A 72,089-nucleotide genomic window follows, 5' to 3' on the forward strand; every position below is an offset into this window, starting at 1 on the left:
CGGGTTGGGGTGTGTTTCAGGGTAATGATTTTAGTGGTTGTGTGGTTTTAGTGTTTTTATAGGTGTACGCCGGGATGTTTCCCGTTCCGGGCCCATGTTTTAACTTCCGTTTCCGTATATTTCCGGTCACCGTACTTTCCGGTAGGCGCACACTGCGGTGACCGCTAAGAGGGGTGGCGGTATTGCACCTAGGGCGCCGTACGGCGGCGGTGTGGGCCGTTTTGGGGTCATTTCCGCCATCGCGGACTTTGCACTTCCGCCGTGGCGTGGTGCTCGTGCCCGATGGGTCGGAATGGGCCGCACTTTGCTCCTTCGTGCAATGGCGGAAACGCTATTTACGCTGTGGCGCTCCGGTCAGTCGCTTTCCGCCAGGGTCGTAATGAGGGCCAATGTCCTCAAATGACTTCACACTAATGACTGATAACCTGATTTACCTACTCCCAGACCGCAACCCTTCCTCTTCTACTGACCATACCTGTAGTAGCTGTCTATGTTTCACTTAATATGTAAGCACTTTGCCTCCACTCTATTGTAACCAGTGCTGGCAGTTTTTTTTTATACATCTCCCTGTATGTATATTTATGCATAGGCATGTTAAAGGGGCAGCTTCATATATTCTCTGTATGTATGTATATTTATGCATATGCATTTGATATGCACTGTAACTAAGCTTAAGTCTACTTGTACTGCTGCGCCCAGCTACCTAAGGGTGTGGTGCACATTACCAAATAAATGAAACAAACAGACAAACAAGCTAGAAAATCTATAGTTCATATCCAGTTCCCTCCGTTGTTTCCTGACACTCAGGATGTCCATAGTGGGGTACAGGTTCAACCGAAACCTCAAAAACGTTGCACACAGAAAGCTGCAAGGGAACAATCTCAAGTATCTCGGAAGTGTGTTTCGATTTCGACATTCCAATGTAAAGCTTTGGTACACCTTATAGTCCCCCCCTTGAGTTTATTGTATCCACCCAATCTTTTTTCCACAACTTTAATTTAATCACATCAGGGTTAAGCATCTAATGCATCTTTCAGTACCTCAAATCCCTCTTACAGGGCGCTCTCAGATGCCTTTCCCGTACAAGGACAAGCTCTTCCACTCCATCAATGCACACAGTAATGTGAGGCCCAGCTCAAATGTTATTACTGGCATCAGTAATGCCCCTCAAGATATCCAAGACCCTTCTCTAAAATAGACCTTCTAGAGCAACCCACCATGAATGATCAATGGCATAAAACACCTCAGCACCATATGTTAATACAGCCACAACCTTGGCCTTATATAAATTAATCACTGGAATCGTTGAGAACAACTCAAATCGCTTTAGTAATATCCGGGCCTGTGCCACTAAGTGTTTAGCCTTAGATTTTAATTGCTCTATTCGTGGTCTTTCATAGCAGTATTCACCAGCATTCGCAAATAGAGAAAAGTTGTTGTTACTGACATTTGTTCGTTATTTAGGATCCAGGAAGGTCTAGTGCCCCTTTTCCCTACTGCATGTTCCAATATTGCATTTTTTGTTTTTGGCACATTCATTCTTAGCCTGTTCTTCTCTACATATGCCTGTAGTGCCTTAAATTGTCTCTGAAGGCATATGGGTGTTTGGTCAATTAAGACCAAATCATTACCGTAGATCAGATGCCCAACACAGGGCCCATTTATCCTTGGCAGGAATTACCTTACCTTATCCAGGGTTGTCCCTAAATCCTATATGAAAATGTTGAAAGGTTCTGGCGCCAGTGGGCACCCTTGATTCAGGCCTCGCTTAGTTGTTATCGGCTCTGAGATCATCCCATTGGCATCCAGCCTTATTCCCAGACTTGTGTCGTAATAAAGGGCCCGTATCACTTGAAACAATCCATCTGGGCATCCCCTATGTTAATTTATGCCACAGCAACTGTCTATCGACCGAATCAAAGGCATGCTCAAGGTCTACAAATGCCAGAAATATTTTCTTTTTGCTCATCATGACTCTCGTCTTTAGAATGTTTAGGAAAATGACATTCAATCTAGTTCCCGCCATTTTTACAAAGCCTGACTGACATAAGTCAAAGCTTTCTGTAAGGGTGAGCCAATTCGACAGCCTCTTTAACAACAAGGACGCATACGTTTCCCAATGAAGTCCAGACAGGCAATTGGCCAATAATTTCCTGGGTTCTTCGTAATTCCCTTTTTTGAAAATAGGAACGATAATTCATGTTTTCCAGGACAAGGGGAACATTCTTAGATTCCCTATCTAAAAACACACATACAAATTCTGCCCATGTGTTAGGCTCTGTTTTCAGCATGGTGTTAGTTGGGCCATCCGGCCATTGGGCCCTAGAGTTGCTCGCCCTGTTTATCATATCATAGATGTCATGTCTCTAAAACCCCAGAGCCCCCCTTTGGATATTCCCTGTACCCCTGTCATATCTGCAAGGTTGTCAAAAAGGGCAGAATAGTACCTCATCCAAACGTGTTTGGAGACTGTGGCCCTCATTACAAGTCAGGCGTTAAGGGTATAACGGCGGCGTCGGCGCCTTTAACCCTTAACGCCTGATTAAGAGGTCCTGGGTTTTAACGCCTGCTTTTAGCAGGCGTTAAAACCCATGCCGCAAAGTGACCTTGGTGCTAAGTACGGTGCCGCAATTTGCGGCACCATACTTAGCGCCTTTCCCCATTCCCATTATGCCCTATGGGGCAAAAATGGGAATGGGAAGGGCAAATGGTGAATGGAGAATTACCGCCCCACTCACCTTGGAATGGGGCGGTAATTTCGCCATCCACCATGCCGGAGTCCGGCATTGACCATGGTGCTAATAGCACCATGGTCCACCGCCTGACTCGTAATGAGGGCCTGTGTTTACTTGGACAACTTTGGGTCCCGAAACCACTGAGTTAATCAGTTGCCACACCTCTGATATATTCTTGTACCCCATGTTTAACAGCATACTTTCAGAGTCTCTTTGGACCGTTCTCAGACCCAGTTGGGATACTTCTGCTGTCGACTTTTTTTCAGCTTCAAACCCAACTGGGCACCCTGGGCTAACATTATTTGCCTTAGATCAGATCTGAGAAGCCGTTTCTCCCTCACAATGGCAAAATTATAAATGTGCTTGGGAGCAAATGCCTTCTTACTGGAGTGACCTGATGAGCAGGTGAAGGCCAACATAAATCGAGGGTAATCGATGCCAGGGGGAGAATACACCCTCACCAAACCTCCTCCCAGATCCCATAGTGTCTCTTGTAAGAGTCTTATCTCTCTACTTGACATTCACAGTCTGTTATGTCCCTGCGTAACTTCTAAATTTGGTGTGAAAGGTTTTTGGGAAAAAGCAAAGTGAATGGACCAACACATATGTAAGATATTGCGATCACTTCTCAGTGTAGTTATGATTTCAAACCTTTTAACATCCACCAGAAGCTTCCCACTCACAAACACGTAGTCAATTATACTAGACTGCCCCCCCATTCCATGATGGTTGACCTGGTATATCTCCTTCGACTTAACCAGTTAACATATGTAGATTCCTTTTTCTCACTTCTTGTCCACACGTCCACCTCCTTGACATCTTGTCCTGTTGCCTTAGCCAAATCCTTTCCCTCCCCTTCTCCACACATTCAAAATCAAAATATTGAAATCCCTGCAAACTATAATCTCGGAACCCAGCCGGGCTTCCAAATACTTGTTCAGGGAATTGGCAAATGTTTCTAGAAATGTCCTATTTTCCTTATCCCCCAGTTTCCAATATAAATTGAAAACTATGGGCCTCATTACGAGTTGGCCGGTAAAATCGGGGTCATTACCGGAATGCCGGTAAGAGCGGGTCCGTGCTCGTATGAACCTGCTAATAGCAGGTGATTATGAGTGCGCGAGCACGCGCGAACCCCCATGCCGGTAATGGAAATACCAGCATGCCGCTAAAGGCCCTCCAACCCTCCGATAGCGGCATTGCGGGACCCGCCGATACCCGCACCGCCTCAGAGCAACCCCTAAATACCGGCACGGTAATACCACCATGTAAATACCGTGTTTGCAAAAACGGACCCGGAAATTACGTCATCGCGCAGGAACGGGAAATGGGCCGGCGGCCATCTTTAAAAACACAATCCATTGCCATCCTCCCCAACCAGCAGTCCTTTCGTGTTGTGCAGCATCAGAAAACACGCAGGATGTCCAAGGCAACCAGGAAGATGACCCCCCCAGAAGCCGAAACATCGTTTCTCTGACGCTGAGCTCAATATGCTGGCAGACACTCTGGCCCAGCATGCAGACATCATCAGGTCAAACGACATGAAGCATGCTGCCACGATGAAAAAGGAGCAAATCTGGCAGGAGGTTGCCCAGAGGGTGTCGGCTGTGGTGACCACCCCACGTACAGTGCGCGACTGTCGCAAGCGGTGGGACGACCTCCGCCTGAGGGTGAGGTACATCCTGGCAGTCAACAGGAGTGGGGCCATGGCGACAGGCGGGGGGCCACAAACCAGCAAAGCTGATGCCATGGGAGGAGACTGCCAGCTCATTGAACCAGAGTCAATAGATGGATTCGGAGAGATGGAGATGGGCGCAGCATCATCCACAGAAGGAGGTGAGTGACCCAGCACATCTCTGTAGGGGAAACCATGACGTGGCACAAGTGACGTGGAAGTGAGACTAGGCAAGACAATGAATGTCCCAGACCCACATCTACATATCCAGTCAAGAATGCGTGCCACACCCTGCCACACACAAATGCGTGCTGAGTGCCAATCCCAATACCAAACACGAGCAACATAACTCGACCGTGCCCATGTAACCCAACACATAGACACCATATCAATGGCATGCCACCTGCCATACATTCATAGCCTACATGCCCCCTCAGAACACCAAATGCCACACCCCTGTAATAAATGGATGCATGAATGTATGGAGATTTCACAGCGCAATAGAATGTCGCTGGCATGTGACACCATCACTGATGACCTGCATATCTTCTATCCCCCAGGCACCGATCAGGAAGATGCCAGGCAGGACAGGGGTGCAAGGGCATCAACATCACGGCAAGGGAGAAGGGCCACCACCACCCCCCAGCCTGAGAAACAGGCCAGACCAACAGGCACTGTGCCAGACCGAGCTGAAACCCAGGAAAGTACACCTTCAGCCAGTGTGGGCCACACACATGGAGACCAGCAGTAGCTACCCACAACAGTGGGAGGTGTTCCCGTACCTGCACCGCCAACCACCGCGGACATTGCGGATGCTAATGTGGATACACCCCAAACCCCATGATCACCTCCCCACCCCATTTGGAGGCCGACGGCAGTGACGATCCCTGCCTCCACGACTCCGACCTCGTAGACTCCGACATGTGCACCTTCGAGGAGGACAGCACCCTGGAAGTGGGTCCCATGCAAGCGCCATCAACCACCCCGGCTACCACCACCCCGGCTACCACCACCCTGGCTACCACCACCCACAGCTACCACTATCCCGGCCACCAGCTCTCCTGCTACCAACGACACCTTTGAGGCTCGCCTGTCGAGGGTGGAGGCACGACAGGAGTCGATGCTAGATCTAATGCAGCAGTATATTGCCGATGGGGAGGACTCCAGGAGGGACATCGCTAATGCCATTGGGGAGACCACAGCAGCCATCGCTGCAAACACTGCAGCCGTTAAAACGTCCGCAACTCTCATGAGAGACTGTCTGGGGGGAGTGACGCAAGTCCTGACGTCCATCCTGCTCCAAATGCAGCGGCCACGCCTTGGAGCAGGCATGGGACCAGCCTCTGACACGTCCACTGCTACGACCCCTTCAACCTCTGCCCACTCAAGCCCCGTACGGATGACCCGGAGGAGTGCACGGCACTCAGACATGCCACTCCCAGATGCCAAGAAGGCCAAGAAGTAGGGTGGCCAGACAATGACCGTTGGACACATGGATGTTGATGAAGGGAACAATCTTCAGAGTACATTTGGGGACATCTGGGGTTTGTAGGGTGGGTTGGGGAGTTCACTTGGGTTATTTGGGGTTTGTAGAGTGGGTTGGGGAGTTCACTGGGGTTATTTGGGGTTTGTAGGGTGGGTTGGTGAGTCCACTGGGGGTTGGGGAGGGTGTTCACATTGTTGCCTTTTTGAAAAATACACCCGTTGTGTGCCAAAAATTCAATGGCTGGAGATTCTTCATTTTGTGCATGTACTTTTAATGTGTGATGGTGTTTAGTGGCCAACTCCAAACAATACAAGTGTGCATGTACACATGGAGCCAGTGTGTCACTGACACATGTCTATCATAGTCCCTGTGTTTCAGAAGTATTTGTGAATTAGTGCTTGGCGTACAGCATGGCCATCCCGTGCATCACGTACTGGCAGGGGGGCTACTTCACCTCCGTCTCCATCCTCATCATCCTCACCCGGCCCATGCATGTCAATGTCAGGTGGCAGTGGCACATTTCTCCGGACGCACATGTTGTGCAGCATGACACAGGCCATGGTGATCTTTGCCACCTTCTCAGGCCTATATAGCAATGCCCCACCAGACCTGCTGAGGCAGCGAAACCGCGCCTTCAACAGGCCAAAGGTCTGCTCAATCACAACACGGATACAGGTGTGCACACAACTGTACTCCTCTTCATGGCTGTTCTGCGGGTTCCACACAGGGGTGAGTAGCCACGGCCTCAAGGGATATCCTCCATCACCTGCAAGCGTATACAAATAGGTATGTGTCACTCTGAACTGCCACTTTCAGGGAGCACAGTCATGGCAGCAGCTATTTGGTGTGGGCATGCACATGTCCCTGTACGCATGCAAAAATGTTACCTAGATGCAATCTATACTGTCATGAGGTGTGGTAGTCTGGATGGCGTTCAATAGATGATGCAGGGTGTAATCATGCATGCTGAGGCAGATGTGCTGTGGTAGTGCAACAATGTTTAGCCTCCAATTCATGCTGTTCATCCTTCACTATGCATGGTCACACTGACCACATTGCCACAGTTGCCATCCTGTTCATTCATGCATTGCTTGCCATCAACATGGTGGCCTGGTTGTGCCTCTTACTTGTTGTCATCGATATGCATTGATTGTGACATGTGGCCCAGTGATGTGTCATGTTCCGTTTGGCTGGATCAGGTCAGGAGTGTTTAGCTCTGCATGCATTCGCCAATCACCGGCTATTGGCACTCAGGTGCAGTATGCCCCCCCTTTCCCACCCAGGTGCAGTATGCACCCCCCTTATGCATCCCCACACATCTGTACCCCAAAGCACTGCCATAGGACAGTTGTGCTACTCACCAAGCAGCCAGGCACGTGGTCCAGCATGTAGCTCCATGTGACGGGGTAGCGTGGAGTTACGCAGTAGCATGGCATCATGTGTTGATCCGGGATATCGGGTGCAGCAATGTGTGATGATCTTGTGGGAGTCACATACCATTTGCACATTGATGGAGTGATATTGATTGCAATTGCGGTACAACGCCTCTATGGCATGGGGGACTACCAATTCCACATGGGTGCAGTCGAGTGCACCAACACAATTGGGCATGCCTGCCAGTGCATGGAAGCCCACTTTGGTGTTGGCTATCTCCTGGGCAGTCTGTGGTAGGGATATGAGGCTGCTTGCGTGCTTCAGGAGGGCATCCAGCACTTGGTTCAACATGTGTGAAAATAATGGCTGTGAAATGCCATGCAGCTGGCCCACTGTGTGTTGGTAGGTGCCTGTGGCCAGGAAGTGTAGCACAGACATCACCTTTAGTAGCGGGGGCATGGCAGTGCGTATTTCTATGAGGCTGGCAATGTCGTTCTGTATCATGTCCACTATGGTGGTGATGGTGTCACGGTCCAACTGGTACAGGGTGTGGATCTGCTCAGGGGTTAGGTTAAAAGGGCTGGGTCTGGTGCGAGGGATTGATGGTTGCCTACGAGGCACTGCTGCCTGCGCTGGTGGTAATTGCTGGGCCTGTCTCACCCTCCTTCTCCTCCTGCGTCTCCTCTGTGCTGCCTGTTGTTGCTGCTGTAGTTGTTGTTGTTGTTGCTGTTGTTGTTGTAGTTGTAGCAGTATGGGCATGTGCTCCAGCGCCACGATTGCAACAGCTAGTGGTAGCATTTTGGGGTTGGAAGGGGTGTGGTGTGTGGGTGTGCTCAGTTTATACTGGCCCAGCCTCCATTGACTCCACCTGTGGCGATTGTGTGCACCTGTGGCAGCTGCCTTGTATCCTGATTGCTGTTTGCAGGTGGTCCGCAATGCTGTATGGCCGGCATCGTACAGCCCGTGATTACCGACTTTGCGATGCCGGTATTTACATGTCCACGTGGGTTGTGATGTCCCCCTATTACTGGCATGCCGGTATTTGCTCCACGAAGGGGTGCGTGTACGTGCCTATGCCACTATTGGCGGCACTGTTGTTTAGGGTGCCGCTTATACCGGGTTTGCGGGTCGGAATACATCAGAGCGGTAAACAATGCAGGTATTACCATACCGGCATCGTTTTTGCCTTACCACAACCTTGTAATGAGGCCCTATGTAGCACTCACTGCCACATTTGTGGGAAGTTTCAATGGTCACCATTTGGATCTATGGTTTGGGATGCGTGATCCCCACCACTTCCATATTACAGCCATTCTCAACCGCCATCAGGAGACCCGAAGACAGGCTCCTCTTTGCTTCCTTCAGAGCAGCGTTGAGAATCACTGAATAACCCTCCATAATTGGTGGATCACACAACCCAGCCAAGATTCCTCCTGACATATCCGAGTGAGAGATCTCATTTGTGGTACACCCAATCCAAAAAGATGTTTAAAACCTAGTGCTTTCCATGATATTGTTACGCTCACCTGGTCTCTGCAGAGGCGTTGGCGCACGGTTGCAGCCCTCCCGGGGGTGAGGTCGCTCAGGTCTGACTTCTCCCTTTGCACTTATGTGGTAACTGGTGGTAATAGGTGATGCTGCTTGGGACTGCTCCTGCGTGGAGAATAGGCGGCGTTAGTATGGCAGCTTGTGCGCCTGATCCCCTTCCAGACCCCTTCTCCCAAACCGTGGTACCTGTGGGATGCGCTGTCCCTGGAAAGCTCACCTGTTGATTAGTTTTGGTGAGCACTCCGTCCTGCTGCTTCTGGCAGGGGCGCTTGTGTGATCTGGACTGAGTTCCTTCACTGGTACCTTGCACGTGGTAGTCCAGTGCTGCTGCGACTAAGACACCATACTTCAGGTAAGCGTTCCTGTTTGCCTTTGTCTTTCCTCATCTGTTTTTGTTGTATTGTAAAGTTCGTTGTCTTGTATTGCTGTCTGCTCCACTTTTGATGTTTGCTCTTTTGCTTTCTTCCCTTGCAGGTGATTTTGCCAGCCCGGCAGAAGCTGTGGAGCTCGATGCGACAGCCGGAGAGAATGAGGAACAAAACTGCAGTGCTACAGTAGCTGGTATGTTGTTAACTAGGGGGCACGCGGGGTTCAAATGCAGCACGGCCCTAGGACAGATGTTCTAACATTGTCTTTCTTCTTCTTCACAGAGTCCGAGTTTGTGGATGCGGAGTGGGGTGCTGCGGCATCTGGATCAAGATCATTGGATGTCAGGAGATGAGTCTGCAGATGAAGCGATGAAGCACCTGTTTCCTGGAGGTGAGTATGCAGGAGAACGCCTGGTTTCCAAAGGTAAGTAAACTGGTCCAAGCAGCAGTGAGCATCACTTTGCACGCGAGTGCACAGTAACGTCAAGCACCGGCATTAAGGATGGAGCAGCTTATATAGCTGAGCTTCTGAAGCTATGTCCACCAGGTTCAGCCTGCCTGCCGCACCCTGCCACACCCGATGAGTCAGCACATGAAGAGCAGGCCTAGGGAGCTACACCCGATGAGTCAGCACATGAGGATGTTCTCTGGAGTAAAGGCTTTCACCTCCTGGAAAGTTCTTTTAAAAGCCTGGTGCCAAAGGCGCCAAGACTGAGTCCTGCCAGGGCTCCTGTGTTTATAGGTCCCAAAGGGACATAAGTGAGTCAAGCGACCCATTGCCCCATCACTAGATGGTGTGGTTTTTGTGTTATGGGGCCTGTGGCCATGACAGCACTCCCCCTCAAGGCCCCTCTCATGGGTGGTTTCCCCCCTGGCCCTGGTTTAGTGAGGTTATTGCGGTGGAACTGCCTGATTAATCGTGGACCGTGGACATGCTCACTGGGTTCCCAGGTCCGATCTTTTGGTACATAACCTTTCCGGTCTATAAGGTAGTATAACTTGGACCGGACCATCTTAGAGTCTAGGATCCTTTTAACTTCGTATTCTGGTTCTCCTTCAACTATTTCGGGATCTGTTGGAGTATCGATCCGCGTGCCTGGTCTCAATGGTTTTAGGAGGCTATACATGAAACACTGGGTGGATCCACATGTGGGCCAGTAATTCCAATTTCATGGCTGCAGGGTTGATCAAAGCCTTGATAGAGTAGGGTACCAGATATCTGGGACGGAACGCCTGTGGTACTTTCAGGGGCATGTTTTTGGATGCTAACCAAACCTTGCCTCCGACTTGGTAGTTGGGAGCTTCCCTTCGGTGTCGATCCGCAAACTACTTCTGTTTCTCTTTGGCTCTGGCAAGATGCTCTGCTGCTTCCTTAAAAACCTGGGTGATGATTTTGTGTAAGGTCATTAGAGCAGGCATTTCTTATGATTCGAGTGGGTCGAAAACCTATGTCCATGAATGTCGACCGTACACTATGTAGAATGGGCTTTGCCCCGTACTGGTGTGAATGGAGTTGTTATATGCGTATTCTGCTAACCAAAGTATGTCCTTCCAGGTATCCTCAGTTTGTTGCAGCATACACCTTATGTATTGCTCGAGGGTCTGGTTAGTCCATTCGGTCTGGCCGTCGGTTTGGGGGTGATGGCTTGTAGATAACCAGAGGTCGATTTTGGCAATTTTACAACACCTTTTTCCAGAATGCAGAGACAAACTGAGTTCCTCGGTCTGATATCAATATTGATGGGAACCCGTGTAGCCGGACAATCTGTTCCAAAAACATGGTAGCCAGAGTAAAGTGGGCCATTTTGGAAAACAGATCTACAACGACTAAGATGGTATTGTATCGGTTACAGGAGGGAAGGTCTGTAATAAAATCCATTGATAGTGTATGCCCAGGTGCTGGGGGTACTTCTGAAGGACATAGCAGACCTGCAGGACTTTGTTTTTGGGACTTGTGGTGTGCACAGGTGCCACAGGTTGCGATGAACTGGACAATGTCCTTTCGCCAACTTGGCCACCAGTAATTTTTCTTTATTTTAGCTTGGTTTTTGGCTATTCCCGGATTCCCTTCTACTAATGAATCGTGATAGTTTGTGATTATTTGATTCTGTAATTTCTTATCCAGAATGTACAATTGTCCTTGATAGTATGGTAGGTTGTCCACGTTCATATACCGGTCTCCATTCCCCAGCCATTTCTGTTGCGTTGGTGGACTCATCAACTGTTGCAGGTCAGATTTTAAGTTGTCTAGAGTTGTGGTTGCGGGAATCATGCCTTGGATTCGTCCTTCAGGGATGATGGCCACTGGGTCTGGTGTAGTGAATGCCTTTTCTCCCTCACTCATGCGAGACAGGGCGTCTGCTTTTCCATTGTGTACTCCGGGTCTATAGGTGATGATAAAGTCATATTACGCAAAGAAGAGAGCCCAGCGTAGTTGGCATGATGATTGCACTTTAGCAGTCTTCAGATATAGTAGATTGAGACAAAGGTGACTGTATGTCTAGCTCCAAGAAGATAATGTCTCCAGGTTTTGAACGCTGCCTTAATCCTTAATTGCTAGCAGTTCTTTGTCAGTGATTGCATAATTCAATTCAGGGGCTGAAAACTTGCGAGACCAGAATGCCGCGGGATACAACTGACCTGTTTCGGGGTCTCGTTGTGACAGGACTGCTCCCATTGCTATGTTGGAAGCATCAGTTTCGACCACGTATGGTAGTTCTGGTCGAGGATGCCGTAGAATTGGTGCTTTGGTAAATGCTTTTTTTAGCTCTTGGAAGGCTTTCTCTGCCTCTGCGTACCAATTAAATTGTTTATTTTTCTGTATTAAAATGGTGATTGGGTGGATGATCTGGGAGAACCTGGGAATGAACCAGGGGATAAAAGTTGGTGAATCCAAGTACACTCTGTACTCCCTTTATGGATGTGTAGGTGAGGGCCAGTTAAGGATAGCGTCTACCTTGTGCGTGTCCATGCATACGCCCTGTGGTGTGAGAATAAAGCTGAGGAATTCTACCACTGTCACATGAAAGAAGCATTTCTCCAATTTGCCATACAGCCAGTGTTGCCACATTTTCTCCAAAACTGCCCGGTCATGGTTGACGTGGTCCTCTGTAAGATCAGAGCTCTTGCTTGACTTGAGGAGCCTTGGCTTCAGAGTTGAAGTTGTTGTGTAGATGACGAGTTCTTTCTGTCAATGTACCTATCAGAGGAATTAATTGTACTCCCTGAAAGATCTATTGACCAAAAGATGAATGGACACCACCGGAACCCGCCAGCCTGCAAAGGAACAACAAATTAGCAACAGTAGGACAATGAATAACTAAATATCAGATAGCTAGAAAAGCAATACCTGAAACTAAGCGTGGGCTGCAGGACAAAACTCTTCCAGTGATATGGGTAAGTGGCATCTGAATTCTAAGGCAGAAAAAACAACAGAATGGTCTTACCATGTGTGATATTCAATGTATGTCAAGGATTTATGGTAATCCGGAGAAAAGTACTTGGAGCCAGGAGCACCACATACCCACCGCCGGCACGAGGATGCCTACAAGTAGTCCAGCAGGGAATAGGTCTGCCAGACCCCGCCGGCAAACGGACACCTAGGAACAACAAAGTGTCTCTAGTTCAACAAGGAAGGCGAATGAAGTCTGTGATCGCGAACAGAAATCCAGGTGTTGTAGATGAAGACAAAGAGTTCAATGTTCCATTTCCATAGTGAGGGGAATTCCGGGTCAGAAACAAATCAGGCAGCGTACCGGCAAATTCGTAAAGCAAGGACAAAACAGGTAACAGCTCCAGCAGTCGAAAACGGTGCGGACAAGACCAGTACAGAAATCGTAAGCCAAAAGAGAGTCCAGTAAGCGTTTTGAGGATCATAGCCAAAATAATCAGGAAAACAAAGCAGACAATAGGACTAGAAGCAGAGTTCTGTAAAATGAGAGCTGGGTCAGGATACTCAAGGAAATTCAAAGTACATAGAGCTAAAGAAAACAATTTCAGAAGCAAGGTGAAACAGGTAGGCAGGGCATATATACGAGTACGAGGCTGATCACGTGATAGCAAAAATGCTCAACATGCAAAAATACGTGACCCCAGGTACGCGGAGTAACCGCGTTTCCAGGGCAACCCCCAGCATTGTCCGAAAGTACAATAACGTACAGGATGACTACCTAAACGTTTCGTAAGCAAAGAGTATCGTAAAAAACCTGAAGATTGATATGCAGGAGAATATAGAGATTAGATACAGGATATCGAGTGTTCTGCTGCACAGAGCACCTCTGTACCTTACGATTCCTGACTGTATCCTCCCCTCAAGAAACATCCCCCCTGCGGGAGGCCAGAAATTGGGACATGAGAAGAGGAGCATGGATATTTGAAGCAGGTTCCCAAGTCCGGATCCTGGACCATAGCCCTTCCAGTCGACCAAAAACAGCTGGTTACCCCTGATCATCTTAACATCAAGAAATGCCTGCACTTCAAATTCCTCTGAACCTTGGACCAGAAGATGTGGTGGATGAGGAAGTACACCGGCCTTCTGTAGACATGGCTTGAGTAGGGATACATGAAAAACTGGATGTATCTTCCAAGACGACGGGAGTTCCAATTTCACAGCCCGGGACTGAACAGCGAAAGGACCTACAAAACGTGGCAAGAGACACTTGCGGCCTGGTATGCGAAGGTTTTTTGTGGACAACCAGACACAATTACCTGGTACATATTGCGGGGCCTCCCCACGGTGACGGTCAACATAATGTTTGGCATGGTCTTTAGCCACCGTCAACGGGAGGAGCACAGCTTTGTGTACGGCAGTAATATTCTGTAGACAACTTTGGACCGCCTGATTAGCCGCAGCCAAAAAAGGATCCAGAGTAAGTGTCCAGGGTTTTGACAATACATTGCATAGAAAAAGGTGGTACTAGTGGATGTATGGATGGAATTGTTATATGCAAACTCAGCATGGACAAGAACCGAAATCCAGGATTCCTGGTATTGTAGTGTAAGACAGCGCAGATATTGTTCAAGGGTAGAAGTGAGCCGCTCACTTTGACCGTCTGTTTGCGGATGGTAGGCGCTATAAAAACAGTCATATATGCCTATAGAACTTGTAAGGTGTCTCCAGAATCTGGAGGTGAATTGTGTACCCCGATCGGACACAATGATATCCGGGAGACGAAACAAACGGAAAACCTGATGCAAAAACAATTCTGCAAGTGCAGGAGCATTACGCAACCCTTGACATGGAACAAAACGGGCAAGTTTGGAAAAGTAATCCACAATTACCCAAATAGTATCAAAGCCCTGAACAGGTGGTAGTTCTACAATGAAGTCCATCAATATCATTGACCAAGGACGATCAGGAACGTGTAGAGGTTGCATAAGACCCACAGGTTTCGCCGTGGACCCCTTACACTGGGTGCATATTGAACAAGAGGACACGTATGCGGACACATCCTGATGCAAGGATGGCCAGCAGCACCAGCGTCGTAATAATTCCTGGGTTTTACGTCTGCCTGGATGAGCGGCCAACAATGAATCATGACACCAATGTAGGGCAGTGCGCCGAGTAGCCTGATCAGGTAGGTACACTCAACCTTGTACAAAAGGCAAAGAGTTTATGATGTCCATGTTGTATTCCTTTATTTCGCTGGGGTCCTAGGCCACCCACTCCTGAATAGACGAAACCAATTAGGGTTGCAAATTACAAGCGCAAACTACTTGATGACCTTGGAGAACAGTACCACCCCCAGGAATGGGGTGAGGTACCATGTACCCTTGACAAAGCACCTGCTTTTGAGTTCAATGGGCCAGGACGATAGGTGAGAGTAAAGTTGTACATAGAAAAAAATTCATGCCACCTGGCATGATGAGCCATGGTGCATTGTAATGATTGCAACGCTGACAGATTTCTATGGTCAGTATACACTTGTACGGGTGAAACTGCGCCAAGTAGATGTTGTCTCCAAATAATAAACGCATCCCTAACAGCCAATAGTTCAAGTCCCGAGACCGTATAATTCTGTTCATAAGGGGTGAGTTTACACGAATGATAGGCCACCAGGTGCAATAGTCCAGTATCCTTGCACATTTGTGACAGTACAGCCCCAACAGCAACCCCAGATGCACCAGCCTCCACATAAAACAGAAGACTTGGATCCGGATGCTGAAGCACTGGAACCATGGTAAAAGCTTGTTTTAAGGCATCAAACGCCTGTTGGGCCTCTTTATTCCAGATGAGGGAACGCTTACTGCTGGTTAAAGCGGTTAATGGAGCTACCATTTCAGAAAAAGAGCGAATGAAACGATGAACAAAATTGGCAAAACCAAGAAAAGACTGCAATGCTTTAACAGTGGAGTGAGCTAGTCCAACACTGCTTTAAACTTGACATCACTTATTTTAATACCAGTATTGGTTATGCCATAACCAAGAAACTCTACTTCAGTGACGTGAAACAAACACTTTTCGAGTTTGGCATATAAGCGGTTTTCTCTTAAGTGCTGTAGAACCGCAGATACATGACTAACATGTTCTTCATAGGACGAGGAATAGACCAGTATGTCATCTAAATAGACAATGACATAACGGTCCAACATGTCGCTAAAGACATCGTTAAGGAATCTATGGAAAGTTGCAGGAGCATTACAAAGCCCAAACGGCACAACAAGATATTCAAATAGTCTGTATTTAGTTTTGAACACAGTTTTCCATTCATCCCCTTTTCTCATCCTTACCAGGTTGTATGCCCCTCGTAAATCGAGTTTGGTGAACAACACCGAAGTACCCAACTGATCCAGGAGAACAGAAATAAGGGGGGTGGGCTACTGGTTGCGTATGGTAGCAGCGTTTACCTCACGATAATCAATACAAGGCCGCAAATCTCCCTCTTTTTAGGGCACAAAAAACAGAGGGGAAGTGTCTGGTGAACAAGAGGGACGTATAAAGCCATGTTCAAGGGCTTCATCCAAATATTCTTTCAGCACAATATTCTCCTGTTGAGTGAGGGAGTAAACGCGCCCTGAAGGTAATCTGGCACCTTCCACTAGGTCTATGGGGCAGTCATAAGGGCAATAAGGTGGAAGTGTTTAGGCCCTCACCTTTTCAAAGACATCCCTGAATTTCTCGTATACTTTGGGAAGGACCGAAGACACAACCCCAATCATAGCGGCTGTATCTAATAAGGGAATACATAGACTGCATGGCTCTGTCGATGTGGACAAACAATGAGTTTTACAATAGTCCGAAGAAAACGTAACAACCCCCGTCTGCCAATCTACCCGCGGGTTATGATGCACTAGCCATGGTAACCCCAAGATAACCTGGAATTGGGGAGCGGCAATGACATCAAAACGTATCAGTTCCGTATGTCCAGAATCCAATACCATGGTACGTTCAGTAACCAAACCTGACAATAGAGAGGTACCGTCAACAGCATTGACCACCTCTGGATATTCCTTTGATTCAACAGGAATCTTCCACTAATGCAGGTATTGAACGTCAATATAATTCGCTGTAGAACCTGAATCCAAAACTGCATGAACCGACCAAGATTCTAGAAATGAAAAGCCAACCATGCTTGCATAACAAATGGAACAGAAAAACAAAAATTGTAGCCCTGACATGAATTGCTTGGCAACGGGACTCCGTCTATTGCCGAGCCCTGGTGTTTCCCTGTTTCTTGGGTTATTTTAGGATATTGGGCCTCATTCCGAGGTTGGCCGTAAGGGGTTAACAGCGCTGGTAAAGGTGCCGGAGCCGTCAACCCCTTGACACCTCATTACGAGTCTGCTTGCGAGACCCGCAAAGGGCGCCTGATAAAACCAGGCACCCCTAGTGGGTCCCGCTAGCAGATCAGGGTGCTAACAACGGGCCTGTTACTAACGGGCCCGTTGTTAGCACCCTCCCCATTCCCATTGAGCCCTATGGGGGCTGAAATGGGAATGGGGATGGACCGAGTCCGGGTTCCCTGAATGGGGAAATACCGGGCCCTCCAATGTTGGAATGGCCCGGTACTTCCCCATTCAGGGAACCCTGACCCGGTACCCAGAACAGAGGTAGCCATGCCGCAAATTGCAGCATCATGGTTACCTCCAAGGTCGTAATGACCCCCATTGTCTTAAAAAATGTTCTGCCAAACCGCAATACCAGAGTTAACAGAGCCTGTACTGCTCCTATCTGCATAGGTTCCTCAGTGCTTGTCACATGAGTGCTTACTGAGGTGGGAGCAGGAATAGGCCCCCGCTTTTCCCCTTTCCTTTCCGCCCTACGGGCATCTATCTGGAGGATCAAGTCCAACAATTCTGGAAATGAGGAGGGTACAACTGGGACTGTAGCTAAGACATCTTTTAGATTATCAGAAAGACCTTTGTGAAACAGTGGTGCCTTCTTCTCATCAGGCCACCCAGCCTCGGCTACTAACTGATTGAATTTAGCCAGATAAGCTAAGCGAGTACTGTCCCCGTGTTGCAGCGAAAGGAGTTCCAAATCAGTGGCCTGGGTCTTGTACCTGGTATCAAAAACCTGTGACATGGTTTCAATCAATGCGTCACAATCGTAAAGTAGATCGGTACCTTGCTCCAAATTCGTAAAGCAAGGACAAAACAGGTAACAGTTCCAGGACTCGAAAATGGTGCGGACAAGACCAGTACAGAAATTGTAAACCAAAAGAGAGTCCGGTAAGCATTCTAAGGATCCTAGCCAAAATAATCAGGAAACCAAGGCAGACAATAGGACTACAAGCAGAGTTCTGTGAAACGAGAGCCGGGATCATGATACTCAAGGAAATGCAAAGTACATAGAGCTAAAGAAAACTATTTCAGAAGCAAGGTGAAACAGGTAGGCAGGGCATTTATACGAGTACAAGGCTGATCACGTGATAGCAACAATGCTCAATGTGCAAAAACACGTGACCCCAGGTATGAGGAGTGACAGTGTTTCCAGGGAAACCCCCAGCATTGTCTGAAAGTACAATAACGTACAGGATGACTGCTTAAATGTTCCTTCAGCAAACAGTGTAGTAAAAAACATTGAGATTGATATACATGAGAATGTAGAGTTAGATACAGAATATCGAGTGTTCTGCTGCACAGAGCGCATCTGTACCTTACGATTCCTAACATCCTCCTTGGTGGTCAAATAGATAAGAATGTCATCAATATAGACAAGAGTGCAGACGTCCAAAAATTCACGGAACACGTCATTCATGAAAAATTGGAATGCTTCCGGGGCATTACATAGTCCAAAGTGCATAACCTGATATTCATAAAGGCCATATTTCATGTGAAAGGCCGTCTTCCACTCGTCTCCTTTTTGACTCTTTCTAGATGGTAGGCCCCTCGTAATTCTAGTTGTGTATATATCTGAGCGTTTTTGACTTCATCCAAGAGCTCGGGGATAAGCGGTAACGGGTACCATTTTTTTACCGTGATCTGGTTAATTTCTCTGTAGTCAATGAAAGTTCTCAGGGCTCCCTCCTTTTTAGGCACAAAAAAGAGAGGCAAGGATGCAGGGGACTTGGACGGACGAATCAAGCCATTTGCCAGATACTGATCAAGGTAGGTTTTTAGATGCTGGTTTTCCTGTTCTGACAGGATGTAAATCCGGCAGCAGGGAACTTGAGCTCCAGGTACCAGATTAATTTGGCAGTCATACGGACTGTGCGGAGGTAGGATGTTTTCAGGTGGTAGAGAACTGGTGAGGCCCAGTATGGTTTCTTTCTTCGATGAACCTGGGTTGGTAAGACCTTTTAATGAGAATCCCTTGCTATAATAGGTGTCGCTGCAGTCTTGGGGAAAGGTCAGACTCCTTTATGCCAGTCAATCCTGGGATTGTGGGTCTCCAGCCAGGGCATTCCCAATATAATCTGGAAATGAGGAGCGCCGATGAGATCGAAGGTGATGTCCTCTTGGTGATCGTCCTGACACAGAAGCTTGACCTTCTCTGTAATGCGTCACTGGGCCGGATGATAGCTGAGATCCATCAACTGCTGTGACGTTTTCCGACACCTGCTTCTGTCGGAGAGGAAGGCCTATCCGGGTAGCCAGATTTTGGCCCATGTAATTTCCCACAGCCCCACTGTCAATGTATGCCTTCAAGGCATGTATTTTCAACGGTTGCTTGTGGTTTACCAGGAGCGCAGGGATGACTAGATGTGAGGTCTGTATAGTTTCCTTTTCACTGCTCGACAAGTGGACCCCTACGCTTGCCGGGCGTTGGAGTTTCTCGAGTCCAGTTCTTCTTCACCCTTGTCAGTTGCTCCAACTGCTTTCCTGGGTGGTTTCATCAGGCATTCTTGGAGATAGTGACCCGCCTTACCACGGTACAAACAAAGCTGCTGCTGTCTCCTTTTCTCCCTTTCTGCCTTGGTGAGTGGGCTCCACAATCCTCCGATTTGCATTGGCTCGGACTGATCGTGTGATTTGTTTTGATTCTCACGGGGTCGCACGTAGACCGACCACCCCTTGGCCTTGGCCCGATCCATCTTCCGATCCTACAATCTCTGATCGAGCTGCACTGTCATGTCAATGTATTCAGCAAAACCTTCCGAGGGATTTACTACTTGGGCTAATACGTCCTTAAGTTCCCTTACAAGCCTCGGTAAAAGATCACAGCTCTTTTCTCCTCTAGCCAGTTAGTTTGTGCTATCAGATGATTGAAGGAAGCGATATATGTTAGTAGGTCTTGATTACCCTGCCGTAGTGATAATAGTTCATTGTCCAGAGCACCATTCTTGAGTATGCCATGCAAATAGTTTCTCCATTTCACGCTGGAAACCTCTGAATTCTCGAAGCAAAGCATCATCCTGGTTTACCAAGGTTATTGACCAGTCCACTACACTACCTCCCAAATATGAGAGAACAAATGCCACTCTCGCCTGATCGTTGAAGAGTGCCCCAGGTCTGCATAAGAAATGTAGGCGACATTGATTCATAAAGATGGCGTACTTATTTGGATCGCCTATGAAGCCTTCTGGTGGGGCCAGGGGAATCCCCCCTGAAAGAAACACCTGTACTGGCGTGGGCTGTGGTAGCGCGGTGGGAGTGGCATACCCCGGCAGTGGGACCTGGCCTGCTTGTGCCTGGAGCATTTGCCTTGCTAGTTCATCTGTCCACTCCCGGTTCACAATTAGATCCCTCTTCAGGGCATTGGTTTCCTGTCTTGAGGCATGAACTTCAGCCCGTAACTCTCCCAGTAATTGGGCCAATTGGTCTGTTTCAGAAGTTTCCATAACGCCCAGGCAGAGATTCAAATAGGCTTTGTGTTCTGTCATGCTCACCTGGTCTGTGCGGAGGTGTTGGGGCATGGTTGCAGCCCTCCCAGGGGTGCGGTCACTTGGGTCTGACTTCGCCCTTTGTGCTTATGTGGTGACTGGTGGTAATAGGTGATGCTGCTCGGGACTACTCCTGCCTGGAGAATAGGGGCCCTGCAAAGGTCTTAAGGTACAAATGAGCAATCCTACATAGATGTCAGTAATCAGCAGGTATTCAGGAATGAAAGACAATGTCTAGAGTTTGAATGCAATATTCCCCCCCCAGACAAGAGGAAAAGTTCTGGATAGGATGAAGAAGTCAGGAACAAAGCGCTGCACGGAAATCAGGATGTGGTTAGGAAGCAGTGTCTCTCTATGTGTGGTGAAGTTCCTATATTTATCCTATCAAATGACATCACAAAGTTTATGGTGTGGGCAGAATTTCAAAACACACCCCCATGGCTGTGAGTGGCCCAAGGCACTTGCCTTGTTCTGGTTGGCATTTAGAACAGAGCTGTCATCTTTTATGATGTGATTTAGGATCTCCCACATTGATTTTGACCAAAACTTAACTTTTGCACAAATGTACATTTCTAAAATTATGTCCCCTAATAAAATCGGTCATATAAATTACATATTTGATGGGTTATTTTCACATTCAATCCCCATCTCTGTGATAGCTGTCTTTGTCATTTTATGGAATTTGATCCATTTTAATCATAACAGTTTGGACTAATACTTTCTAGTTCAGTACATATCTGGGTGATTATCACCAGAGCATGAATATACAATCTTAGACTTGCAACATTAATAGTTTGGCTACAATTAGGGTTGTCCTGCAACTTTGGTTCCTTAGGTGGTATTGGGTTCATTAGTGTCTTCAAAGCAAGGGCCTAAAATTAGGTTAACCTCTACCAATTTTAAGATTTGTCCTCCTTCGATTTGCACAGTTAAAGAGTTTCACACTTAATCACAAATAGTATTTAACACCAAATGTTCTGGGCAGATTTTTTTCTTTGTAACCTTCTTTTCACAGGCAACAGCTGATCACATTCCTTTGATCAGGGAGGTGTGTCCTCTTCCCTGAGAGGGAAATCCCCTTTAAGGTGTTTCATTTAAAACATATAAAAATAAGCACAGTTTATAAGGGATTTGGACATTTAAACAAATTAAGCTTTTCACAAACATGCTTTAAATAGGCACATTTTGCAATTTCTTCAGGGAAAAGAAACACGTTTAAACTGGGTTTTTACATCTTATTTTCTTATGCAGCACACGCATTCAACTCAGCATTATTCTGTCTTTGAGTGCTGGAAATTGTCTGCAATCTGGAAGTAAGTATTCAGCTTATGCTTGGAGTTCGTATGCACAGCTGAAATTGATATGTTGCCACTTTTATCTGCATTTTTCCTATGTAACTGAAAACAGATTGTTGCTGGACTGGTGTTTATTAAAGACATTTCTTAGCTGCTGTCAATCAGTGAGACCGGTTTTCTCTGACTGCAGTGGATGATCTGTAGTTTCAGCAAATTTTTCATTTCAATGGTTGTCGTGGCGAGATCTGTCCCAGCACAGAAGTAGCAAGAACTCCTACCTCCCCTTGGTGGTCTTGGCACCTGGAGTAGATAAACAAAGGTCACTGCGACCCCCACGGGGAAAGAGGGTTAAGGTCCACGGATTGGATAGGTCTGGGGGAAGTAGGATAACCGGATTGAGGTTTAGGGAGAGGTTCTGGACAGGTGGGGGGATATTAGGGAAAACATGCTCCTTGACTCCGACCTTAGTACTTTTGCTTCGATGACCGTGATTACATGATTAGATTCACGTTCTCATTCACACATCCATACTCTCATTTCGATCTCTACCATGATTTACCCAAGGCGGGGCCCCACACTCAGTTGTTAGCCTGCACTGAGTTGTGCCCCCCTTACAATGGTATCTCTCGCATTCGTTACCCAAGAAGAGGCTCACACTCAGTTTGAATATAGCACTGAAGTTAGCCTCCTTAGTTTGTTTCTAGCATGAATTCTAACATAGCACATTTGCATTAACTGTGATAGCGTCTCAGCAGCTAATCCATACTATGGTGTCACTTGCATGCTTTTCCCAAGATGAGACCCAACACCCAGTTTAAATGTAACACTGGGTTTGTCTCCTTACCACTTTTCAAACACGAATCTAACATGGCACATATGCATTAACTGTGGTGTGGTAACGTTTCACATAAAACATGCAAAGCACTTAGCTCAGGCTTCTCTGTATGTTCTTTCCGCCCACCGGCTCTGTAGTCTGGGGGCCCGTAGGGAGGTGTGGGCGTTTAAGCAAACGAAATGCTCCTGGCGAGAAAAGGAACAATTAGCATGTGCCTTTTGTGTACTTCAGTAACGGTTAATTCCACAACACCCACAACTGGCGGGTGTAAACCAGCATGCAGTTAGTTAAAAACACATTCCGTGTCAGGCATTCTGTGCTGTGTGCCTGCTCGGCTCTCCCAGCTGTCAGGCAGTCAACCGGAGCCTCTAACGAGGGTTAGTTGCTAAGTAGTTACAGCATGCTTCGTGTCAATAGTCAAATCACTTATCTCAGGTGTCGCAGGGCCTGAAGATAATGTTCCGGCAGCGAGGGTGGCCCCAAGTAAGACTACACTGGAGCTCTGTAAGGCACGTCCTCTCGGGAGCAGAGTCGAGCGCGAACAAGCGTTCGCCTGTCGCGCTTTCGCACAAGCTTTCTCGCGCATGCGTGTTGATCCCGGGCATTGGCTTGGACGTTCCGGCCCATCTGTAGGCTCTGTGTGCTTGTTTTCTCCCGGCAATGCATCCGGGCTGCTGGGGCTGTAGTCACACGGTGCTGGGCTGCTGGGAAATGTAGTCTTTCCGGTTTTGCTTTTGCAAGCCTTCTTCCAGACACACCTACAGGAGGGGCATAGATGGCACCTACTTAGTGAACACCCCCTCATAATACCAGCAACCACCTTTCCCTTGTTTTTCCCCAAAGTGTTTGGTCTTGACCTTGGGTTTATAACAATGGTTCACTTGGAAAATGACTGAATTTAGCACCAAAACAGCACTTTGATGGTTGCAGTTGATTGGGAAAGCTGCAATTTAAAGGCATTTTCGGATTTTAGCCCACTTCTGTGGCCTTGCTTCATGTGACAGATAACAGCAGCCACTGTCTCCTGCAGGGAGTTCTGTTTTGACATCCACTTTGACTGTGTGTGGCAGGGTGGTGCAGCCTTTTTGTGATTTATGAACCATGCCCAGTTTTGCAGATTTGGTGCGCGCAGAGGTTAGCACCTCAATTTTTGTCTGTTTTCTTTCCCCCATTGACAAAGGGGTGCAGTGGGGGGCATTGCCATGGGTAAAACTATCCCACAATTCTTATATTTTTTTAATCTTTTGATTTAATTTGTATCCAATAGGTTATTCCCATTTTTAGACCACAGTGGTATGGTAGCCTTTACTCACATTAAACCATTATGTTTGCTAGCCAGGCTACAACCAACCCTCAAATTCTCCTACATACTCTTACCCCAGACACTCAGCCTTCATCCCCTATCAGCCACAGACAGCTTTCCTCTCACATCTATAAAGTTAGCCATCTTGTAATCAGTCTCATCTAGATAGGATTGTGAAGTTTTGCATGCACCACATCTAGATAGAATTGTAAGTTTAGCATGCACTACATCTAGATAGAATTTCACAATCTAGCATGCACCACATCTAGATAGAATTGTGAAGTTTAGCATGCCCCACATCTAGATAGAATTGCGAAGTCTAGCATGCACCACATCTAGATAGAATTGTGAAGTTTAGCATACACCGCATCTAGATAGAATTGTGAAGTTTAGCATGCACCACATCAAGATAGAATTGTGTGAGGTTTATCATGCGTCACATCTAGATGGAATGGTGAAGTTTGGCATGCACCACATCTAGATGGAATTGTGACGTTTAGCATGTACCACATTTCGAGAGAATTGTGAAGTTTAGCATGTACCATATCTAGATAGAATTGTGAGGTTTATCACACGTCACATCTAGATAGAATGGTGAAGTTTAGCATGTGCCACATCTAGATGGATCTGTGAGGTTTGGCATGTGTCCGATCTGGATAGAATTGCAAAGTTTAGAAGGTGTCACATCTAGACAGAATTGCAAAGTTTATCACTGTCTACCATTTATGAAACCTAGGCCTTTCTCCCACTATCCTGGAATTCTCTCATTGTCTACTGCCTTGGAAAACCCAGGCCTTTTCTCATTGCCTACCTTTTGAGAACCAGAAGGAAACGACTAGCAAGCATAGACCCAGCGGGAAACAAGAATCCCAGGGAAGAACCCATGACCCCTACTCAATCTTCCTAACCAGAGGGTGCCCACATACCGCTAGTCCTCAAGGGAAGCTTAGCAATGTAAGGTTCCCAAACAGGATGGGTAGGGAGGGACAGAATCCTTTAACCTATAGTTTGCCAACACAGGGCGAGGGAAGCACGCCTTTCCAGCCAGGTACACACACCACTAGAGTAATGCAGAAGACAACTGCCACTCCTCAACATCCCTACCAACTACGTGGCCAAACAACAATACCAATAACACAGCATAATCACAGATATTGAGCGCAGAAACGCAAAGACAACGAGGTAAGGAAAACCTGCTAACCCAACTCTAAAACCTTAACTTTCTGTATTAACTCCTCATATAGAAACTTACAGAACCACTTCTCTGCACAGCAATCTGCACATACTTCACTACAATGCAACAACACACTAACTACACATAACCAAGCACAACAGCACATGGGAATTCGTGCAGACCCAAAAACCGCACCTAAGCTCAGCAAACGGCGCAAACCGAACTGAAGCTGCCAACAGCAGATCACATCTCTCACTTACCTATTCCCACTGCACCCCACTAGCCCCCCAACCCCTCACTTTTTTCACACCATCCTTTTCAGATCCGCCAGAGCGCCTGGGGACCACCCCAGTGGTGATGGTGTGCAATAAAAATACCTTTAACATAAAAATTAACATTAACGTTAACATTCCAAAAGATCAAGGCAGGAAATGATAAATATTTAGAATTAGTCACCCTGTCCCAGGCTTTTAATTTCACTGACCAGTAACCTCCTGGGCCGGATTTACAAAGTGTTTTTCAATGGGATTGCACCATTACAAAATGCTTTTATAAATCAGGCCCTAAGTATTTCAATGCCAATATTTCAACCTGGAATGTTCCACCTACACACTGGGCCTGATTTACAAAGCAATTTTCATTAGGATTTTCCCACTGAGAAACGCTTTTTGTAAATCAGGCCCCATTACTTTTACATATTCCCCAACATTTTAAGACCAATTATTTGTTTAGACAATATTGAATGCATCATATATTAGCCATTTTACACTATGCAGGTTTTTATAGCAGATCAGCTATATAGGGTTTTACTCAGCAAAACACTTCATACATTTCGTAGGTATTGTTGGTCCCATGTATATGTATGATAGCATCTGCTTCAATGATGCCAGAGCAGTGGGTAGAACGCATGTTCCCTCTGCGATGACCAGTCTTTTCAATCCTGGAAAAGAGCACATCCTCCCAAAAAGAGGAAATTCCTCTGAGAGATCTGCTACACAACAATGTGCTTTTTTATTAGATTTCTCAACAACGTAACTCGTAAGCCTGTTATCATGTAACATAACCTTAAAACTGCCAAACCTGCAACCATCATCGTAAGCTTGCCATACATGTAACCGTGATCTTAAGTATGCATTATCCAAGAACTGCATTATTTGTAACCAAATGCGTAAGTTGATTGGTATGTTATCTTCCACGTGCTATCTGGAACCATATTCTTAAGATTATGCGCCCAGTTGCCTACGGGTTGGGTGTGCAATACAAATGTAAAAATAAATAAATAAACCAACAAATAACCGTTTGACCACCATACACACCAAGTGCTTCTCTATCTATTCAGGTACCATTCAGGTCTCGCAGACACAGTTTTCGGTTGGATCTCTTTTCTCATGTACATATGAAGTGAAGCCTTGGACATCCCTGTTTTCTCCTGCACTTTTCCAAAGCTGTCTTTCTTCATGAACTTCTGTCATTCACAGGGAAAGCCCTGTGTTTGTACTTTGGTTCCCTTATTGCAGATCAGCTTTTCCTGAAGACTAGCAACAGTCCTCTCTGGTCCACTTCTGTGAGTGTTTACATGCCACTGTCTTCTCTTTTCCAGGCTTGTGCTGACTTATGATGAAAACACGCCATTGATCAAGAGATCCAGGCAACAGTGAGTTGCAGTTTTTTTGCACCGTTTAGTCCTCAAGATGTTGCCAGCAGCCAATACTGCTCCATCCTTGCGGCAGGATTATGGAAGCAACTGGTATAAGGAATCGTGCAATTGCCACCTACATTTGTCACATCTTGTCCAAATGCAGGGGTACCTCTCTGAATCGGGGTGATCAAAGACACAGAATGTCTTCTTTTCTCACTATCCCTTCATTGGTCCAACTGCTTGAAATTCAGTTCTGTGTAGTGTCCATACCATGTGTTAGGGAGAATTCTTCAGAATGGCAAATTTCCTTTACCTACTGAGTCCCTCAGCAGCTTTGCTGGATTTCTAGGATTTATTTTTTTCACCTGGTAAGAGTATGAGCCTTTTTTCCCCACTCTTACATGTGTTTTGATGTGTGTGTTTAACATTTTTGGTTCATAGACTGTGGAGCCTCACCTACGCCACAGGCATCATCTTTTTACTGTGTTACACAGCACCTTCAGTGCAGTGACACAGGGTTGTCTTTTAGACTTCCCAACTCAGACTCCATTTTCTGGGACTGACTACTGTCTCCCAGAACATATACAGTTGCCATTCACTTTATTAGCCTCTGTAAAACCACAGACCCAGTACACCCTATCTTACATAGAGTACTGAAAAGGGTTACTATTTATCCGTTTTTGTCTGTTTCTCTTGGAGCATTGTTTCGCTCCCTTTTCATCAAGACGTGGCTGGCGGCAGTGGTAACTACCCTATTTTTCCTACTGCGGTTATCTTAAATAACCTTGGTATTGTTTTAGGCTATCTTGGTAGCCTCAAACTTAAACCCGCTAAACCATATATGTTTTATTTCGGTTCTGGCTGGGTTTATTCACCATTTCTTGTTGTAAAAGTCTTTCTCGTGTTTTACTCTGTGCGCCAAACCAGGTTTTATTCCTTTGTCTTTTCACAGGCTTCTACACAGAAGCCCTCCTTAGGTGCCTGTATTTCTGGGGGGAGACAGGATGTGAGAGAGGGGTTTAGGACTCCCTGCACAGGTCCTCCTTGGAGACCCATGTCACACTCTGAAATGATTGGCTGTGGTGACTGTCCCGGCGGGACAGCCACCCTGCTATGTGATTGACAGCCAGGATGTGTGAATGGGGGAAAACTGCATAAAAAGCAGGTCTCTGGGTCTGGAAAGGCAGAGTCACAACTGGAACAAAAGAACCGAAGAGGAGCTGACAGAAGAGGACCCCTACAATGACTGAACCGCCCGGTGAAGCCCTGCTGCAGGTCCGAATCTTCAAACTCCAACAACAGAGAAGATTCTCCAGGAATCTTCTTCCCCTGAGCTGGTGGGACCAACCAGTTCGGGCAAACTACAAGCCAGGACTCCCTCCTCTGGTCGAATTCGCTGTACAGAGCTACAGTGGGCCGGAAAGCCAGGAAGGTCGGACCCTGCATGGGTTTTAAGGAGCACACCTTTTATTCGTTGCTTTGCTCTGCTGCTGGTTTCTTCCCTGAGCAGTGCAGGACCCTCCAGTCTTCCTACTTCATGTCACTCGACAGTCGCTTCAGGAACCGTGAGCCTGCAGGAACTGCCAGGAACGTCCGCCTGAGCAACAGCTTCTTCTCCATTTAAAGGTACTGTGCAAATCCAGTTGTTTGTTTCGTTCAGCCGCGGTGAAAGTGTGTGAAATCTTTCTCCAATCCGAGGGCTTGTCCTTCTCTACTCTTTAAACTAACTCTTCTGTGACCAACTTCGCCCAGAACTCTTGGCAAAGACTTAACCGCAAAGTAACCTGAACTGTGTGATCTTGAGCAAAAGACTTCTGTCCTATTGACTTTGGCCCTAAGCCTTTTTGATTTGATTCCATCACTGTAGCTCCTCTTTCCAGATTGCCTTGCTGCTTTACCTGTGGTGCTGCTCAATTTCTGCCTAACTTTGTCTTTCCCTCCCTTTTAAATTACTAGTGTGCCATTTTGCTCCCCCTTCATTTTGTGAGCTTAACTTGTCTGGAAACTCTTGGGAGTGGTGTGGTGTATTAAGAGTGTGATTTTTTAATTGCTTTACTTTAGTGAAATGTCATACAACTGATGTGTAAATAAATATATACTCTTTTACTCAGAAACCTTGAGTCAGTGTTTGTTTGAATCATAGTAATTGCTGTCCTTTTTGTAACTATTGATACTGCTCACTTGCTCTTGAGATAAGTCTGGCTGCTCAGCCATCGCTACCACTTTACTGTGTAGTACAGGCTTGTACCAAAGGTGAATTTGTACTCACACTTGCAGTCTTAATTGTGTGTGGTGTTCCGAAAGGGTACTGCATATTATTCTGCCTAACACAATGATGTTGTTGCCAATGGCTCATTGTATCCAAAATCAAAGTCCTTTGTCTAACTTATTAGGCCCACCAACATGATCCTCACATATTTCGGAAAAAATGTATTCCTTGCCAACCTAGCTGCAAGTTATGTTTGGCAATTTTCCAATTGTTCAAAGTGAAGCGCTTCTCCCAATCCGACATGGGATCTTGAACTATCTCATCACCAAAGTTTTAATTTTCCATGCCACACCCTTTGTGTGCTATTGCAAATCCAATGGCTCTTCCCAAAGTATTCACAAGTTGTTATATGAACTATTGAAATAACTGATGCCAGATTAGTCATAGAATCCTCGTTTTCATTCACCCAGCACCAAGTGATCTCATGGTGATAGTGCACTTTGTTAAATCAGCAAGCATATAAACAACCACACACACATGCAAATATAAACATACATACATCCATATACACATAGTGTGTACAAGCACAACCCAAACTTATCCAATTCGTTCACCCGTGCTCCTTACTGCAAAATCTAAATATTATGCAATAGCACAATTTATGAAACATAGCTCTAATTTTAAGCAACTACAGATACCTTTTGTTCATAAACATTAAAAAAAGGGTATATGCTTTAAAGGTTCTGTCTCTTGAGGGACACTGAGGGGAGCACAAACTATTGGCATTGATAGTTGTATATGGCAAACATGTATGAATTCACATCCGCTTTAGTGAAGGCAGTGCTTCATTTGTTGGGGTGTTTGCCAGGGCTCAGCCCCAGCACTTATTTGTGAGCCCTGTCACTTAATGTCTCAGACTGAGATTGATTATGAAGTAATGATACCCAGAGCATCCATCAACCCCAATAAGTAGGTGCGAGCTACACTTTAACCCCAAATGTGGAGATCAGCTGTGGATGGTAGCAGCAATGGTGGGGAACTGTCCAACTGCAGTGTCACTAGTATGCTAGAAAATATTTAGGCCCTGCCACTCCTTTTCTTACAAATTAAGCACTGCATGAAAACATATTTTTATCCCCCTCTGTATGCTTCTGACATTGTTACTGGCCCAAAACTGAACATTCTGTATGCACTGAAGTTGCAATGTAATGCATCATCCGTCGATCTATTTGGAATAATTCCAGATGTCTGATGCTTCACCTAAAAGTGTCTGTTTTCTCTTCTTTTCTTGTTTGTGTGCACCTTTTTAAAGTCCTTTAACAATTGATATTACTTGTAATGTTGTGCACTTATTGCCAACGTTTAGTCATGGCATTAAGTTTCTTGCCTTTTTTTGGTTTGGCTAAACGTTATCAAAGAATGCCCTCTTGGTGCAGCACTGAAAGTTAAGCGTGGAATGATATGCTAAAGTTATCAATTATCTTGCCATGACGTGTATTGATTTTTTTGTTGGAAGGATGTTATTTGTAAGTCTTTTTGAGTGAAGCACTCAATGAATAAAAGTCAGTCTTACATGTGGCACATATAGCCAGCATATGATGTCATTGTTGGGTCATCTGAGGGTGCAGTTGACATAAATATGTAATTATTTGCTGTGTTTTATATAGTACACACTTAGCTGGGAAACAACAAAGCACTGTACAACAAGGGGGTACACAAATAGGGTGCAATAATATGGTTACATGAGATGTTGCATACTGTCTGCTGACACACATGTTGGATTTTAGTTTACATAAGTTGTACCTTCCTAGGACAGATGATGCTGCATCCTCAGGTAGGAAAAGATACGTCTTTTTCACTTTGTTTCAGTTTCAGGTAGAAGGTTACCATGCATAAAGGGCAACACCCACCGGCTCCCTCTCTCTCAGCCAGCCTCTCTTCCAACTGTCATTCCCAGAACACTCACAGGGGAACACTCTCTCAACATTCCAGATCAGGCACTCATGCCCTCACACACACAGAGCAGACAATGAAGTGGCAGACACTAAAGGGACTAGAAAGTCACAACAACTTAACAAGCATGTGAAGGTATTATTGAGCACGCGCTCAACATGTGATGGATGTCGCTCCAGGGTTAAACTTTAGCATAGAGTGACTATAAAAGGCATATGTGGACATTATTATAGCTCTTCAGTTCCACCAGCTCCTGATTGGGAGACAATGCAGCATTATCTTCGCTCAGCAGTCCTTTTGTCCCTGGTAAAGAACATTAACGTTTTTGCTGAACAGGTTGAACCCTGCCCTGTCAAAAGCATTAGGGTCAATATTCTTCCTCATGCTGCCTCCCTAACCAGCAAAACAAAAGAGGTGCTGGCTAATCAACAGCGCTTAGGAATCTGGAAACTTCCCTCATGTTTTGAAGAAAAGCTATATGGCATCACTCCTTAAGAAAGTCAATGTTAATCCAAATATTCCATAAAATTTCCAATCTTTTGCCAGTGTTGCTTTCATCTGCAAAATCATGCAGGTGGTTTTAGACAACCGTGGTGCTTTTCTGAGACAGATGGCTTATTGCACAATCAGCAATCTAGTTTTAGAACAACAAGCGGTAACATTTAATAATGACGAATCAGATTCTGTCATCATAATCGAACACTGGATCCCAGTACCGCTCAATCTGGTCCCAGTGGCTTTTCAAAGACCAACTGAACCCTTTGGTTCAGATTATCTCACAATATACAACAATTTGTAAAACCTAAGGAGGAGCTACTCATATCACTATCAAGCTTCATGATTCTACATGTGCTTGTTCTCCCATCTCTAAATGCCTGCTGCATATTCAGGAATGGATGATAGACAACAAGGACTGGCGGAATGCTTTGAGACGAAGATCATTTATTGCATTACTCCATTCCCACTACTCTCCCCCTCATTTGGTCCAGCCGTTGGACTATCCCTTACCCTTGTTACTCAAGAAACTCAGAGTCCATTTTGACAACCTCCTCTCCTTTGAGCCGCATTTTGATGAAATCAATAAGAAATCAATTTCAAGATGCATATCCATAAACACAACCTCCCTCAAAACCTTGGGGCCACCTCTGCCGTGGATCTTTCACCCCTTGACTATTGTAACCATCTCCCCTATGGGCTCTGTAATAACCTCACACATCAACTTCTTCTGATTCAGAAGAGAGCAGACAGACTCATTCTGGGCCTCAGACACCACGTCTCGCCTGCTCTTCTGTCTTTGCATTGGCTCCTGGGTTGAGCACATGTTGACTTTATAACCCTTTGCCTCGTTCACTGAGCTCATTGGTTCGCAGGTAGAAAGTAAACAAATATCTCACCGCAAGAATCCTGGCATCCTCGGGATGTGAAACACTAGTGGTTGCAGCTTTCAGGAAAAGGAAATGGGGTGGCAGGAGAACGGATCCAGCAGGAGCCTGCCTTTTGGAACAATATTTGCCCATTGCCATTAGAGAGGTGGAGACCCACTCCTCAATCTGCAAAAAGCCGTTTTTATCTCGGATTATTAATGTCAGCATATGTATTGCTTCTACAGCTATGCTGCCCTCCCTTGTTATGCACTGATGATGTAACACACACTTTTCCTTAAACCTCGCCCTATGCACTTTACCGATTTGAATGTTTCTTGAGCCTGTGAAAGGTCGGATTCCTGATCCCTTCTGCTCTATGAGCACCTTGAAAGGGCACTGCCTGTGGTTAGCACATAGACACAAAAAAAAACACATTATTGGAACCTTTGATGTTGACTTGTCATCTGAATTTCCTGCCCTCCATCCCTCCTCCACCCCCGGAGGTCTCTGCCTGTCTTTATTGACCTCATACGTGTTGATCTGTAGTTTAGGAAGCTTCTCGAATGTGTTCCCACAGTAAAAACAGCTTCGGGCTGTCCCTTATTTGCGGCTTTTTACGGGTCTAAACCCTCGGGGTAACGTAAGTTGCATGACTGCCCCATACACTTGAAAAGTGAAATCACTCAAATAATACAGGCGATTGCGCTGTGCAGACACATAACAGAACAAGCGAGGACAAAACCGGGGCATATTTTCGTTGTTAATCCCCTTTTTACCTGTGTCATGAATCAAAATCATGCTTGCAACACAAGTCTCGGTGTGGCATGCATGACAGATGGGGCCACATATTGTATGACGTTACGTCGCACGGGTCAAAGTCAATTACGCAATCCTCACCGACAAACGCACCGCACCGAGGGCTGAGGCAAACGTCTGCCAGCAAAGCAGGGGTGCCAACATAAATGGCACATCTATGCATTATTCATTACGTTCATGCACTCAATTATTCACTGTCGCAGCTTGACACTTTAATCAGACTAGGTGGAGAGAATGACTAAATACCAAGCATGTAAAGGAACAGCCAAGATGCAATCCATGGGAGCTGAAACATAAAGGATGCTGGGACCTGCAACATTAAAGGGAAACACTAGGAAGGGTGGTCACTTGTGCTGTGCGGAAGTGGAGTTATTCCGTGAACAGCTGGCGTGATCTATTTGCACCAGCTGTAAGAGGCCTCATACGTCATCACGTTCTGCGATGTTGATGCATCCATGTTATGACACCTGTGCGGAGTCCTGCGGTGCCCTTTGCAACCGCATTCGGTGATGACTCATTTATCATTATGAAGCAGGGTAAAACAACATGTGCACTAGCTGGACCGGTTATCTGCAGTTGAACATCAACTAAGATGCATATCCAAGCGCGCTAGGTATTAGCGTACTTGATCAAAAGTCAAATTGACCTTTCCTAATTGACCGATTTGTTTTGATATTTTTTTGTTGAAATTCGCTCAAAATAAAATATATATGTGGGGCGGGGTAAAGGAATAGGTTAAGGTGGGGAAGGGAGGAGGGGAGGTGCAGTAGGTTTGTTTCCCTCCTTAATTTTGAACAAAAAAACAACCAAACAAAACTAGGTAAAATAGGAAAAGGTCAATTCTTTTTGGTCAAACAGACCTAATTCACATGCTAAGGATAACTCGCTTCACTGCAGATTGAATTTCAACCTTAGTGTATCATACACAGTTGTAACAGGAACCTCGGGACATGGATGACCACTTCCTAGAAAGGGATGCAGGATGGAACACTGCCTTTCAGAAAAACGAGTTCAAACTCTAATAATTTGCAGCTGTGAACGGAATCATGATTCTCAGTAGTAAGATCAGTCACCATGACTTGAAATGTATTCATACGCGTGATAGTGGGTGATATATATGCATCAGTCAACTACTCTCAGAGTGGGCTGACATCTCCTCTTCTCTCATTGCCTCTACTTCTTAACTTCTCCGCCTCGGAGACCAGGATGCCTCTAATCCCTCCCCTGGGCTCTAATGCAACCTCTGCAACTCTCTCTCTCTCTCTCATTCTACCCTCTGGTCCGACATACTCTGCCAGACACAACTTGGATGTTCTCATCTCCTCAGACATCCCCCTCTCTAACCCTCTCACCACTCCTCTCTCTGGACTGACCATTTTCTTCTTTCCTCTCACTTGTAACTCTCTGTTCGTCAGGCAAAGCCCACCCTAGCACTGCCACCTACCTGGTTGATCATTCGTCCCATGATGCATGTGTCAGTGGATGCCTTTTCCTCTACTTTCTCTGCTCCTCCTGCGGCTGTCTGACACAGCCGTCTAGCAATGCCACCTACCTGGTTGATCATTCGTCCCATGATGCATGTGTCAGTGGATGCCTTTTCCTCTACTTTCTCTGCTCCTCCTGCGGCTGTCTGACACAGTCCTCTAGCACTGACACCTACCTGGTTGATCATTCGTCCCATGATGCATGTATCAGTGGATGCCTTTTCCTCTACTTTCTCTGCTCCTCCTGCGGCTGTCTGACACAGCCCTCTAGCACTGACACCTACCTGGTTGATCATTCGTCCCATGATGCATGTATCAGTGGATGCCTTTTCCTCTACTTTCTCTGCTCCTCCTGCGGTTGTCTGACACAGACCTCTCTAACCTGCATCTTTCAATCTCCCACACTCTGGACATCCTTGCCCCTGTCATGAGTAACTGTCTGAAGCCTACCTCCAAGTGTAACTCTTGAAATGACTCTGACCGTGCCTCCCTGAAATGCAAGTGCGGGGTGGCTGAGAGGAAATGGAGAGGTTCGGGCGCATCCTCTGACACACGGGCCTGCCGCCTGCCCCAAAGGCAATACAGACTCTCTGTCCTGTCAAGCAAGAGAGTCCACATCCAAGCCTGCGTCTCGGCGGCATCTAACAACACAGCCAAACTCTTTAAAATCTTCAAAGAGCTAGCCAATCCTTCTGCAGTCTCCACCTCTCCTGTTCCCTTCCAGTCTCTCTGTACGGCTGGCTTCTCACTCCACCACTAAAACTCAAGACATCCTATCCTCACTCTCCTCTTCCTCTCCCTCTACATCCCTTGGCCCCCCTCTGGCCGCCTCTCCCTCTCCTCTTCCCTTCTCCTATTTCTCTCTAACAACACCTGATGAGGTTTCTAGACAAGTCTGATCTATGAAAATGTCCTCCAAACAGGTTCTTCCCATGCTCCTGCAGAGCCATCAAGTTCCACATTAACACCCTTGTTCCAGCCTTGGCTGATTCCTGCAATCACTCTTTCGCCACTGGATCTTTCCCCTCTCTCCTCAAGCACTCCCTTGTGCGCCCCCTCCTTAAAAAGCCTTCTGACAATCCTACCTGTCTGACAAACTACCGCCCGATCTCTATCACTCCTTTCCTAGGCAAACTCCTGGAAAAGCTGGCCATCTCCCAGCTTATTCTCCACAGTGAATCTGTTGTTTGTCTCCATGACCATCAGTCTGGCTTCAGAGCAGCCAGAGGCATGTAAACACTCGTGAAAATCTGCTCTCTAATCTTGATCCCAGCCATCCTTCTGTCCTCATCCACTTTGACCTTTCCTCTGCTTGTGACATAGTGTATCATGCCATCCTGATCAATCGACTCCGTGAGAACCTGGGCATCATGGATCAGGCCCTGAAATGGTTGACCTCCTGCCTCCTGGACTGACCCTCCCATGTCCAATTTAGGTCCTTTCTCTCCACCACCTCTCTTTCCACATGTGGTGTTGCACAGGGCTCTTTCCTCTCACCATGGATCTTCACTGTGTTCTTAGCCCATTTGGGCCACCTGATCTCTACCTTCTCCTCTAACTTTCAGTGTTAAACAGATGACACTCTAGCTCTCTTTTAGGCTCCCCTCAGCCTCCTCTACTCCCTCGCTCATTACTGACTGTCTATCCACGATTCAGGATTGTTGTGTCTCTGACCTAATGCCAGTAAGACAGAGATCCTTCTCATTGGGACCCCTGCTCCTGTTTTCCCTCTCTCACTCTGTCCACCCTCCTTGGGCCTTCTTCATTTGCCTTCCTGTGAGGCAAAACACCTTGGTGTCATCTCGACTCCACTCTCTCCTTCTCTCCCCACATCATGGACCTTGCCAAGAGGGCCCACTACCAGCTGCCTTTCATAAGAAGTATTCTTCCTTTTCTCACATTCCTCCAGAAGCTCACTGTCTCCAGAGCCCTGGTTCTCTCTAGGCAGGACTACGGCAACAGCCTCTTTCTCAATCTGCCTTCCTCTACTCTTTGCCCTCTGCACCTTATCCAGAACTGGACTGCAAGACTTATCCTTGGCCTCAAGCCCAGGGTCTCTATCTCTCCAGCCCTGAAATCTCTCCACTGGCTTCCAGTGACTGCATGGATAAAGTTCAAGACCCTCGGCATTGTCCACAAGGCTTTCTGGGACCGGGCCTGCACTACATCCAAGTATCGCTTTGAAAATACTTTCCTTCTCGAGCCCTTCACTGAACTACCTCCATCTCTCTGATGGTCAGAAGCTTCTCCAGGTAGAGAGTGGAGGGGTAGATCTGTCTTCTCCGCAGGTGCCTCACTCTGGAATGGCCTCCTTGCCCCTCTCAAACTTGAGCCGGACCACCTGAAGTTCCGGAAGCAGCCAAGGACCTTCCTTTTCTCCTCATCTTTCTCTCTCTCCCTCCCCTGCAGACCTATCTGTCTGCTGCACTGATTGGTTGCTTTGCTACATTCTGAGTCTCACTAGGTACCAGGTTCCTCCATGATCAGTCTCCCCTGCACTGCCTACAGGCCTACCGCGCACTTAGTCCCCTGCCTCCTTGCACTTACCCAGAGCCTCGCTGCACTGGCTGCACTTACTCAGAGGAATGCTGCCTGATTGCACTTACACTTCTCTCTTCCTGGCAATTCCCCCTACACTTTGCGTTGTCACACTTGCACAATCTGAATGACCCAAGGCCTAATAAGATCATTGGCTTGTCCTTCCTCTGTCTTCCCTCTGTGGGGTGCATTTAAAGGCCCCAAACAAAAGTCCTTTTCACGTGAATAGGAAAGTTTTTAACACTGAAACAAAAACGGCCTTCCTTTGTTGTTAATTTTCAAGTAAAATTAAAGAGCCATGTGGAAAGGGGACTACCTGTCATTACCAAAGAACAAGCAGCATTTTAATTCACAAAAGAAAGAGGAATCAAAGATCCCTGTCAAATGGAAAACAGGATTTGTACATATTGAAAACAAAAATGGCCTGCACATATGTGTGCAAATAAAAACTGAAATGTGAAAGTGAAAAGAAAATATATCACTGCTCACAGAAAAATGTCAGGAAAACAAAACATGATGTGGGGGTTGACAAAGAGCATTGTATACTATGTTTCACCCACAAACCTCCAGTGACATTTGAAGAGCCACTTTATCTTCATGGAAAACGTCAGCTCAAGGCAGACCCTTTTGCTGGCTGTGGGCAAAACTTCATAAAGGAAAACTCCTACTCTCAGCCTGGATGTCACATCTCCAAACAAAGGACCAATCACAATAAAAATGTTCTGCTAAAGTCATTGAAATTCAGTGTTCTCCAGACCTGCTGCTCTGAAAGCATGGACTTCAAGAAAAGTCACCCTTGGCTGGAGCACGACTAGTATGTGTGAAAATGGGGGCACCCACTTCAAAGAGCAAGCTTCCAACACAAAGGAGCCTGATAAAGGTACAGGCTGACCCAGGGAAAACAAATGGCCGGAAGGCAGGAGGTAGGTCCATTTGTCCCACATCAAGATTCACAATTTATTTAAAAGGACTATTATCATTTAGGCCTTTTTCTCAGCAATCATAGGGTGGATGGATTTCTTCTGTGTACCGTTTTTTGTGCAATTTCCAGGGGATTTTGGGGAAATAAAATTCATCTTCCTGTTGGGAACTGTAATGGGCAGTTAAACAGGTTTCTGGCTGATCTGAACATGTTCCAAATGTGGGAGTTGGTGAGCGGGTGGACAATTAAATTAGGGTTATGCTTAATAACTTACATATTCATAACTGTTGTGCTTTTTATGGAAATGGCAGAAAGGTGCCACATGGCCGTGCTGCATGATACAGATTTGGTGGTCGGCTTATCTAACCCCCCATGATTAGCTGAACCAGAAAATATGTTTAGTTTGGCAGTTGCTAGTAAAATTATGAAGGTGTGATAGATAAATAGTTTTTGCCAAAAAGTTGAAAGGAGAACAAATGGTAGTTGCCATATGTTGCTCCAGACCCCTAAACAGATCCTGATTTGGAGACTGGGTGTGGGCATAGAGAAAATTGTAACTGTCCAATCCTAGTGGCAGGAATTATTGCAGGGTACTTCCCCAAGATTGTAAAATTGGTGGTGTCATTGCTGCTATATAATGGGGACTCTAATAGGAGGGGACAAACAGAAAAAGGAAACACAAAGAAAGGACAGAGAAGAGACAGACAATCAGAAAGGCTGCTGAAACTTCCCATCGGCCAGCTGTAAGGAGACACCAAATGAGATTGCGGAGAGTACATCTGGGTGGAGGCATCTATTTCTAGGAAGGCCTCAATGCTGACAGGGTCCTATGGTCTAGGGCGGGAGCCCATTTTTGAGAGTGGAGTCACCAGACCCCTGCCCTATCTTTCCACAGTGACCTGAGATGTAGATGGCTTTCCTGAGCCTTAAACAGAGGCTTGCTGTGTAAGTAGAACTGAGCCCTGGGAAACCAAAAGATGGGGGAGTCTACTTGTCCTGAATCTTTTCCCTTTGTAGTTGGTGTGGGGAGGGTGGTGGGCAAAACTGTGTAGATCCTTAACCTATTTAATCAAAAATATTAATTTAATTAATTCCCCATTTGGCAGAACACTACGGGGTGAATTTTGTTAAAATACGAAATGAACAAAGCTCACGTCCCTGTGTGTGCTAAAAACTAAAGCCTATACATTACTTGGGTAATCCTTGTTGTCCAGCTGACCCGACATCTTTAAGGAAGAGGGATGTTTTTGTACTTAAATCAGTCCAACCTTTTTATCCAGCATCCCCAACCCAGGCCTTTCAGTAAGGGAAATCTGAAATCCCAAATTCCCCAAAGCATTCTAATTTTTCTGTCTGACTTCCTAACATAGACCAAAGCAAGGGGGGTCTGAAAAACAAAGTGATAAAATACCCTGTGTTTATTTTAAACCAAAAGTGTGGGTGAAATTATAATTGCCATATGCATTTTTACCAGTCTTGAAATCCTACTGCTACCCTTTTAAGCCTGCAGGAAAATCAAAATCACACAACATTACAAAAGTGCCTTTGATAATGAGAAGTGTAATTTGCATCAAGTTAAGAATTGTGATTGTGTTCTTTTTAACTCACTTTGGTGATTTATTTTTGCTGAGAGAAGTTGATTGTGTTGTGCCACGAATAAAGTGGTTTTTAAACTTTGTGCCAATTTCTATTGCGTTTAATTTAAATAAATACCAATCTTTTTCCCTGGTTCTTGGCTCATTGTTAGCTCAGGGTAGAGGGACCCAAGGGGCATGATACATGTCTGAGATAGGGCTAAAAAAGAAGCTGTTAAACAGTTTGTTGCATAACCATGTGAGTGGGGAGGGAAGGATCTCCCCTTGTTGAGGGTGGTTTCTCAATGAACTGTTACACCTCCCTTGTCTTGTCACGACTAGAAACACTTGTGTACAGGCATGTTATAAATGACATATATCATATCATACTCCGTGTGAGTGCACTTGAAGAACATACGCATTTTGCCAGTGAAAAGTGGGTGATTTCATGAACTTAAAAACAGAGTTTCAGTTGCTAATTTATACAGCATGGCTGCTAGTTTCGCCCTTGTGTCCTAAGTTTAAATGAAAGCTGCTCAGCCTGTCACTATGAGATATACTGGACACAAGTACGTATAGTCGTGCCTGCTGCACACTTTAGTATTACAGAAGGAGCCACATGGTTCTTCTATTATACACAAGGCAGCTTAGTTCATTGCTGTAGCACATTTGGGTGGGGGTGTTGCCTCCCTTGCATGGTTGTTCCCAATGCAAAATAGTAGATTCCTGACGTGTTACTGGCAATGCTACCGTCACATGCAAATGAGCTCCCACATGGGGGCCGTGGGGAGCAGTATGATGATTGGAGAATATTATCCCAGCTTCTTGTCTCTTCCCGTTTCCATTCATCCCACAGCCTGTACAGAGATGTTTAAAGGCACTCACAGCGGGGGTGAATTAAATATATGATCAGTTATTACTATACATCAGCTTATTGTCTTTCTATTAAAGCTGAATCAAAGTGGCACGTTTCGTCAAAAAGCCATCAAGCCGTTTGCCATATTTTCTTTAGTTAAGCTCAGATACATCTCAATGCACTTCCTAATTGTACCAGGCTGACATTTGTTAACGTTTAAAGCTGAGGCTCCAACCTCAAGAGGAAATGCAAATGCATAACGTCATATTGCCCCTGGGAGCATGCTAAGGGGTCATTTTGGGTATCTGTTTTCAGTAGGAACATCCTTGTACGATGGTGTTTCAGTTATGGATCCCATTGAACCAGGTCGCAGTATAAATGGAAACAATAGTCAGATTTTGCAATTCAGTTAAGTCAATGGGAGATGTCCTAAACCAAGATGCAATCTTTACCCCCAGATGATTTCACAAGAAGTGAATTCCGAGCCTGGTGTCTGCTGTAATTTCCCATTACAATTTAAGTTCTGCTGTGGTCTCATTTATATTTTCTGGGCATAGTGAAACATTTATTTAAAAAAATAGAGTTTTAGAATATTTTGTGCCATGCTGTAATTGTCATTGCCATTTGCTGTATTGGTAATCATGCACCTCGGCGTGTCACCTGTGACAATTTTTCTCCTTCGTTGATATGCTTAAAAATATGAACTGCCTTCTCCACTCTCTTCACAGTATAGTGTCAGACGCAACTGCATATCACATACATGAAATTTAGTCAAAACGAACATATAGCAAGATTTACAGTACTGATCTCTCGCGTAGGCACTGAATGTGATCCCCAAGTTGGAGTCCAGCATAGGGTGGCATACAATGGTGTTTTTAAGCTTACAATGCACGAGATTCATAACCAGGGTATTGGTGGCATAGAGGAATGATGGGGAGTTTGAACACAAAAGTAGCATCATTGCAGCTTGAGTCTGAACCTCTTCACTAATGCTCTAATTGTCTTTCTTAAAAGTAAGTTGTTATGATCTTAAGTGCCCTAAAATTGAAACACAGTGATTTAAATGTTTGCTATTTTTTTCATATGACGCCTCCACCAACCCATCTCTCACCCAACCCCAACAAATACTGTGTGTAACCAACAGACAAGGAACCCGGCCGGTGTGGAGTAAAATATTTATTTATTTATTTATTTATAGTTGATAAAATGCTTACATCAGCAACCAATGCTCTGGCAACTCCCAAGATCACACAATAACTCTGTTATATAAAACAACGCAAGTAAAATTTTGAAACATGTGATGGTAGCTTACACAGACTTAATTTCAATGTAACCAATAGAAATCGTTTCCAATACCATACAAGATACACAGAAATAACTTAATTTGAAACAATACTTTTCTCCCAGCAGCCCCCACCCTCCATGCCTCAATTAAATATGACCCCTTTGATTGAAAGGCAAGGTGCAAGAAGTGTGAGCACAATGGAAAAATCGTTTTGCTGCTGATTTAAAAAGTCGCTCTTTGGGAAAGGAATTCAATGGGAAAAACCCATTTTGAGCTTGTTATGTAAAAGGCAAGGTTGGGAAAAATTATCTCAAATGAAAATCGTTTTCCAACATACTTGAAAATAAAAGGCAGGACTTGATAACTTGGGGTCAGAGAAAAATAGGAATCAAAAAGGGAAATTTCATGTGTGTACCCACAGACTGATGAGATGCAATACTTTATAATTATGATTTAAAAGGAATGGAGAATTTTCTTTTACACTATCCACTCTGACATGAAAGGTGGTGTTTTGTGGATTACTTCCTTTTGGGATTATGGACCCCCCCCCTTTCTATGTGGAAGTCAAAGATTTCAGAAACAGTTAACCAAGTCTTTATGGGCTAAACCTGTTGTAACACATTGAGCATGAGCTTTTTTAGTTTCGAATTCTAACAACACTTATCCCATGATTTTCTATATGGGAATTCATTAATTTACTTTACTCAACTGTGCCAAGGGTCTACACAATTTCTCCTCCCCACACTTCAATGTAAAGATTTAAGGATGGCTGCTCCCAACACAATGGGCCTCATTACACGGATGGCGCTAAGGGATTACCGGCACCGGTAAGGGCACCGGTGCCGGTAATCCCTTAGCGCCATACTACAAGGTCCCTCAGCGGGTCCGTCCTTAATGTGCGGCGATACCACACGTTAAGGAAGGGACCCGCTGAGGGACTTCAAGGCAAATAACGGTACCGCCAATAGCGGTACCATTATTTGCACCTTCCCCATTCTCCTTTGAGCCCTGTGGGGGCTCAAATGGGAATGGGGAAGGGTCTTGGTGAATGGGGAATTACCACCCCGCCAACCTTGGAATGGGGCGGTAATTCCCCTATTCACCAAGGCGGACTCGGTAAAATACTGGTGGCAACCATGGCGCTAATAGTGCCATGGTTACCGCCGTCCGTGTAATGAGGCCCAATGACATTTGAACAGAGAGGCTGGTTTTCTATGGGGAATAAGTTTGAGTGAGATTTAATTATTTGTGCGAAGGGCCTACCCAGTTTCACCCCACTCAACCCACTAATGGATAGGGATAAAGGCAGTTGGCTCCCCACACAATTGATGGCTTTGCGATATCTTACATGGGAGGCTTTGGTCAGGGGAAACAGTAGGGCTCCTCTGAGGACAGCACATATCTGGTCAAGGGCTTTCAGTCAGGGATGTTCTCCTGCACCCAGACTGCTTCTGCTCCTCTTGTTTGGGTCCCAACTCATTTCTCTATGTCCCAGCCACTTTCTCCAATGCAAGGATTGAGGCATCTCTCCAAGTTGTTGCTCACAAGAGTCCAGCAGGAGCTCTCTCCCGGAATAATTGACAAAAAGCCCAGTTGTGATGCAAGCCTGGGCCTTTTCTAGGGCTAGTGACACAGCAACCTTGTCATAATTGCTGTGGTCAGGATTGGCTAGCATGTTCCCTTCACCTCCCACCAGAACACCCACTGGCTGCAGATAGGACCAGACTTTGGGAGATATGTATGATGTAGGCTGAGGGAGGGGAATATATACATCATTTCAAATTGACAAGGATTTGTGCATCTTTTGTTCTGAAAAATCTCATACTGCAATAACTCCATTGGTTTTTCAAATAACCCCATGATGATGTATATATATGGGTTCTATATTTTACGTTGAATGTGGCCATGCTAATTTTACTTTGACATGCCCTTCCTGAGCAGAGTTACAATTTTTTGCGGTTTCCTGCTGCGCCGAAATTTCGAAAAATTGGATCATTTCCCATTTGGACCTTATTTTCATGATCTACCGCCATGCAAACTCTCCCATTGCTCAGGTGCATGTAAATGGCAACAATCATACTTTCCCCATAACAAACTATGTACATCACGCCAATTTCATTTTTACAGGTCACAATGGGCATTTTCTCCTGTTTAATTTGAACATGGTGTGGGCTCTGTCAGACACACGCTGCTCTGTTTATCAAGGAAAAACTGTATTAAATGTTTAATCACTGGTAAGGCATAACATGTCCCCATTAAGTAGGTTTCCATTGCCCTGAAACAGTGTGACCAGCCATCTGGTTTATCCGTATTTATCTTAGCATTTTCTTCTGCTTGGCTTCAAAGGCCTTGATCATTGATTAATGTACAGTTTTATGGGAAGCTTGACCTCAAGGTTACCTTTTCAGGACCTGTTATCAGCAACTAATTGACAACTAGACAGTCTTCTTCTAGAGAGCCCAAACCAACAGGTCATGCTTCACAGTTTCGTTTCAGTGGAAATGCCTCTCTTCGTCGTATTTTCTAAAAATATTTGGACCTACAGGACCTGTCGAATCTGTGAGTGTTCAGAATCCTTAGAATCAACTAGACATGTCCTTACCCTTTGCTCCAAATTAGGGCTGGTGTACATGTGCCTGTTGGGTAAACTGGTAAATAGGTATGAGGCTATTACTAGGGATCCTTTTTGGGATTTATGTCTGAACTCTGAATCCATGGTAATGCAGCTTGCCTTTTTTAGGGTATGGACTCTTGTTAAGACCATCCTTCCTGACGAAAGCATTTAAAGACTTAGAGGGCTGTGGAATCATGGAGAGCTATAGACAGCAGTTGCATTTGTATTTGTATTTGCATTTGTGTTTTGTACTTGCTCTTGAATTTGGGATTGACATTGTGTATCACAATAATAATTGTGTTGTATTTTATATTATGATTACAGCATTTTATGCTAGGATATTAGGTTTTATGTTTATGTTTATTAATTACTTTTATGTTTTATGTTTGTGTACATTCCAAATTGTGGACTATATCACAATCAAATTATTATCATACTAAAAACAGTTGCTATAGGGCAATTGGCCATGTGAAAATGCTGCTTAGAGTGGTCCTTGAAAAGAATGTGATGCAATGAACTTGTGCCCCTGGATCCCCAGGACTGTGCTAAACCTTCTCACCTTTGTGGTCTTGATTTGGGGAGGAACACTGCTGTAATGTATTTTAGCGTAATTAATTTCATTCTTATAATTGAGACCTAAATAGGAGATCATAAATAAAACAAGCCTAGATTTTAGGATGCAGTAAAGCAAAAATCAGTGCTTCGGGTGATCATTAAACATCCTCTTCTCCCTGGTAGCCAGGACAAAACAGGAGGTCACATGGTCCTGTTTGATACAGTTGGCATAGCTTCTCGTCACCTTACAACTTACCATACACATTCCAGTTGCAAACATTCCATCATGCCTATTCCATTTTGGAGCAACACATGAATTAAGGTATTACATATTCAGGAAAATAAGTCACAGAAAGAAGAGAAGGCAAAGTTCAGTCTGCCTCAGAGCCTCATTCCTGAAAGTCCAAAGGAGACAGATGCATTTCTCTCACTTCCTGGGTAGGAAGAAGAAGAATAGGAGCCCCCACTTCTGAGTGAGTAGAAATACTGGTGTTGATTTGGGCACTGTTGGTATGTGGGTGCCACACTGTGCTTGATGCTGGGAATTGAAACCATTGGTTCCTTGTACTTTTGGATCTAGTTCATGTGTCCATGTACAATCCTGCAGATTGCCTTAGGATGGTGACCATTTAATGGACTTGACAGGGCTCTGCACAGCTGATGCTGCTGTTGTAAGCAAGAGAGAAAGTAGGATGAGAGGTTTGGACCGGCTGCGTGGGACCATATCAGGATACATTGTAGATGGCAGTGTTGGACTGTGTTCATTAAGATGGTTGCCAGAGAGTAGTTGTGGGTAGTGTTTTGAGCATTTCCTAATCTGCTTCTGCTCATATGTGACCTACCATGCCAGCCCATGTAGTCGTTGAGCTCAATCATCATGTGTCTACCATTGTAGGGTTCCCATTTACGGTTAACTCCTTCATTAGTTCTGCTGTCACATTCAAACTGCTGACTCACTTATTGTCAGATTGATGAGGTGGAATGTGAAATACAGCTTGAGCGGGCAGACTGTCCCTACAATAATTCTCTGGATTCAACACGCTACCTGATGGACATGGACATCCTTTGGACTGCTGTGTTCTCCCTGATATGCAAATATCTGGACCCACTCTTCCCATTGATGTTCTTGTGTTTATTGTTTTAATTTACTCTGTTTGCTTTTTGTCTTCTTATACTATATTTTACCATTTCACATCATGTACTGTCTCTACAGATACAAGATACCTTTTGGTGAATATTGTTGAATATATTCATGTGGCAACAATCAATACAGGGAGTTCATCCCCCTCCATCAAAAGTGCCACACCAATATTCCTTTAATTTTGTAGCCCTTTCTGTGATTCATATACCATGTAGATCCCTCAGCCTTTAGCAATAGGTAAGCCAAGAACCAGGCCGGCGTACAGAAAGAATATATTAATCAGGCAGTTTACAGGCCGATTCATGGAATAAATGTGCGCCGAAAATCCCGGCGCAGAGGGGCCAATACGTGCGCTGCGCCGAAAATCAGCGCAAAGCGCAGGGAAACCAGCGCACGTCGGTTCATGGAAGTCCCTGCGCAAGAAAAGCAGAGGACGTGCGCGGAAAAAACGCGCGGCGCAGGCCGGCGCACAGGTCAACCAACGTCGTGCGCCACGGCCACTGCGCCATCACTCCGAGCGCAGCGCACAGCTCTAAAGTAGGCGGGACACAGGGCGGGACACTCGGAATGGGGAATAAAATGGGGCACAACACTCGGAATGGGGAAGAATGTGGGCGGCACGGGGAAAGTTTAGGAGGCAAGTGCGCGGAACGCCCACACGCTCGCATACAACACGTATTCATGGAATAGAATAGGGCAAAAAAGCGCACGCTCAAAGCAGCGCACAGGCACAAACAGGCACAAACACGACCGCCACAAGAAAGCAGGCGGTAGCGTCTCTGCGCCTGCAAGAAATGTGCGCTAAAAGGTGCGCCAACAAATAGCACCTATATACAGACATGATCAATGTCCAATACTGTGGCCCTCCAGGACAAAAGACGTACAAAGGGGTACCCACAAACACAGACACGCGCAGAGAGAAAAAATAAACGTGTGCGTGCATACCGGGGTGCGCGGTAAGTTGCACACGCGATATGGCCGGGTACGTGGATTTCAGGGGTGCGCGGGAAGTTCCACACGCGATATGGCAGGGTACGTGGATTACAGGGGTGCGCGGGAAGTTCCACACGCGATATGGCAGGGTACGTGGATTACAGGGGTGCGCGGGAAGTTGCACACGCGAAAAGGCCGGCTACGTGGATTTCAGGGGTGCGCGGGAAGTTGCACACGCGATATGGCCGGCTACGTGGATTCCAGGGGTGCGCGGGAAGTTCCACACGCGATATGGCAGGGTACGTGGATTTCAGGGGTGCGCGGGAAGTTGCACACGCGAAAAGGCCGGCTACGTGGATTACAGGGGTGCGCGGGAAGTTCCACACACGAAATGGCCGGCTACGTGGATTTCAGGGGTGCGCGGGAAGTTGCACATGCGATATGTCCGGCTACGTGGATTCCAGGGGTGCGCGTGAAGTTCCACACGCGATATGGCAGGGTACGTGGATTGCAGGGGTGCGCGGGAAGTTCCACACGCGATATGGCCGGCTACGTGGATTCCAGGGGTGCGCGTGAAGTTCCACACGCGATATGGCCGGGTACGTGGATTGCAGGGGTGCGCGGGAAGTTCCACACGCGATATGGCCGGGTACGTGGATTGCAGGGGTGCGCGTGAAGTTGCACACGCGAAATGGCCGGGTACGTGGATTTCAGGGGTGCGCGGGAAGTTGCACACGCGATATGGCCGGCTACGTGGATTCCAGGGGTGCGCGGGAAGTTGCACACGCGACATGGCCGGCTACGTGGATTCCAGGGGTGCGCGGGAAGTTCCACACGCGATATGGCCGGCTACGTGGATTCCAGGGGTGCGCGGGAAGTTCCACACGCGATATGGCCGGCTACGTGGATTCCAGGGGTGCGTGGGAAGTTGCACACGCGATATGGCCGGCTACGTGGATTCCAGGGGTGCGCGGGAAGTTCCACACGCGATATGGCCGGCTACGTGGATTCCAGGGGTGCGCGGGAAGTTCCACACGCGATATGGCCGGCTACGTGGATTCCAGGGGTGCGCGGGAAGTTCCACACGCGATATGGCCGGGTACGTGGATTGCAGGGGTGCGCGGGAAGTTCCACACGCGATATGGCCGGGTACGTGGATTGCAGGAGTGCGCGGGAAGTTCCACACGCGAATTGGCTGTGTGCTCCCAGGCATTACCTGTACACCCTCCACGGCCCCTGCAGGCAGCACACACCACAGGGAACTACCCTGCATACCTGCTCATGTCTCCCACCACCCCCACCCCCCATCCACCAGGGACACCCTCCACCAGGCCCCCACCCATGTCTCCCACCACCCCCACCCCCAGCACTGTGGGGAACCTGCCAGCAGGCCCCCACCCATGTCCAACCCATGTCTCCCACCACCCCCAACCCCCATCCACCAGGGACACCCTCCACCAGGCCCCCACCCATGTCTCCCACCACCCCCCACCCCCCATCCACCAGGGACACCCTCCACCAGGCCCCCACCCATGTCTCCCACCACCCCCACCCCCAGCACTGTGGGGAACCTGCCAGCAGGCCCCCACCCATGTCCAACCCATGTCTCCCACCACCCCCAACCCCCATCCACCAGGGACACCCTCCACCAGGCCCCCACCCATGTCTCCCACCACCCCCACCCCCAGCACTGTGGGGAACCTGCCAGCAGGCCCCCACCCATGTCCAACCCATGTCTCCCACCACCCCCAACCCCCATCCACCAGGGACACCCTCCACCAGGCCCCCACCCATGTCTCCCACCACCCCCCACCCCCCATCCACCAGGGACACCCTCCACCAGGCCCCCACCCATGTCTCCCACCACCCCCACCCCCAGCACTGTGGGGAACCTGCCAGCAGGCCCCCACCCATGTCCAACCCATGTCTCCCACCACCCCCAACCCCCCATCCACCAGGGGCACCCTCCACCAGGCCCCCACCCATGTCTCCCACCACCTCCACCCCCAGCACTGTGGGGAACCTGCCAGCAGGCCCCCACCCATGTCTCCCACCACCCCCAACCCCCCATCCACCAGGGACACCCTCCACCAGGCCCCCACCCATGTCTCCCACCACCCCCACCCCCAGCACTGTGGGGAACCTGCCAGCAGGCCCCCACCCATGTCCAACCCATGTCTCCCACCACCCCCAACCCCCATCCACCAGGGACACCCTCCACCAGGCCCCCACCCATGTCTCCCACCACCCCCCACCCCCCATCCACCAGGGACACCCTCCACCAGGCCCCCACCCATGTCTCCCACCACCCCCACCCCCAGCACTGTGGGGAACCTGCCAGCAGGCCCCCACCCATGTCCAACCCATGTCTCCCACCACCCCCAACCCCCATCCACCAGGGACACCCTCCACCAGGCCCCCACCCATGTCTCCCACCACCCCCACCCCCAGCACTGTGGGGAACCTGCCAGCAGGCCCCCACCCATGTCCAACCCATGTCTCCCACCACCCCCAACCCCCATCCACCAGGGACACCCTCCACCAGGCCCCCACCCATGTCTCCCACCACCCCCCACGCCCCCATCCACCAGGGACACCCTCCACCAGGCCCCCACCCATGTCTCCCACCACCCCCACCCCCAGCACTGTGGGGAACCTGCCAGCAGGCCCCCACCCATGTCCAACCCATGTCTCCCACCACCCCCAACCCCCCATCCACCAGGGGCACCCTCCACCAGGCCCCCACCCATGTCTCCCACCACCCCCACCCCCAGCACTGTGGGGAACCTGCCAGCAGGCCCCCACCCATGTCTCCCACCACCCCCAACCCCCCATCCACCAGGGACACCCTCCACCAGGCCCCCACCCATGTCTCCCACCACCCCCACCCCCAGCACTGTGGGGAACCTGCCAGCAGGCCCCCACCCATGTCCAACCCATGTCTCCCACCACCCCCAACCCCCATCCACCAGGGACACCCTCCACCAGGCCCCCACCCATGTCTCCCACCACCCCCACCCCCAGCACTGTGGGGAACCTGCCAGCAGGCCCCCACCCATGTCCAACCCATGTCTCCCACCACCCCCACCCCCCATCCACCAGGGACACCCTCCACCAGGCCCCCACTCATGTCTCCCACCACCCCCCACCCCCCATCCACCAGGGACACCCTCCACCAGGCCCCCACCCATGTCTCCCACCACCCCCACCCCCAGCACTGTGGGGAACCTGCCAGCAGGCCCCCACCCATGTCCAACCCATGTCTCCCACCACCCCCACCCCCCATCCACCAGGGACACCCTCCACCAGGCCCCCACCCATGTCTCCCACCACCCCCCACCCCCCATCCACCAGGGACACCCTCCACCAGGCCCCCACCCATGTCTCCCACCACCCCCACCCCCAGCACTGTGGGGAACCTGCCAGCAGGCCCCCACCCATGTCCAACCCATGTCTCCCACCACCCCCACCCCCCATCCACCAGGGACACCCTCCACCAGGCCCCCACCCATGTCTCCCACCACCCCCCACCCCCCATCCACCAGGGGCACCCTCCACCAGGCCCCCACCCATGTCCCCCTGGCCCCTGGTCCTGACGATACACAATAATGGCAGTAATGGCCAGCATACCCAGCACAAACACCCAGGCAAGGATTGCATGCACCCACATAGTGAATGCAATCACATGACACAACCCCAAAGGCAAGTATGCAAAAGAACACATGTCCGCCACACACACATACACAATGGGTGCAAGTGAATGTCAAAACCCATATCATGACATGTAAGAAACCAAAGAAAAAATGACACAAGTGTAAGATAATATAAAAATGTATTAAAAAAAATATCAAGTAAACTAATACAACTATCTGGCAAAGCAAATAAAAGGTCCATGTCCGGGAACAAAAATGAGAAACCAAAAAACAAAGGATAGAAAAATCAATAGATTTTGTCCAAAGTAAACACATGTAGTATGAAATGAAAGAAAAACCATTACGACATGGTGTAAACAATATGAAAGTAAAAAAATGTACCTCCCAAAAAATAACAATATATACAGGATTGTTCAAGGGTCCATGAGCCCAACACCACTAATGAAACCTAATACTAACAAATTAAAAAAATATGTACAAAGAAGTGGCCATTGTCCAAGCGGTCCAAAATAATAAAAAGAAATAAAGGAAACCTAGCACTAACTAACTAAAAAACTATATACAAAGGCAGCGGGCTAGTCCTGCGGCTCACTTGGTGATGCTGGCCAGGGCATCCTCGAACTCCATGTCAATGTCCTGGAGGCGGGACTCAGTCCTGGCCCCGAGGTCTCGCAGGGACAACCCCATGTGCTCACCAAATTCCCTGCGAGCCTCCTCGAGGCACTCAGCCCGCCTCAATGCCTGATGCATGGAGATCTCCGCCCTGGCCATGGCGAGCCGCTCCTCTTCCGCCCACTGCCGCTCCGCACCTATCCGCTGGCCAAACTCCTCCCACACGGAACACACCGCCATGCCAGGGTTGCCCTGCCCTCCGGCCGATGCCTGCCCCTCCGATCTTGATGGCCCTGAGCCATGATGCCTCCCACGTCGAGCCCGCTGCTGCCTCCGACGCCACTGCCTCTGCCAGCACGACGGCATCCAGGCTGATGGTAACCACCGACGCCGTCGTGCACGTGCCCTGCCCGATGATGCCGGCACATCTTCCATCTGCTGGGGTCCACTTGCTGTGTCGTCCACCCCTGCTGGACCTCCGACTCCCAACTGCGGCAGGGATGGGATCCCCACCGAGCTCGCTGCATTGGTCGGGGCAGGTCCACAGGGGGCCATGGTGGCATCTGGGCCGGAAGACGGCAAGGAGAACGACCGGTGGATAGCCTGCACAGAGGAGGAGAGGGCCGTCAGATTGGCCAACACATGCAGGAACCCCCCGAACATGGCCGATCCCAATTGGGCCACGTCGGCACGGTGCACTTCGTGATGACGTGCGTGCTCCTCCCGGGAAGCACGCACGGCATCACGAATCACAGCCGTGCGCATCGCGACCCCAATCAGGACCTGCTCCACGCGGCCAGGGGTTCCCACGGCCGCAGGTGGAGGGGAGTCAGTTGACATGGACCTCCCCTCTACCTGCGGACGGGCCTGGGACGGGGCATCCCTGCTGGTGCATGGTGGTGCACTCACAGGGTCAGGGACAGCGACATGCACAGGCACCTCCACGGTGACCTGTGCTGCCTCCTGCCCCTGGCCCTGGACTGCACCACTTGCACCAGCAGGGATGCTCCCACCAGGCCCCATGTGTGCACCAGTGTCGGCCTCCTCCTCCTCTGTGCAAACCACCAACCTGGATGGCTCCTCACCGTCTCCCGCCGTAGCAGGCCCCTGTGGGGGCTCACCCACCCCTTCCGCTGCAGCCGTGGGGGCATCCCCGCCGCCTTGCTCCACAGCGCCGTCTCCGCCCTCTTCTTCACTAGCCGCTGCGTAGAGGGAGACAAAGGACACAAGCATCAGGCTACTGTACAATGGTCCCCTAGACAGGAAGCAATAGCAGATGAGCACCCCTGTCAAAGTACACTTCCATCATGTCCCTCCACAACACATGGGTCAGTCCAGGCAAAACACACACAGTAACAGGCATGGTGCATGCCATGCACATTTCCATGCATGTCCAATTGACTCTTGAAACATTCAATGATATGTAACTCACATGCATCATGGCTCATGCATATCACATGCACACACTTCACCTCAGTCACATCCATCTGGCCCCAATCACACCGAACACAGGCAAAACAAGGGTAAGTTGGGTGCGTCACTGAATCTGTGCATTGTCACACACATGAGTCATGCATCCATGGCATGCACAAGTCACAGACATGCAGGTCAGGCACACAGACATGGCTACCATATATGTACCTGGCATCAGCACCCATCCTTCACCCCCATCCATGTCCAGGTACAGAGACTGGCATGCTCTCATGTCCCAAATCTGCATAGTGCTCCCCATGCCGCATTTCAACACATGCAACAACCATGTGGGTCACACATCACTGGTCGCACATGCATTACCATGATGTCCCAGCACACATACATGCATACATGGCCCATGGCACACATACAGGCAAGTATCATAGAACCAGCACACCGCAACATGCCCTGTCTCACACAGTGATGCTTGGACACTTACCGCTCAACTCCAGACGGGTCTCCCTCTCAAGGATCTGGGCGTGGAGCGCTGGGCGTACGCGTTCCAGGACCCTCTTCTGGATGGAACTCATGTGGCCCCCGCCCCCCTCCACGAGGCGCCGGGCCTTCACAAGGGTCCTGGACCTCAAGTCCTCCCAGCGCTTCTTGATCTTCAAGACGTTGCGGGTTGCCACCCCCTCCGCGTTGATGGCAACCACACAGTCGGCCCAGATCCTCTCCCGTCCTTCCTTGCTGGCGCGGGACGATCCAAAGAGGGCATCATACTGCCCCAGGACATGCTCCACCAGGACACTAACTTCGGTGGCAGTGAAGCTGGTGCCCCTCTGCCCCTCTGGCCTGGGGTTGCCACTGGTGCCAGATGTAGAAGTGCCCGACATGGCAACCCCAGAGGCAGGTGTGGGTGGGCAACTGGGTCCTGGGGCTGGGCTGTGGAGCGATGTAATCCCAGTTGGGAGTCTTCAGTTCCAGCAGGGGTGGACACAGCAAGTGGACCCCTGCAGATGGCTGATGTGCAGGCACCAAATGGCAGGGCACGGTGGCAGCAGGCAGGCAGGCAGGCAGGCAGCAGCAGATAGCACGTGGGAGGCTGCTCAGGGCACTGGGGGGGCAGTAACTCGGCCTTCGGGGCAGGAGCGTGGTGTTCCGTGTGTTTTCGGGTGGCCAGCTTGATACGGAGTGATTTGGCACGTGAAATTCCTGCACGTCAGCGTGAAATCCGAGGAAAGGCCCTTAGCGCGTAAGTGCGTCAGCACGCATACGCGATTCTATTGGACCAGAGTCCCTCATCGCGTAAGCGCGTCTGACGTGATCCGCACGGGCGTTCCCCACTCAGCACTCGAAGACGGAGCACACGTGGAAATACTGCACGTCAGAGTGTCATCGCGTGTAATTGGCCAAAAGTGCGCGTACACGCCATTGGCCTATGTACGTGTATTTCATCGCGTGTAATTGGCCAAAAGTGCGCGTACACGCCATTGGCCTAAGTACGTGTATTTCAGGGGCGCGCGGCCACTTACACAAGCAAGTACGTCAGCGCACCTGTATGCCTGCTGCGTGGGAATTTCCACACGCGATTGGAGTGGGAACTCGATTCCAGGGGTGCGAGGCTCACACGCTCGCCTACAACACGCGCAAGGCATTAATTTGCGCACTTTTCAATAAACAAGCCAGATGCCAGGATGAACATACCGTTCTTAGCAGCAGTGGCAGTGGGCTACCAAAGGAGGAGGAGGAGGAGAGTCAGGGCCAGAATATTCACACCCAGAACCAGCCTATTCGGGATGCCTGATGACCAGGTGTATGGGAGGTACAGGTTTCCAGCACACATCATACTGGACCTGGTCAGTGAGTGGGAGGATGACCTCACATCACCCACCCTGTGCTCCCAAGCACTCAGCCCCCTGCAGAAGGTCCTGAATGTACTGCACTTCTTGGCCACTGGATCCTTTCAGCGGACAAGTGCCATAGTGGGTGGTGTGTCACAGGCCACGCAGTCACGCTGCCTACACCAGGTCTTGAACATCATCACTGCACGGCCATCAGTCCGCAGGCACATATATCTCCCCAGGACTCATGCAGAAAGGCGGACGTGCATCCAGGAATTCTATGGTGTGGCTCAATTCCCCAAAGTGCTTGGTGCAATTGACTGCACACATGTGGCTCTACGTCCACCCAGGGCAACAGAGCACATCTATAGAAACCGCAAGCACTGGCATTCCATCAACGTGCAAGTTGTATGCAATGCCAAGGGAATAATCACATCAGTATATGCCAACTATCCAGGGTGCACCCACGACAGCTTCATCTACAGAATGTCTACCCTATGCCGGGACCTAGAGGCTGGCCAGCATGGAGATACATGGCTGCTTGGTGAGCATGAATGCCAATGCACATGCATGCATGTCAGATACTGGGTCATGACACAACACCACTAATGATACCCATCACCACCTCCGCAGGGGACAGTGCCTACCCTATCAGCCCCCACATGATGACCCCAATCCGGAACCCCACCACGCCACCCCAGGTAAGGTACAACACAGCCCACATTGCAACACGGGGCATAGTGGAGCGCACATTCGGAGTGCTGAAGTCACGCTTTCGCTCCCTTGACCGTTCTGGCGGGCAGCTGTTATATGCTCCCCGAATAGTGTGCAGGATCATAGTGGCAGCATGTGTCCTGCACAACGTTGCAACACGCCGGGGCCTGCCCGTGGACATGGTGGTGCCCCCACATCCACAACCACATGCACGCCCGCTGCGCATGGGAGGGGAAAGGGCACGGGGGGAGGCAGCCCGTACGCAACTGGTGGCCAACTTCTTCACCTAGGAATCACAGTGCTGGCTAGTGCACACTGCTCTGGCACATACCATCTGACAATCAATGATGACACTACCTGACAATGTCTGAAAATTACTTGACAATAAACAGTCAGATACACATCAGCCTGAGATTGTTAACATGGAAGTGTCAATATGTGTGCACCCCTAGCTACACATACACCAGCAATGCATCACAACGCAAAGACACAACTCCATCAATCTAATATGCATTGCCACAGGCGATTCACTACATGACAACATTGCCATGTCACCCATTCCCTTCACAGTCCCGCCACTGAGGACACCATGTCATGGTATGTGACAGCAAACAAACTGGCCATCACAACATGACACCAGTGTCACAAATAGCAGTGCCCCAAATGGAACATAGCCGCACTTGAGCAGCTAACCGCCCTGGAGCCACTACTACACACCTGTGTAAGAGTATTTTCAATCAAATTACACACCAACCCACCCTGAAGCCCACCCAAACAAGACACATTGCATGTAATCAATGGTAGTCTCATTACCTGATTCTGCTGGTATGTCCTCACCGTCCAGATGTACAGTGATGGCACCATGCAAAAGTGTCAGTGCATATCTACCGACATGTAGTCTGACTCCAGAGAGTATGCCCTTGTGAAGATCTGTGTGAAATACCTGCAAAACATGAGCAACATATGTAAGTAGAGGCACATATCAAACCATCATGCATAGTTAGGTGCAACAACAATGAACACTATGAATGTCTACACAGTATTGACTATGGACTGGCCAACAGCTCATGGGAGTCCAATGTCACCGTGTAATTTGCTGTCACTTGGGCACACCCTTTGCAAGCCCATGGAAACGGAAGCAGGAGGGGTGTGGATGTCTGCTACCCAAGCATCGAAACCAAACTCAGGACAAGCCTGCATGTGCCCAGCCACAATACAGTGTATGCCCAGGTACCCACACAAGGCAACACTCTTGCAAAATAAAAATAAAAATGAGAAAAAATGGCCATGAAAGGGCCGGCGGGGGGGGGGGGCACCTATGAGGTCCGAGGACAGGATGCACGCCACAATCCACCTGTGTGGATCATGGGAAAGGAAAACACCCCATAGGCTCGTGGCCCACACGGCTACTCTGTTGTGGGAGATGAGTCGCTATGGCTCTGGCCAGACCCTGCAGCTGACTCTGGAGGTGGGGGAGCTGCCTCAGAAGATGGTGTGACAATGGGAGGCAGCCCACGCAAAGCACGAGTTTGCTCCTCCATGGCTGCAAGCAGGCGGGTCTGGTAGTTCTGGTTCTGGGTTATAATCATGCGGAGGTCCCCATGCAGTAACTCCCGGGATGACCTGACCTCCGCACGAGTTGCCTGCATCTCGGCCGAGAGCGTCCGTGTCAGACGCTCCAGCTGCTCCTCTGTCCTTCTATGGGATGAAGCCTCAAGCTCTAACAGGGTCGACCTGAGGTGACGGAGTTCTTCCCTCAGGCCTTCCCTGTGGCGCTGGGACTCCATGGAAAGTGATTCCCGCAGAGTCGCCAGTGCCGCCCGCCTGTCCATGTTGGACGCCAACATATCCTCCCTGTGTGCCTGGCAGATGGACTCTGTAGCCTGCTCCAGTCGCTCCATCAGCCTTTCTGGGGGGACAATGGAAGTGGCCACCCTATCCATGGCCTGTGCAATCATCTCGGATGATGCTGCCTGTTGGGTGGCCATACCGTAGATGGATTGCTCCCAAACGGTATTGCCAGGTGGCATACGGCCACCACGTTGACGGGCACCACACCTGCCTGGGGCAAGGCGGACTGCGCCTTGCTGTGCCGGCAAGGCCTCAGGCTGCAGGACTGCATTCCCTCTCTGATCTGCAGCCCCAGGAACAGGATCAGAGATTGGGTGGTGTGGCCCTGCATCCGTAACCACCGGAGGCTGATCTGCCGACACTGACATCCCCATTGAGGGCAATGGCCCGGCTGCAGGTGGGTCGGACAGAGGAGATTCTCTCCCAAGAACACTCACCTGCGACTGCACATAGGTGTCATCCTCCGAGTCTACACCTGAATACTGCTCGGGGGAGGAACCCCCAGAGACACCCCTCGACAGCACGGCCTGCAGCACTTGTGGGTTTTCACCCACAAACACACCACGTCCCTCACTTGTGGTAGGTCGGCCCGGGTTGCCCTCCTGGGACGGCTCCACCACCACATCCCCAGCATCAACAAGTGCTTCGTCCCCTGCAAAGACATGAAAGAGAAAAATGGAAACAGGCATTAGCACCATGGCATGCAACAAGGGCTAATGAACAACAGAGGCAGTAGTTCTACGACACATGTCCAACATGACTGGGAGACCTCCTATGCATTCACCATCACTGGGTCTGTAGGGGAGGCTCAGGGCATACAATGTACAGATTGGAGAGCAACGCCTGCTCACCTTGCTGCCTAGCACTGCCATCACACATTGGCCGGTGATTGCCATGTCAAAGGCACATGCCATCACACACATGGCATGTGACATAGCCACCAAGTGAAGAGGGAGAGGAGGGCTACTTTTTTGGATTTCAACCACTCTGGTCCTGACATTGCATCGTCACATCCATAAGTATACATGTTGTACATGGATCTGCTAGTCCAAATTGGCAACGATGCACAGTGCCTTGTCTACATCAACAAAATGCAGTAAACAATGTGATTCCACCTCCCCATCACCTGTAAAGGATTCATATTGCATTCGTGAAGCACCGGTCAAGTAATGTATGAAGGTACAGCGGAGCACTGAGGGGTGGTGGGGCAGAAGGGGATGCCAGTCAACAATCCTACTGGTGCTGGTGTCATTCATGTCACGCAAGTGCAGGGGTGGGTGGCACAATGAAGTGCAAGGGGAAGTGGCGGCTGGAAGTGCTGTACAAGGTAAGTAGGACTTGACGTCAAGGGCAGATGGTGTTAGGCGCAGACAAGTGCTGGGGGGGTGGCCTATAGGGGTACAGAGACAATCATGCAGTGCTGTGGGCTCGGAGGGGACAGGGGAGGTACACACTGCTTCTGGCTCGGCAAGGTCCTTTCAGATTTCTATGTGTCCTGCAGAGTTGTCACATGCCGCAGATATGTGCCCTTGGATTGGGGATCTCATCTTGGTGAAAAGGGTGAGGCGCTATTGCCTTTGGAGCATGTGGCAGGCCAGTTTGCCAGAGGATGGCCATGATGCAGGACATTCCCTCTCTGCCACCCGGCACCTGTGGTTTGGGTTCACAAGATCCGAGTCATGCCAGGACTCTGAATTGGCATGGGGCTTCAGACAGGTGGTCATGACCGTGGCAAAGACATCCAGTGTACCTGACATGGAGTGGAGCATGGAGTGGGCCCTGTCAGGATGGGAGTGAGCCTAAGGGGGAGCTGGATGGGGGGGAGATTTTGGCAGCATGAGCCTCGACTGACACACACTTCATGGGTCGGAATACCAAGAAGGTGTGTGACAGTGGTGAGGGTGGCTTTGCCTGTGGGGTGGTGAGGGTGAGCTGGGAGGAGAGGAGAATGTGATCACTCCAGGAGAGAGGAGTGCAGAGATGGACGGAGAGGGGAAAGTCAGATGAGATCAGAGCATCAAGAGTGTGCCCTGCAGAATGAGTAGGGACAGACGGGAGTCTAGAGGGTGAGAGGGAGTTGCTGAGGTCACAGAAAGGTCACGTGGGGGCGTCAACAAGCATGCAGGTGGATGCGTACAGCACCAAGGATGAGGATTTCTGTGTCTGGGGACATGAGTGAGGAGGAGAGGTGAGGACACTCAGAAAGGAAGTAGTACATTTGACCAGTTTTCCCAGACACAGTACGCACTGTTTGAGAATGTCAAGGTGTGGTGGAGAGAGACCTCACACAAGCCATTCCAGAGTGGAGTAGGTCTAAGTAGGAGTGACAGTGGCAGGAATACCCTCAGGGAAGCCAAGGGCACACCCCCCCTGCACAGTAGTGGCGGGCCAAGGAGAGGGTCAAGGATGCAGACAGAGCTGGCCGTCAGACATGTTTCCATGAGACCAAGGATGTCAAGGTGCATAACCTCATGTAAGTGACAGATATCGGAGGAATGCCTGATGCAGCCGCAGTGAAAGGAGTGTAATTGTGGAGGAGGTTGACAGCCTTGTAGGACTTACGGGGAGTGCTAGAGATCAGAGGTGCAGCATGTGTAGGAGTTGGAGTGGGAGGCGGAGAAGGTTCATGGGAGGGTGCAGGGAGGCAGTGCAGGATTGATGAGGAGAGAGGAGGGGGGACAGCAGGAGAGGTAAGGAAGTTGATGAGATGTGGGTAGCATTTCTCAAGGAGATTGAGGTTGGCCTAAGGGCCTTGGACTGAGACGCTCCCATTACCATGCACATCAATAGTGGCCTCTGAGGATTGGAAGGAGGCCAGGAGTACACCCCAACGGGTCCCACCAATGATGGTGGAAGAGGAGCAAGGAGAGAGGACAGGGACCATGTGAAGGGTCTATGGGACAGGCAAAGGCATGTATGAGCAGATGTCAGTGAGAGTTAGCTTAGAGTAGGCTCAGATGCACTGGTCAGCAATAGGGTGGGTCGCATTGGAGGGCAGGGTGCCCTCATTTGACTTTTGGCAAGCAGGTGTCGTGAGTAGGGCACGATGGTCTGAACTGTAGGAGTCATGGAAGATAGACCATGAAGAGCAGCATGGAGTGTGAGGGAATGGGGCTCGAAACCAGACGGTACCAAAGCCCACAGGTAGGAGGTGGATGTCAAGGCAACATCCACAGTATGACAGCATGTTGGTTGGCATTTATATACAGAGGACGCATTAGCATGTGGTATCATTGCATGTCAGGCATGTGAAGATGAAACTTGAATGGCTGGGGGAAAGGATAGGAATGGTATGTAAGACATCAGATGAATAGACAGGGGAGTATGAGCAACAATGTAGTGACAAAATGACAATTCAAGGGCAACTTCCATGGTGTCGGCCCATATGTGCACTGTTGCCAGTAGGGATAGTGCTGTGGCCAGATGGTGTTGCACTGAACATACTGGATGAGGCACATGGGTGCCACTATCAACTCTGCCACACACCCCCTTGACAGGCACCCAACATGAATGCTTCACACACACACCATGCACATGGATAATACACACATGCATGTGCACTCACCGGATGATGCCTCATAATCAGGGAGGTCTCCCACACCTTGGAGTTGTCCCTCGGTGACGTAGGATCCAGCTACAGACTCGTGTGGTGTGAGTTCTATATCCTGTGCTGGGGACCCACCTCCAGTCACCAAGGTTGCGGCATGACTTGAGGCCAGCTTATCCTTTGCCCTGCGCTTAAGGTCATTCCAGCGCTTCTGGCAATCACTAGCTGTGCGCCTCACTACTCCAAGGGCACTTATTCTGTCAGCAATGGTCTGCCAGTGTGCCTGGCGTCTGGCATGTGTGGTCTTGGACCCTGCAACGATGACCATTTCCCTATCATGATCTGACACATACTGAACAAGTGCATTCAGTTCGGCGTCTGTGAAGCTTGGCTTCCTTGATGGGCCGGACTGTGCAGTCGTGCCTGGGGCATCAGCCTGTGCCGGACGTGCACTCTTCCTCTTGCGCTTGGAAGGGGGTGGGGATCCAGAGTGTCCTACGCCGCTGTGGACACTAGGGGCAGGAGTCGTGGTGGACTCAGTACTGGGTGTGTGGGATTGCCCACTCAGCATGGGAGTAGGTGCAGGCATTGGGGGTAGTGGGATGGGGTCAGGCCTGATCTGAGGTGCATGAACTAGGACCGACACAGTCTTGGCAGGGTGTATGAGAGGTGGGGTGGATGGAGCCACACCCTGGCTACGGGGGCCAGCAGATGACCTATCTGGCATAGATGCGCGTGCCCTGATGACACCAATGTGCACCGGTGCACGTGCAGTGGACCTGCTGACCTGGATGTCAGCGATGGGATCACCCTCGGACAGGTCTGGTGCCACAATGGCCTGGTCCGACAAGGGCTGATCAGGGTTGGTATCAGCCACATGACTCTCAACTGGGGGGGGGGGGCATGGGTGTCCCTGACTGGTCCTCCAGACTGGGGGGGACAGGGGCACCCTGCAAGTCACAACCACGTCCCCTAGTGGATCCTCCACGGCCACCACGTGTGGCTCGGCCACCTTTGCCACCCTTACGGCTTGCACGCCTCCCAACCATGGCACTGATGGTATTGTGCGTATGGGAGTCGGTGTGCACAATTGTCCTGGGCAATTGGGTGTCAAAGGGGTTGGGTACCAGATGGTATTCGTACCCTAGTGCAGTGGCAAGGCTATATGACACCCCTGGGGAAAGATGACGGGTCACGCAACGCACAGGCACCCCAAAAAAGTTAAGGAACGTGCACAATACCCCTCCTAGACCACGTGTGCTGATGGAAAACCCTGCACTACGCTGTGGCATCCAGTAACACAATGAACGTATGCGTGTCACACGCAGCCTAGATTGACCTCTGAAGGGGTAGGCTACACACGGGGCAAGCACAGATGTTAGATAGGTGCGTGACTCACCGTCTGCCAGGTAAAAGAGCGTGAAAAATGAGCGCTTTTGGTTGGCAACACCCCCGCCAAAAGAAGATGTGTACGCTGTCTGAGGAGACAGGACAACAGTAGAAGGGGACACTGTTTGAGGGAACAGGCCCAGGTAAACCAGTACAAGAGGAAAAAGAGAAAAAGCTGTCAGAGGTAACAGGGAGTACGAACTGGAAACGCCGTGAAGTAAATCGCGTGTGAAACGACAAGAAGTACAGAATTCACCCACTCGCTCTCCACGAAAAGCACGTACAAGGAAATGGTGTTCAACACTACCTTTTATACAGGCCCACACGTACAGCGTCACTTACGGCGTGTACGTGCTTGGCCCATGTTCACCAATCACACGCTTTGTCACTCCTGCGTGTGGATCCTTTTTCACCAATCACACGCTTTGACACTCCTGCGTGTAGCTCACTTTTCACCAATCACACGCTTTGTCACTCCTGCGTGTAGATCCATTTTCACCAATCACACACTTTGACACTGCACGTGCAGGTAACTATTGACGCACATATGCTGGTGACGGGTTTTCGCGCGATTCGCTGAGTGTGGGGTTTTCACGTGCAAAATCACTCCCTATCAGGCTGTCCACGCGTTCAAACACGAAAGACCAGGCTCCTGGCCAGGAGGCCAAATTTAAGTCCCCCAGAGCCCTGAGCACGCTCCCACCTGCCATCGGCTGCTGCCTGACTGCCTGCTGGCCACGTGCCCCACAGTGCTGGTGGGTGGGGGTGGTGGGAGACATGGGTGGGGGCCTGGTGGAGGGTGCCCCTGGTGGATGGGGGGTGGGGGTGGTGGGAGACATGGATGGGGGCCTGATGGCAGGTGCCCCTGCACTGCTGGGGGGTGGGGGTGGTGGGAGACATGGGTGGGGGCCTGGTGGAGGGTGCCCCTGGTGGATGGGGGTGCAGGGGGACATGATCAGGTGTGCAGGGTAGTCCACTGTTTTGTGGGCTGCCTGCAGGGGCCGTGGAGGGTGTACAGGGTACACCTGTGAGGGCCCACCCAGCCTATTCGCATGTGATAATTCCCACGCACCCCTGTGATTCACGTACCCTGGCCAATCGCGTGTTGAACTTCCCGCTACCCCTGTAATACACGCACCCTGGCTGTTCGCGTGTGATAATTCCCGCGTACCCCTGTGATACACGTTCCCTGGCCTATCGCGTGTTCTACTTCACGCGTCCCCCTGTAATACACGTTCCCTGGCCAATCGCGTGTTGAACTTCCCGCTACCCCTGTAATACACGCACCCTGGCTGTTCGCGTGTGATAATTCACGCGTACCCCTGTGATACACGTTCCCTGGCCTATCGCGTGTTCTACTTCACGCGTCCCCCTGTAATACACGTTCCCTGGCCAATCGCGTGTTGAACTTCCCGCTACCCCTGTGATACACGCACCCTGGCTGTTCGCGTGTGATAATTCCCGCGTACCCCTGTAATACACGTTCCCTGGCCTATCGCGTGTTCTACTTCACGCGTCCCCCTGTAATACACGTTCCCTGGCCAATCGCGTGTTGAACTTCCCGCTACCCCTGTAATACACGCACCCTGGCTGTTCGCGTGTGATAATTCCCGCGTACCCCTGTAATACACGTTCCCTGGCCTATTGCGTGTTCTACTTCACGCGTACCCCTGTAATACACGTACCCTGGCCAATCGCGTGTTGAACTTCCCGCTACCCCTGTAATACACGCACCCTGGCTGTTCGCGTGTGATGATTCCCGCGTACCCCTGTAATTCACGTTCCCTGCCTAGTCGCGTGTAGTACTTCCCGCGTACTCCTGATTTGAAGATTGCCCGCTTTTCTTTCCTTGTTTGCCTGCCCTGTGAAGTGGTCCAGGGTTAGCGCAGCCCTTAGCGATGATTTAGCGATTTTGGTGGCTTTTCCTTGCGCGAGGGCGTTCTTGGGGGCGTTACTGGCGCTGCTGCAGGCTCGCTGCGATTCTCTGCGCCACGGCTGGTTTGGGAGCTTGAAATCCATGAATACGCTGTGCGCGGAAATCTGTTTTAGCGCACGTGCCTGGCGCAGACTATCGCAGGCGCACGCTGTGCGCCAGCCGCGTGCGCTACTTGTGCGCTGGATTCTATGAATTAGCCTGTTAATATTTACAAAACATCACAAAACATGCATATAGGAAAAAGCCAGAGGCCCAAGCGCTGTGGATCAGTAAGTTAGGGAAAAAGGCAATATCAACGTATGATAACACACAAGTTGGGATCAATGTTTATTTAACATCCCCAAAGAAACATCAAAGTATGTGCACTTATCAATCACAAAAGACACTAACATGTATGTGTAACTACATTGACAAATCACATTTGAAATAAAAACATCTATATTCAGTTACAGAAAGCAAAGGCACCTGTGTACAATTACACTAAGTAGAAACCTACAATAACCCTTTGGACAGCATGTGCCAATGTTTCGCCCTACTCGGCTTTTACAAGGTTATCCAACGTTTACATATCATCTTCACAACTTGCATAACTTGCATTTGTTCTCTAAGTAAGGCATCTCTCCTGATCCTTGAAAACAGTTTTGGTGTTATAGCTCCAAATCTCTGTGCCCTCATTGGGTCTATTACTTGCAATCACAAAAGGAGTTATCCCAATAGAATTCACTAATCGGGTATGTACTTAAGGTGATGCTTTAAGATGGACTATTTCCAAATGTATCCAGTCACAGATTACTTGTTTCATCTTTTGGTACGGTCATACAATAACCCATTGGATAGCATGTGCAAATGTTTCGCCCCACTCCGCTTTTACAAGGTTAACCAACGTTTACACATCATCTTCACAACTTGCATAATACATGCCACCTCACTCGGTGGACCAACTGATATTCTTTCCTAACAATTGTCTTTTTACACAAATTGAAAAAACAAGTTGATTCAAGATAACACATCACCGACTCCCCACTAAATGTACAGTCAAAATACTTTGCATGTGGTTGACTTTTACTAACATGTAGCACCTTGAAACATGACTGGATCAAAAACCTAACAACTGTACATAAGGTTTGATTTAAATAACATGCAATACTTTCCTATTGGCAAAAGCAGTTTCACACATGCAGCGCTCGTTATTTTCTAATCCCCTGTGCACTAGGCAATGCTAGCAGTGTTGGGTGAAGAACTGACTTTTAAAAACAAAAGACTATACATAATATATGCATCTAAATATATGTATGATGTCATCAGTGATGTGATCTGTGATGTCGTCATTGCGGTCATAGGCTGTACAACAAGGGGCGTGAAGTTAAAGTGACTTTAGCTGAATATCAGGGGTTTTGTTGTGTTAAGTTCTCACCTTAACGTCCCTAAAACGAACGTTTTTTCTTGAATTTGAAAGGATTTATTGCAATGTATTGCTCACCTTAACGTCCCTACAACTAAGGTTTGTTTCCTTGGGGTTTGTTATTACATAGGTTTTTTCCACACATGGCAAGTGGCCATGGCCTACATCCATGCCCACTGTATATATTAGAACACCACCAGACCACTACCAGACCATTAATCATGGCCTTCAGCCATGTCCCATGGTCACAACGCTGTCCATTTTAGAACTCTACCAGACCACTAATCATGGCCTTTGTCCATGTCCGGTGGGCATGGCCGCTCACTATTTTAAATCACTTGCAACCCATCACTCAAAGATGTTCATCAATCGCAAACTCATTTTGACCTGCTTTGACAGTGCTATTGTTATATAAAAAATATTCCAGACTTTGAGAACTCACAATGTTTTTAGGCAATGCACAGTGAGAATAAATTATTTCCTCAGGATCTTTAAATTTGGTTAAACATCGTGCTACAAGCTCCTTGTTTTATGGCTGTCTCTTGGAGACTGTTGTGCTACACTGTTCAACCCCAACTAATCACATTTAGCAGCAGCAGCACTGAAAAGGTTAATAAAATGACCAACTACAAGAATAACATATGCCCAGATACTTTTGCCCCATAGCGAAAATGAAAAGTTGGCACCCATGAATGTACGCACAGATAAGGAAAAAAGAGGTAGCAACTGGGAAGGGAAAAACACTAGAATTTATACATATAAAAAAAGGAAAAAAGGAACATTTATTTGTTTTTGCATTTTCTGCCTCATCACAAGTTTGGCGGTAACCCTTAAATGCAGCGGTAACGCTATTACCGTGGCATTTAAGGGTCTGCCAAATCATGGGTTTGGCAGGATTTACCCCCAGTTCTGAGCTGGGGCAAATCCGCCACGATTTTGCCGATTTTCGGTGCTATTAACGCTGCGCTTAAAATTCCCCATTGGGCCAAATGGGGAATGGGGAATTCCCGAAAGGGCCCAATGGGGAATGGGAAGTTACCGTTCTGCCAACCCTGTAATCTGGCGCTAATAGCGCCGGGGGTTTGGCAGTAACGCTATTAGCCCCGGCGGTAATACCACCAGAGATACCTCCCAACTCGTGATGAGGCCCTTTATATTTTGCAAATTTCTTTATATTGTTTTCCTGGCATTCGCATTAGTATGCTCGGAAATATCCCAGCCCAAAGCGTGTAGGATGCCACCTCCCACCTCGATCAAGCTGTGTTTTGCACATCACCAGAAAGTTTGAAAGATTGGGTGCAGGCAGGATGGACTGAGGTTGGGTGATAGTTGGTGGACCATACCTAGTAATTATATTGGAACTCTATGGCACAGATGATAAATACTGCTGTGCTGATCTTGTTCCATGCGCTTTCACCTTATGTTTCACATGAACCTTCCTATACAATTCATCCACTTCATCCCAATGTATGTAGACAAGATATTGAATTACGTTGAGGTTCCCAAACTCTGCCACGGCTTGTTTGAAGGTCCGCTCTGCAAAACCTTACCACACAAATTGCACATGACCTCCTCTTGTTTTAAATGGCGCCCGCCGAAAGGGTGAACACATTTCATATCTTATTCCATGGTGGACATCTTTTTCAAATGCAAGATGCTGGAATGATGGGGAGTTTGAACACAAAAGTAGCATCCTTGCAGCTTGAGTCTGAAACTCTTCACTAATGCTCTAATTGTCTTTCTTAAAAGTAAGTTGTTATGATCTTAAGTGCCCTAAAATTGAAACACAGTGATTAAAATGTTTGCTATTTTTTTCATATGACGCCTCCAACCCATCTCGCACCCAACCCCAACAAATACTGTGTGTAACCAACAGACAAGGAACCCGGCCGGTGTGGAGTAAAAATATTTATTTATTTATTTATTTATTTATTTATTTATTTATTTATTTAATAGTTGATACAATGCTTACATCAGCCACCAATGCTCTGGCAATACCCAAGATCACACAATAACTCTGTTATATAAAACAACACAGGTGAAATTTTGAATCATGTGATAGTAGCTTACACAGACTTAATTTCAATGTAACCAATAGAAATCGTTTCCATACCATACAAGATACAGAGAAATAACTTAATTTGAAACAATACTTTTCTCCGAGCAGGCCCCACCCTCCAGGCCTCAATTAAATATGACCCCTTTGATTGAAAGGCAAGGTGCAAGAATTGTGAGCACAATGGAAAAATCGTTTTGCTGCTGATTTAAAAAGGCGTTCTTTGGGAAAGGAATTCAATGGGAAAAACCCATTTTGAGCTTGTTATGTAAAAGGCAAGGTTGGGAAAAATAAGCTCAAATGAAAATCGTTTTCCAACATACTTGAAAATAAAAGGCAGGACTTGATAACTTGGGGTCAGAGAAAAATAGGAACCAAAAGGGAAATTTCATTTGTGTACCCACAGACAGATGAGATGCAATACTTTGTAATTATGATTTAAAAGGAATGGAGAATTTCCTTTTACACCCTCCACTCTGACATGAAAGGTGGTGTTTTGTGGATTACTTCCTTTTGGGATTATGGACCCCCCCCCTTTCTATGTGGAAGTCAAAGATTTCAGAAACAGTTAACCAAGTCTTTATGGGCTATACCTGATTTAACACATTGAGCAGGAGCTTTTTTAGTTTCGAATTCTAACAACACTCATCCCATGATTTTCTATATGGGAATTAATTAATTTACTTTACTCAAATGTGCCAAGGGTCTACACAGTTTCCCCTCCCCACACTTGAATGTAAAGATTTAAGGATGGCTGCTCCCAACACAATGGGCCTCATTACACAGATGACGCTAAGGGATTACCAGCACCGGTAAGGGCACTGGTGCCAGTAATCCCTTAGCGCCATACTACGAGGTCCCTCAGCGGGTCCGTCCTTTACATGTGGCCAGACCACACGTTAAGGAAGGGACCCGCTGAGGGACTTCAGGGCAAATACGGTTCCCATTGAGCCATATGGGGGCTCAAATGTGAATGGGGAAGGGCCTTGGTGAATGGGGAATTACCGCCCCGCCAACCTTGGAATGGGGTGGTAATACCCACATTCACCAAGGCGCACTCAGTAAAATACCGGTGGCAACCATGGCGTTGACAGCGCCATGGTTACCGCCGTCCGTGTAATGAGGCCCAATGACATTTGAACAGAGAGGCTGGTTTTCTATGGGGGAATAAGGTTGAGTGAGATTTAATTATTTGTGTGAAGGGCCTACCCAGTTTCACCCCCCTCAACCCACTAATGGATAGGGATAAAGGCAGTTAGCTCCCCACACAATTGATGGCTTTGGGATATCTTACATGGGAGGCTTTGGTCAGGGGAAACAGTAGTGCTCCTCTGAGGACAGCACAGATCTGGTCAAGGGCTTTCAGTCAGGGATGTTCTCCTGCACCCAGACTCCTTCTGCTCCTCTTGTTTTGATCCCAACTAATTTCTCTATGTCCCAGCCACTTTCTCCAATGCAAGGATTGAGGTATCTCTGCAAGTTGTTGCTCACAAGAGTCCAGCAGCAGCTCTCTCTCGGAATAATTGACAAAAAGCCCAGTTGTGATGCAAGCCAGGGCATTTTCTAGGGCTAGTGACACAGCAACCTTGTCATAATTACTGTGGTCAGGATTGGCTAGCATGTTCCCTTCACCTCCCACCAGAACACCCACTGGCTGCAGATAGGACCAGATTTTGGGATATATGTATGATGTAGGCTGAGGGAGGGGAATATATACATCATTTCGAATTGACAAGAATTTGTGCATCTTTTGTTCTGAAAAATCTCATACTGCAATAACTCCATTGGTTTTTCAAATAACCCCATGATGGTGTATATATATGGGTTCTATATTTTACGTTGAATGTGGCCATACTAATTTTACTTTGAATTGCCCTTACTGAGCAGAGTTACAATTTTTCGTGGTTTCCTGCTGCGTCGAAATTTCTAAAAATGGGATAATTTCCCATTTGGACCTTATTTTCATGATCTACCCCCATGCAAACTCTCCCATTGCTCAGGTGCATGTAAATGGCAACAATCCTACTTTTCCCCATAACTTAAACTATGTACATCACGCCAATTTCATTTTTACAGGGTCACAATGGGCCTTTCCTCCTGTTTAATTTGAACCCGGTGTGGGCTCTGTCAGACACACGCTGCTCCTCTTATCAAGGAAAAAACTGTATTAAATGTTTAATCACTGGTAAGGCATAACATGGCCCCATTAGGTAGGTTTCCATTGCCCTGAAACAGAGTGACCAGCCATCTGGTTTATCAGTATTTAGCTTAGCATTTTCTTCTGCTTGGCTTCAAAGGCCTTGATCATTGCTTAATGTACAGTTTTATGGGAAGCTTGACCTCAAGGTTACTTTTTCAGGACCTGTTATCAGCAACTAATTGACAACTAGACAGTCTTCTTCTAGAGAGCCCAAACCAACAGGTCATGGTTCACAGTTTCGTTTCAGTGGAAATGCCTCTTTTGTCGTATTTTCTAAAAATATTTGGATCTTTCGAATCTGTGAGTGTTCAGAATCCTTAGAATCAACTAGACATGTCCTTACCCTTTGCTCCAAATTAGGGCCGGTGTACATGTGCCTGTTGGGGAAACTGGTAAATAAGTATGACGCTATTACTAGGGATCCTTTTTGGGATTTATGTCTGAATTCTGAATCCATGGTAATGCAGCTTGCCTTTTTTAGGGTATGGACTCATGTTAAGACCATCCTTCCTGACGAAAGCATTTAAAGACTTAGAGGGCTGTGGAATCATGGAGAGCTATAGACAGCAGTTGCATTTGTATTTGTATTTACATTTGTATTTTGTACTTGCTCTTGCATTTGGGATTGACATTGTGCATCATAATAATAATTGTGTTGTATTTTATATTATGATTACAGCATTTTATGCTAGGATATTAGGTTTTATGTTTATGTTTATTAATTACTTTTATGTTTTATGTTTGTGTAAATTCCAAATTGTGGACTATATCACAATCAAATTATTATCATACTAAAAACAGTTGCTATAGGGCAATTGGCCATGTGAAAATGCTGCTTAGAGTGGTCCTTGAAAAGAATGTGATGCAATGAACTTGCGCCCCTGGATCCCCAGGACTGTGCTAAACCTTCTCAGCTATGTGGTCTTGATTTGGGGAGGAACACTGCTGTAATGTATTTGAGCGTAATTAATTTCATTCTTATAATTGAGACCCAAATAGGAGATCATCAATAAAACAAGTCTAGATTTTAGGATGCAGTAAAGCAATAATCAGTGCTTCGGGTGATCATTAAACATCCTCTTCTCCCTGGTAACCAGGACAAAACAGGAGGTCACATGGTCCTGTTTGATACAGTTGGCATAGCTTCTCGTCACCTTACAACTTACCATACACATTCCAGTTGCATACATTCCATCATGCCTATTCCATTTTGGAGCAACACATGAATTAAGGTATTACATATTCAGGAAAATAAGTCACAGAAAGAAGAGAAGGCAAAGTTCAGTCTGCCTCAGAGCCTCATTCCTGAAAGTCCAAAAGAGACAGATGCATTTCTCTCCTTTCCTGGGTAGGAAGAAGAAGAATAGGAGCTCCCACTTCTGAGTGAGTAGAAATACTGGTGTTGATTTGGGCACTCTTGGTATGTGGGTGCCACACTGTGCTTGATGCTGGGAATTGAAACCATTGGTTCCTTGTACTTTTGGATCGAGTTCATGTGTCCATGTACAATCCTGCAGATTGCCTTAGGATGGCGACCATTTAATGGACTTGACAGGGCCCTGCATAGCTGATGCTGCTGTTGTAAGCAAGAGAGAAAGTAGGATGAGAGGTTTGGACCGGCTGCGTGGGACCATATCAGGATACATTGTAGATGGCTGTGTTGGACTGTGTTCATCAAGATGGTTGCCAGAGAGTAGTTGTGGGTAGTGGTTTGAGCATTTCCCAATCTGCTTCTGCTCATATGTGACCTACCATGCCAGCCCATATAGTCGTTGAGCTCAATCATCATTTGTCTACCATTGTAGGGTTCCCATTTACGGTTAACTCCTTCATTAGTTCTGCTGTCACATTCAAACTGCTGACTCACTTATTGTCAGATTGATGAGGTGGAATGTGAAATCCAGCTTGAGCGGGCAGACTGCCCCTACAATAATTCTCTGGATTCAACATGCTACCTGAAGGACATGGACATCCTTTGGACTGCTGTGTTCTCCCTGATATGCAAATATCTGGCCCCACTCTTCCCATTGATGTTCTTGTGTTTATTGTTTTAATTTACTCTGTTTGCTTTTTGTCTTCTTATACTATATTTTACCATTTCACATCATGTACTGTCTGTACAGATACAAGATACCTTTTCGTGAATATTGTTGGATATATTCATGTGGCAACAATCAATACAGGGAGTTCATCCCCGTCCATCAAAAGTGCCACACCAATATTCCTTTAATTTTCTACCCCTTTCTGTGATTCATATGCCATGTAGATCCCTCAGCCTTTAGCAATAGGTAAGCCAAGAACCAGGCCGGCGTACAGAAAGAATATATTAATCAGGCAGTTTAATATTTACAAAACATCAAAAAACATGCATATAGGAAAAAGCCAGAGGCCCAAGCGCTGTGGATCAGTAAGTTAGGGTAAAAGGGAATTTCAATTTATGATAACACACAAGTTGGGATCAATGTTTATTTAACATCCCCAAAGAAACATCAAAGTATGTGCACTTATCAATCACAAAAGACACTAACATCT

Source organism: Ambystoma mexicanum, chromosome 1q (assembly GCF_040938575.1).
Source record: "Ambystoma mexicanum isolate Mex_15411 chromosome 1q, UKY_AmexF1_1, whole genome shotgun sequence".
NCBI lineage: Eukaryota > Metazoa > Chordata > Amphibia > Caudata > Ambystomatidae > Ambystoma > Ambystoma mexicanum.